The sequence below is a fragment of the Phascolarctos cinereus genome, unplaced genomic scaffold (genome assembly GCF_003287225.1).
Source record: "Phascolarctos cinereus isolate Bilbo 61053 unplaced genomic scaffold, phaCin_HiC Scaffold_1;HRSCAF=81, whole genome shotgun sequence".
NCBI lineage: Eukaryota > Metazoa > Chordata > Mammalia > Diprotodontia > Phascolarctidae > Phascolarctos > Phascolarctos cinereus.
Window position 1 is genome coordinate 64,799,132 of NW_027555514.1, and position 63,193 is coordinate 64,862,324.

The 63,193-nt window shown below is 37.0% G+C and overlaps 2 protein-coding genes across 3 annotated transcripts in view; one reads left to right on the forward strand and one right to left on the reverse strand.

The window, feature by feature from the left end:
* Positions 1-1,484: 1,484 nt before the first annotated feature.
* YME1L1 (YME1 like 1 ATPase) lies at positions 1,485-41,558 on the forward strand. Of its 2 annotated transcripts, XM_020990318.2 has the most exons (19): positions 1,485-1,723; positions 4,258-4,389; positions 7,903-8,065; positions 9,707-9,805; positions 14,747-14,856; positions 15,868-16,018; positions 16,657-16,740; positions 21,193-21,275; positions 23,340-23,430; positions 25,050-25,202; positions 26,128-26,260; positions 26,723-26,785; positions 27,845-27,957; positions 29,498-29,653; positions 31,949-32,100; positions 33,066-33,192; positions 33,283-33,356; positions 35,204-35,290; positions 39,679-41,558. In XM_020990318.2, the coding sequence occupies exons 1-19, from the start codon at positions 1,691-1,693 to the stop codon at positions 39,820-39,822; spliced, it is 2,148 nt and encodes a 715-aa protein (XP_020845977.1). In that variant the 5' UTR covers positions 1,485-1,690; the 3' UTR covers positions 39,823-41,558. The 2 variants fall into 2 exon arrangements, with proteins under 2 accessions (XP_020845977.1, XP_020845978.1); XM_020990319.2 differs by lacking the exon at positions 16,657-16,740.
* A 13,609-nt stretch (positions 41,559-55,167) lies between these two features.
* LOC110211154 (uncharacterized) overlaps positions 55,168-63,193 on the reverse strand; it is a 24,570-nt gene continuing 16,544 nt past the window's right edge. Inside the window, 3 exon segments of the mRNA XM_020990316.2 lie at positions 55,168-57,108; positions 57,111-61,017; positions 63,165-63,193. The exon segment at positions 63,165-63,193 is cut by the window's right edge and continues 153 nt beyond it. Of these exon segments, the coding sequence (XP_020845975.2) occupies positions 55,475-57,108; positions 57,111-61,017; positions 63,165-63,193 (5,570 nt within the window). The 3' untranslated portion in view covers positions 55,168-55,474.

Here is a 63,193-nt window from a genome sequence, read left to right on the forward strand (position 1 = left end):
GGTCTTCCTAGGACAAAGTCTATCACCAGGCCTGTCCAAAGCCTTTGCAACTTGGCAGAAACTGCACAGGGCTTATGCTCCACTGGCACTGCCTCTGAGAAACCAAGGTCAGCTCCATACCAAGGGTCAAAAGTAGGGCATTAATGAAGGGTTTTACATGTTAGGCTTTTAATAAGAATTTATTGAATTTGAACTGAGGACAGGAAATAAAGGGGGAGGAGGAAAAGAAAGTAAATAGAATAGCAGATCCTGTATTCAGGATCAGGGCATTAAGGTTGTCCTCTGCTACTTTCTACCTATGTGACCTCTGTCATCACGTCATTTCTTTGTGCCTTAGTATCCTCTTGTGTAATTGAGGGGGGTTGGACAAGATAAGCCTTTGAGACCTCTTCCAGCTCTAAATCTATAGGGGACAGGGACTGGATTTGTGATGTCACTGGCATAGGCAACACACGGGTGAGAAACTGCCTTTAGCAAAGAAGGTTGTTCTGTTCTCTTTAATTTATATCGCTAGAGTTGCCTAGAGTACTGAGAAGTTAACTGCCTCACCCCTGGGTCACAGAGCCAGAAGGTGTCCAGTAGTGGGACTAAATCTATGCTCCTCTATAAAGGGAATTTCCGGATTGTGGCTAGAACTCTTAAAACCATATGGTTTTAGCCTCTCTCCCTAAGAGCTGGTTTGTCAGGGGCTAGATGTGAAAGATCACAAAGACTGAGAATAACTTTTATTTGAAGGGGTCTCTCATTTCCTTTTTTTCTGCCTTGCACAGGTTAAAGACAATTCTGATGTTTTTTTGGGGGATCTTTTAATGGGTGGAGAGTGTTGGAAGAAAGAGGGGGAGAAAAGGATGTGGAGAAGAAGAGAAGGAAGGGAGCAGAAAGAGAGGAGGAAGAAAACAGAAGGGGAAGGAAAAATAAAGGAAGATGAAGAAAGGGGAGGGGAAGGGGAAAGAGGAGAGGAAGAATAGGAATACAAGTTGGGTGGCAGATACAGTGCGGTGAATAGAGCTTTGGATTTGGAGTGGAAGAGGAATAGAAGAAGAAGAATAAAGGAAGAGGGAAAGAGAAGGAAAGGAGGAAGAATAGGGATAAAGGAAGAGGGAGCGGGAGCTGAAAAAGGAGAAGAAGACAAGCAAGGAGGGAAAAGGGAAAGGGTAGAGCAAAGGAGAAGAGGAAAAATGAAGGGAAGAAGAATGAGGGAAAGAGGGGAGAGAAGAAAATGAAGAAGAATGCAGAGGAAGAAGAGGACGAAGGAAATGAGGAGAGGGAAGGGGAAAAGAAGAATGAGGGAAAGGGGAAAAAGAAAAGAGGAAGAATGAAGGGGAAGAAGAGGAAGAGGGAAGGAGGGAAGCCCAAGGGAGAGAAAGAAGTGGAAGAGGAAAGGAAGGAGACAGAGAGCAGCAGGCACATGGAGAAGGTGAGAGCCGAGGGTAGGGAAATTCTTTGCGCGGCCAGCCGTCTGCCCCGGAAGTGCTCCCCCGCCGGGCCCTGACTTCCGGGGCAGTGGTGTTGTGGCGGAGGCCGTTGGGTGAGGAGGCCATTTTCCATCTCTGGAAGGAAGGACGGATTGAGCGGGCTAGCGAGCGAAGGAACGAGACGGGGAGAGAAAGAGGGAAGCAGGCCCAGCGCCTCCCCGGCCGAGGAGAGAGGGGCGGAGCCGGCGGGTGAGGTGGCTGCGAGCCCCGGAGAGATGTTCTCCCTGTCGAGCACGGTGCAGCCCCAGGTGAGGCCGATGGGGCCCTTTCCGCCCCCTCTGACCGTGTCCTCCGCCGGGTCCCCGCGCTGCTCCGCCCGTCGGGCCTTGGGCGGCGGCCGGGCTGCCCGGAGCGGCTTGGGGGCAGGCCGGGGAGCGATGCCCGTCCCCCCACCCCCAAGAGACCCCGGCCCAGGTGCCCGCCTTAGGGGGCGGGGGCGCGATTCAGGCCCGGGGAGCGAGGCCCAGGTGACGCGAGGAGGTCGAAGTGTTCCTGGCCCTGGGGTCCGTATTACTGGGGAAGAGAGCCCCGCTTTAGAATCGGATCCGGCCTCCCCCCCATTCCCATTTGGGGACGTGGTAAGGGCCCATAGTTACAAAGTGCTTTAACGTTGACCAGGACCCTTTTCGCGGGGTGGGGATAGTGCACGCATTGTTATTCCCGTTTTACAGGTGACACTGAGGTAGCCAGGGTCCGAGGCCCCGCAGTTGGGAGAACCCAGGTGTCGGGAATCAATCAATATGAGGTCTGGCAGAAAAGGTTTGCCCCATCTGTGTGGGCAGAAATTGGTCCGATTCGACATCAAGAACCTTTAAGGCAGGAGTTCTTAACCTGTGGCCCAGGAACTTGTTTTAAACGTTATTTTGATAGTTGTTTAATATATTTGGTTTCTTTTCTAAGCCTGTGTATTTTATTTTATGTATTTGAAAACTTTATGAGAAGGGCTATTTAGGCTTCACCAGAATGCCAAAGGGGTTCACAACTCGAAAAAAGTTAAGAACCTTTGTTTTAAGGTATTTGGTAACGTTTACTTAAAATTCTTGAATGCCCTTTTCACTTCTTGCCCTTCAAATTTTGAGATCTAAATTTTGATGTATTTTTAGGCACTGCCATATTTTTTTGGTTAGAGGGCTGAGCAGCTGCATAGTTTTATAAACGTTGACTTGCTGCAGACCTTGGAAGACTACACAGAACTTTTAGTTTTGTATGCATTCAAGGGCTAGAAAGAGAGGAAACATCCAGACTCTGCTAAGGAAAGCAAATTTTGGCTAAAACAAGGAATGAAACCTTTTGACAGCTCATTATTAGTAGAGGTAGTAAATCATTAGATATTTTGATTTTCGACTCTTATGATTATAAGAAAGTTAAAGTATTTTTAGAAGTCGTATATTAGGAAGATAATATAAATATTACCACTTTTCTCAAGTGCCAAATGACTTATTTCATTTATTGAGAAGGGTGTTATTTCTTGATGTAATGATACAATGATTGCATTTAATAAGGTAATTTTTTTCTTTTTTGTTATTTATTAGTTATGGATTAAAATTGAGGATGATGTGATAGTTTATTGAACAGGAAGTGCATTAAAAGCCTTTAAGCTCTACTCCCTTATCTCAGTTCTTTGTAAAGTGTATGAAATAACTATACTAAAATGTTATCTGTATATATGTCTTCTGTTGATATCTGATTTTTGTCTGTGTAGGGATTTCGTAGTTTGGCTGCAGAACTGCAACTTTTCTGTAATTTGCAGTTGGAAAGTTACTTAGGGTACTGAAAATTTAAGTGACATGCCTGTGGTCACACTCCTAGTATGTCAAGACTTGAACCCAGGTTTTCTTGACTTCAAGTGACTAGATAGCTACTATGCTGTGCCGCCTCTTATATAGATATAGGTATATAGAGAAAGGTGAAATTCTATATCATTTGGTAACTTTTCTATAATAGTAGTGCCAAGTTGATTTTTGTAGAATATAAGATATGTTCTGAGTGGGTTTGGGTAAATTTGTGCTAACAATGGAATTGTAGAATTTAAAAGCTGGACAGAGCCTTAGAGATAATTTACTTGAAGTTTCTCAGATGAGGAAACTGGGATTGAGAGGTAAATTTCATTAACTTTTTCTATCAAAATTTCCAGAGTCATAAGCTGTTTAGTGGCATGCCTCAGAATACAGTCCAAATCTTCTGAACTTCTCCCTTCCCTAATCTATTGTTTTGTTTTCCTTATAGTAATAAATACTATCAAAATGGGCTTACATGTGAGACCTTGAGGGAATTATGACACAAAAGGAAAAACAGTGATACTTAGGATAATTGTGTTTTCATGTATATGTATGTGTGTGTATATATATGTATGTATATCTCTATACACATACAAATACATACATATGTATACGTTATGCCTCCTGGATCCTAGTTGTATATAATTCCATTCAGTAAGCATTTATGAACCTTTTCCATGGCTGGCACTGTGCTGTGATCTGGGCATAGGAAAAAAAAAAGTGAAAGGTCGTTCCCTTTAGGGAGCTTGTATTCTGCATGTTCTTCTAATATGAAGTTTTCATATAGTTTATAAAATTAGGGAAGAAAAAACTTAAGTCTTTTAATAGACAAGACAACTAACTTCATTTTCCTTAAAGTGTTAAAATACTTTGGTTTATGAAGGCAAGTTTGATTATGTAAGTGAATTTAAAAAATTATCTGATCCTTATTAAAATTAGTAAGATTACTTCTGTTTGAAAATTTCTTTCCAATAAAAACACTATAAATCTTTAATTTGATTCAGGTTACTGTTCCTTTGAGTCATCTGATCAATGCCTTCCATTCACCGAAAAGCTCATCTGTTTCTCTAAGTGCATCAGTTTCTCAGAGTCAACATCGAGAAGCAGCCCCTGAACATGAAGCACCAAGCAGTGAGGTATTTTCCAGTTTTACATGTATAAATGTGCCTTTTAGAATGGGGTTTCTTTTTATACCTGATTGAACTCTTAAATAAATTTAATTTTGAATTTACCTTTCAGACCTTCAGGCTATAACTTAATCTGTATTAAAAATAGAAATATCTTATTCTAGCTTTATACTGAACATAGACTTTTGTACTTCTTTCAGTAATTATTAAAAGTTTTTACTTTTATAATATTCTAGGAAATTGATGTTGCTATCTAGGCAATATGAATCATTGACTAGAAATTATAGTTTGTTCCATCTGGATCTTTATTACTTTGATACCATTATTAATGGGATGCACAAAGAAACCATGTCTTCATCCTTACCCAGAAAGACAAGAGCTGAGATTGGATAAGAGAATTTGTTTTTAAGTAGAAAGTGCAAGGCAAAGAAATAATGCTGAAATTTATGCTTTAGTTCTTAGACTTATTTTAAAAAGGGAAAACAAAATAAAATTGATCTGTTTTTTAAAATGTTTGGTGAATATTTTTGTAATGTGATCCAGACTTGTGATTTCATCCCTGAGCATTCTCTTTGAGGAAACTCTTATAAGCATTTTTAAAGCACATATTGTACTCTAGGTACTGTGCTAAGCAGTGAGATTCAAAAAGAGCAAAAATAGTTCCTGACCTCAAGGAGCTTATGTTCTGATGGGAAAGACAACATGTTCATAAATAGGTTATGCAACGTGCATACAAGGTTGATTCTAGGTAACCTTATTTTCATCTTATAGTTTTCCCTATGGTATTGAGAGGTTTAATTGTTTTGCCCAGGGTCATGCAGTCAAAATACATCAGGAGTTGGACTTAACCCAGGTTATCCTGATTCCAAGGTTGGCCCTCTGTCTTAGTACTAATATATTATTAAAATAATGCATGATGTTTGAATAGTAAAGCATCTTAAAAGTTTCAGTGATAAGAGACAAAGTTTTATTTCTTTGATACTTTGTAATTTAATACTATGTAGCCTTTAAACGGTCAAACTTGTTGAGTAAATTCTGGCATTCAGGCCTGCTGTAGCCAACATTTTTGTAGGATGGAGTATTAATAGATATTAAATATGCCATTATTATATTTCCATTTTTTCTCTTCTTTAGTTAAGAATAAATGACCTTAATATAGAATTATACATGGTAGAGTGGAAGTGATTTGTTGTTTTAATGTGTGGCTTATAAAATTAATCCCTTTTTATTGTTGTTTCAAAGCATTATTCCATTTTTTCTTAATGATATCCATTCAGTTGTATGGCATTTAATGATTTCAAAGCACTATTATGTAAATTATTTCATTTGCTTCCATAACACTATGAATTAGCTAGAGCAGGTGGGTTTAATTCTCATTTTACCTATAAAGAAACTAAGTCAGGGAGATTAAGTTTAAGTGCCTTGTCCGAGTTTACACAGGTAGTAAATGATACAGCCTTCTGACTTCTAGTTTGCTCTTTCTACTATTATACCTCTTCTCTGTTGTTGTAGTCATCGTAAGAAATTGACATTGTTTGGGTTGGCATGGGGTAATTATATAGAATGCAGTTATTACTTTATCATTTATGTATCCTAGATAATAACCATCAACTTGCCATTTAGCTAATGAGGTCAAGAAAATAGATTTTCCCTATAAACCTGCAGTTTTATATTTCCCACTATAGCAACCCTATTCCCCCCTTAGCGACCAATTTCCTTTTGTGCATTGTCTTCCTTATTTGAATGTAAGCTCTTTGAGAACAGGGGATTGCCTTTGCTTTTTAGCTTATTAGCAAAGTGTTTGGCTTAATAAATGCTTTTTCATTCATTCATTCCAAATAACGCTACTAAGATCCATGAAGGCAAAAGTCTAAGGTTGTGGTCTACCATCTAAAGATAAACACAAAAGTAGTTAAAATTTCTTTTCTGCAATGCCTTCTTGTACTAATTCAAGATCTCTCCTTTTCTGGAATTGATTGTTGTTAATATGAGATCCCTCATCTGGGTCTCAGCAGTGGCATGGGAAGGTAAGGTGTTTGGTGCTAACTTAGCAGGAGGAAAGGGAATAAACATTTTTATAGCACCTGCCCTGTGCAAGGCATTGTGATTAGCACTTTACAAATACATCCTTAAAACACCCTTTCTAGGTAGGTACTATTATCATCCCCATTTTACAGTTGAGGAAATTGAGACCAACAGAGGTTAAATGACTTGCTCAGGGTCACACAGTTACTGAGTTTCTGAGGTTGGATTTTAACTTGGGCCCTACTGACCATAGGCTTGATGCTTTATCCATTGGGCCATCTAGCTCTTTCTACCTAGCAGTAATAACCTTCCTCTGTTGAATGCTTTTTTTTTTTTTTAATCTGCCCACCTTGGCAAAAGTGTCTTTTTTGTTATTGCTGTTCAGTTGTTTCAATCCTGTCTGACATTTTGTGACCGTGTTTGGGGTTTTCTTGGCAAAGATAGTGGAGTAGTTTGCCATTTCCTTCTCCTGCTCATTTTATAGATGAGAAAACTGAGACAGAGTTAAAAGCCAGGGTCACCTAGCTAGTAAATGCCTGAAACCACGTTTGAACTCAGGTCTTCCTGACTACAGGCCTGGAACTCTGCCACTTAGTTGCCCTTTTGAAAGCTGTGTAGCAGATGGAGCCATGAGAAGTAGCATGGAGAAAACTATGAAAATATGATTTCCCAGGACCAAGCAATCTTAGAGCTGTGCCCAGAGCTTTTTTAAGTTTTGATGATCACTACCTTATCTTGTAGATACTGCTTACTTACCTCAGCAAATGGATCCCCTCACATGATTCTTTTTCATATATGTGGCAAATAGATGACTGTTTTCAAACCTAGCTAAAAATCAAGGTAGTTTATGTGTAGACTAGAAAAAGCGAAGAATTTCTTTTTATTAATAATAGTTCTTTACTTTAGCACTTAGAAACTATTTCTCACAGCTTTCAAATGACAACTTCTCTACATTCTTGCTCTTTTGTAGAAAGTCACATAATGATGTGATTTTTTGTTGTTTTGCTGTTTACATGCTGCACTACATAATTTGTTAACCTTTCCTTTCATAATTCCCAAAATCGTTTTAAGTTTAATTTTAGTAGTGATATTGCTGCAAGGTAACCTGATGTAGTAAATAGAGCCAGCCTTGGATTACAAAGCAGGTGCCGATTTGCTTTGGTGGAAAGAATTTTTTCATTAAACCAATGAAGTCAGATGAGTGGTCTAAACCTCAAAATTGCTAATACTTTTAAATATTACTCTCAAGGTTTTAGAAACAAGTGACATGATCGACGGTATGTAACTGACCTCAGTAAAACCAAGATCACAAACAATGTTTCCCTTTAGAAAACAAAAGGGAATTAAACTTTGACTTGGTTTGTAAAAAATATTGGTCGACAAATTGAATTTTCAGATTTAAGATTTTAGAAAATTTGCCTTGTTCCTTCTGGTAAAAGATACTTATTGTTGTAAACATCCTATGACAATAAAAGTTTTTGTCTTGTTGCCTTGCAGCCTGTGCTTAACCTAAAGGACTTGGGGTTATCTGAATTGAAAGTCAGGCAGCTTGATGAACTAGTGGATAGTCTCCTTCCTGGCTTTAGTACCAGCAGCAGAGTTTCTTCTCGATGGCATACATCTTACGTTTCTGCACAGTCCTTCTTTGAAAATAAACATGGTATGTGAAATTATCAACTTATTTTATTTTTCTAATGAAAATGAAAGCCAACTTAATACTGAGTATTTATAACTTAATAGTGGATATATATTGCCTATGCCCTGAAAAGAGTATCAGTTGCTGGGTTTTTTTTCCAGTAGCTTTGTAGAGTTATCTAAAACAAGTAATGTAGCAGGGAATCAGGTGAGAAACCTGCAATGATTTTGTTTGGCTGAGAAGCAGAGAAGAGGAAAAAGGGGTGGTTTTTTTTTTCGTTTTTAGTGGAAGGAAGCTACAGGGGTTCAGCCCACAAAGAACTTTGAGAGTAGGTAGGAAAAATTTTAGGAAAGATGTTGAGAATTGAAGTAGCATACTATTTTTTTTATCTCCTTATCTACCCTTATTCAGTTGAATGCTTGTGAAATAACAGTAAGACATTTATAAAGTTTTTTGATGCTTTCAGAGTGTTTTATGCCCATTATTTGATAAGTGGAGATGAAAATTCAGGAGGAAAAAGACAAGCCATTCAGTTAAGGATTTAGCCTCAGAATTCTGTTACCACTTCCTTCCCTTTTGTTGTCACACTTTCAGCACTATTCAAAATGTGCATCAAATCAATAGCTCCTTTCTAGGTTTAGGCAAGTTATGGGAAAGAAGAAGGAGATCCCCTCCCTAACGTCTTTGCTTTCTTTTTAGTAGGTCCCTTACCTGTACAAAACTTTAAGCCATGATCCAGGGAGTCTGTGGTACATAGTCTGATTTCACAGCCGTTGTCCACTTAATCCTTGGTGCTGCTGTATATTTTCTTGAGTTTAGGGGAACATTGTTACTTGTTAAATAAAAGAGAGACCCAGTGATGAGAATCATCCTGTGTAGTTGACAGGATCCATTTCTTCCATGTATGGGGAAAAAAACCCACCACCACGTCACTATACCAACTATACAGGAAAGTTACAACTAAAGAGGAATAAAGAATTGCTACAGTGCTTTCTCTGAATTACTTAGAAATCATGGAAGAACAGTTGCTTACTCATTTTTTGGAGCTATTAGAATTGCTCCTAAAAGACAAATTTTTATCTTCATGCTCTTAAAATGCTTATTATTCTCCAGGAAAAAAAATCTATATCTATATATATGCATATATATATATATAGAGAGAGAGATATATAGCTACATATAGATATATATGTACATATTTTTTTGGCGAGGCAGTTGGGGTTAAGTGACTTGCCTAGAGTCAAACAGCTAGTGTTATGTGTCTGAGGCTGGATTTGAACTCAGATCCTCCTCACTCCAGGAGAGGTGCTCTATCCACTGTGCCACCCAGCTGCCCCCAGAAAATATTTTTTTGAGCATCTTAATTTAAGGTATTAGCTTAATTGGAAGTCGTGTATCAGTTAAAATACTCTTTCGAATTGTTGACAAATCAGAAGAACAATGAAAGATGTTGAGATCCCAAGTAATGGGGTTGTTTTTAGAAATTCTTTGAATTATATTAAAGAAGGAAAGTTGCCTATTAAAGAAGATGTAGTCAATTTGATCTTAATAGTTTTAAAGATACAGTATTCTCATTAGACTTTTTATTGGTTGTACTGTAGTGATTTTTCATGTGAAATGCTTTATTTGACAGAAAATGTTTTCTTTGTACAATTTTATCCCTAGGTTTCCTAGACATATTTAGTACCTTACGTTCCTCTTGCTTGTACAGACAACATCCTAAGAGCATTCAAAGTATTTGTGCAGATCTTCAGCGGTGGCCAGGTATGAAACAAAAAACTCTGTTGCATGAGTAAATTAATTTTAAGTAGTAGCCTGATTTTCTCTCTTTAGTAATAGCTAGCATTTATATAGTGCTTTAAGGTTTATGAAACATTTTACATTTTATCTTCAGAAAACCCCTGGGAGGTAGGTGCTATTATTATCTCCATTTTACCAATCGAGAAACTAAGTCAGGTTAAGTGTCTTGCCACTAGTTTGTATCTAAGGTAAGATCTGAACTTAATTCTGACACCAAACCCTGTATTGTATCTACTGCAACACTTACCTGCTTAGTACATTAAAGATTTTAAAAACAAATGTGTGAGCAGTTCACAGGATTTTTAAAAAAAACACAAGCCATTCCCCAGTTGATAAATGGTCAAAGGATATGAACAGACAGTTCTCAGATGAAGAAATTAAAGCCATCTATAGTCATATGAAAAAATGCTCTAAATTGTTATTGATTAGAGAAATGCAAATCAAAACAACTCTGAGGTACCACATCACACCTATCAGATTGGCCAGCATGACAAAACAGGAAAATGATAAATGTTGGAGAAGATGTGGGAAAATTGGAACACTAATACATTGTTGGTGGAGTTGCGAAATGATCCAACCATTTTGGAGAACAATTTGGAACTATGCCCAAAGAGCTACAAAAACGTGCATACCCTTTGATGCAGCAATAGGACTTCTAGGGCTACATTCCAAAGAGATCAAACAAATGGGAAAAGGACCCACATGTACAAAAATATTCATAGCAGCTCTTTTTGTGGTGGCAAAGAATTGGAAATTGAGAGGATGCCCATCCATTGGGGAATGGCTGAGCAAATTGTGGTATATAAATGTAATGGAATACTATTGTGCTATAAGAAATGATGAACAGGCTGACTTCAGAAAAACCTGGGAAGACTTATATGGTCTGATGCTGAGTGAAGTGAGCAGAACCCAGAGGACTTTGTATACAATAGCAGCCACGTTATGCAATGACTAAGAATGTTAAACTGAACCCTTTTCAGCATTACGAGGATCTAAGACATCTCTAGAGGCCTCGGGATGGAAAATGCTGTCCACATCCAAAGAAAGAACTATGGAAGTTGAATTGCTGTCACTTATTTTTACCTTCTGTTGAGTTTTGTTTCATCTTTCTGATGGTTCCTGTTATTGGTTTTAATTTTTACTTACAACTTCACTAATGTGAAAATATGTTTAATAGGAATGTAAATGTAAAGCCTATATCAGATTGTGCGCCAGGGTGGGAGGGAGGAAGGGGGAGAAAAATTTTCAACTCAAAAGCATATGGAAGTGATTGTTGAGAAATCAAAATAAATTAATAAAAAATTAAAAAAATATTGTTGATAAATTTTGCTATTTGTATTTTCTAATCTGTATAACAGACTGAATTTTAAAAGTAAATGACAAGTGCCAAGATGAATGAAACTATTAATTATATTGATCCCATTTTGTCAACCTTTAATTCATCTTGTGATTTATTCCATTTTATATAAAATATCTACCGTTTCTCAAACTGGAAATCCCATAATTTGGACAGAGACTGTCTTTGTATCCCCAGCTCTCATCATATATCCTGGCATATAGTAGTCACTTCATAAATGTTGATTGATTCATTAGGCTATGTGAAATTAATGATAGGGAGCTTTAAACCAATTATTTGGTGTCATCATATAATACTTTAATTTTTGAAAGTTTTATTGATGTCCCTTTTTATACTACCTTTGTTTCCCAGTGTACTCTCCTTTATAATAAAGTAACACAATTATGCTCAACTGACAAAATGACTCTTAGCTGACAAAAGCAGATGTAACATTTTGTTCCTATGTCATCCCAACTGTCTTCTAAGAGGAGGGAAGTATTTCATTATTTGTTCTTTTGGACCAAGATTGATTATTCCTGTTAATCAGATTTCAGTCGGCTTTCAGTGCTGTTTTTATTTACATTATTTGAACAGATGATTTCTTATCCTGGCCTTCCCATATATAACTGTTTTGGTTAAACATCACGATGCCTTATTTCCCATTCTTGTATATTGATGGAGAAAACTAAAAGAGTTGAATTGATTTCTTACTTACAACAAATTAATGATATCTACATGCGTAATTGTTGTTTCTCATCAATTCTCTTACTCTCCTTTTATTGACTACTTGTCTGTTTACCCATATCACCGATCAAAACTTTTTTTTCTCTTTATTGGTAACTAACCCTGATGTAACATTTATAGTAAATGACCTAGCCACCTCTTTCACTGAGAAGGTTGAGGTCATCTGACATGAGCTTTCTTAGCTTCCCTCTTCCATTAAAAAATATTTTTTTGGTATTGATATATTTTGTTTTTTACATAATCCAATTTTTCTTGGTATCTCTTCCTCCCCTTTCCTTTGGGAGTCATCTCATGTGACCAACAATATTTTTAAAATAAGGAACAAAAAAGAAATGACAAAGAGGAAAAAAACCTAGTAAAAGCAATCAGTATATTTAAATTTTAAAATGTTGCTTTGGACCATGCCTGTAGAACTCTTACTTATTCAAAGGAGTTGGGATAGGGATGTCTTCTAACTTTGGGGCAATCTTTTTGTAATGTTACAATACTCACTTTTGGTTGTTTTACCATTGTTGTTTTTTCCTTTTACAATGTTTTCATTGTGTATGTTGTCTTTTTGACCCTCCTCCATTTCTTAAACTTTCTCAGCATGATCTTATCTTCATCCCTCTAATGATAGAAAAAAGAGATCCCTGCAACTAAGACTTATCTTTCTACCTTGGCCTTTGATCCTTTTCTTTGTCACTTTCTTTAGGCTTTTGCTCTGGCACTCTTCCTGTCTCATGTATCTTTATTCTTACCTTCTTAACTGGTTCCTTCCCACCTTTTGACAAACATGCTTAATCTCTTGAATCTTTAAAAAAAAAGCCTTTTCTTGATTTTTCTAGTTTATCTAGTTATCATATCTTTTCACTTCCCCTTTACAGCCTAACTTCTTGGAAAAAAAAATCTAAACTGCTGCTTTTATTTCCCTATAACCACTCTTTTGAGAAAATAGTAGCTGAGAGCCACTTGCAATTGGGTTGTCATCCCCACTTTTCTACTGAAAATATTTTCTCAAACTTCACCATTGATTTTATTTTTCCTTTCAAAAATAATCATTTTTTAAATTATATTTTTAACCAAAAAAGTCCAAAATGATTAGGCAATTGCAATCTTCTTGTTTTTTTTTTTGCGTCTTTCCCTCTGTATTTCCTACTGCCTTCTTTTAAAAACTATATAATCAATTTGCTGTGTTACTTTCAAAACTGTCCTGCTAGTCTAGGCTTCTTTTTGTTGTTTTCTGTGTACTTTAAAAAATGTTTCAGTGGCCCTCTTTTTTTGTGTCATTGTTATCCCCTCCATTAAAAATTGAAGAAGATCCCTTGTAATAAATAAGCAAACAAAATATGCCTATTTGCCATGTACCAAAATTTATGTTTCTTTTTGCACCTTAAATCTCTGCAATGTAATGTCAGCCTCTCATGAGGTTGGTAACATGCTCCAGCACAGGTCCTCTGGAGAGAGAGTGGGGAGAAACTAGAAGCAGGGACCTCAGTTAGAAAGCTTTTGCATTATTCCAGGCAAGAAGAGATGAGGGTCTGAATTAGTGTAGTAGCTGTGTGATTGGAGAGAAAGATAAAAATGAAATATGTGAAGGTATAAATAACAAGGCATGGCAGCAGATTGGATATGTGAGGTGAGCATGAGAGAGGAGTTGAGTATGGCAGCTAGGTTAACTTCAAAAATAGAAGTGCCCTTGAGCTTATAGTTCAAAGGGGAGAGAGATGGGGAGACAGAAAATAATTTCTTTTTTTTAAGACATGTGGAGTAGTTTGGGATGCCTGTGGGACATCCAGTTGGAAATGTCCAAAAGGCGGTTGATGATGCAGGTTTAGAGCTTTGGAGAGAATATATTGTATATTCTACTATATGGTATAGACTAGAGCTAGTTGTGGTTGTTCAGTGGATAGAATGTTGGGCCTGGAATCAGGAAGCCCTGAGTTCAAATCCAGCCTCAGACAAGAACTTATTAGCTATGTGAACTTGGGCAATCACTTAACCACTGTTAACCTTAATCTACTGGAGAAGGAAATGGCAAACCACTGTAGTATCTTTGCCAAGGAAACTCCATAGACAGTATTAGTGTGGCATCCACAGGATCATAAAGAGTCAGACACAATTGAACGACCGAACAACAAGGCTAGTTATACAGTTATACAGTGTGTTTCAAAAGTCTTAGTGCAATTTTAAGCTGTTAAGGCTTAAAATTGCATTAAGACTTTTGGCTTATCTTGTATAGCTGAGAATCATCTACCTAGAAATGATCATTAAACCCATAAGAACTGATGAGATCACCAAATGAGATAGTATAAAGGGGTAGTTAGGTTCAAGATCTAGATACTTGTGGGGAAAATCATATACTACTTCTTAGTATTTGGTTAACATTTAGAAGATTATTTCTCCCAGCCTTCAAATGGCAACTTACCTGTCCTTTTTGTTTTATATAGAAATACTCAAATAATAGTGTCATATTTTTATTTTATTGTTTTGCTGTTTATGTGCTGTGCTGCATAATTTATGAACTTTTTTCATAGTTGCCAAATTAATTTTCATAATGATATTGCCATGAGGCAGGCTGGCAAATAAATCATCTTTACAATAGGAATTAAATTAATTACTAGAAATACATGTTGGAGAGTGAATTAAATGTCAAAGTTCTTTTACTTTTTTGAGGAGATAAAGGCAATAAGGAAATACAAAGTGTATGGTATTGGGTAGTAGTAAAATGCTTAAAAAAGATAGAGGATCAACACTGTACTTGTGGATTTTCCTTATTTTTATTTTTTTCTGTGCATTCTATTTTGGTAAAATGGGAAGAGATGTAATAAATATTCTTTGTTCAGTTTTTGTACAGTCTCGGGGTTTTAAGACTTTGAAATCAAGGACACGGCGTTTGCAGTCCACCTCTGAACGATTTACAGAAACACAACATGTGGCCCCATCATTTGTAAAGGTACTTAATTTGTCTTAATATAAGAATGTAGAAAGCAGTGTTTTTTTACGAAAACAAGCAGATTTAGTATCTTTTATTTGTTGATTGGCCTTTAATTTTGTATTTCTTTTTTTCGGTATACAGATTTAGTAGGATAATTGTGGTTTGTTACATTTTTTTTAGCTAATCAATGTTTGTAGCTGAATTTTAAATTTATCTTTTGTTCAGAAATGTTTTTTAGCTTGTTTTTGTGCCAAAATAACCAGTAATAAAGCACGCTAAAATTTTAAATAAATTCTTCTCTGCTTATAACATGATTTTTTTTAGATCTTAGACTTATGGTAATTTAGATGAAAGCTATAATGGTAATATTGGAGATCAGTTGCAGTGATAGGAGTATGTGTTGCGAATATTGTCACCAGTAGTAGGAGAAGCAGATATACCATACTTCAAGTAAGTGCCAGGTATCTAGGTAATTCTTTCCAGGGTAGGAATCTTAGAAATAGTGATTCCGCTGCCTTCCAGTGTTAATTGCTTAATATTCCCATAATCAGTCTGGAGCATAGATCAGTTAATTGGTTTGTCTGAGTTGATATAGTAAACTTATGGTAAAATTCAGAATCAACATTCTGAATTCCTGAATCAGCGTTCTGTTATTTATCCTTTGGAAAAGGATTGGACCTTTGATTTCATTGGTATAGAGAATTCCCTGGTGAGGAAATTCTTACCAATGTAGGTTAGCACCTTCTCTTCAATCTCAAGTCTTAGAGAAATACCAAGAGCACTGAGGAGTCATGTGATTTGTTCAGGGTCACACAGTAATATATGTAAGAAGTGGTACTTCTCTCTGGTTTTGAGACCAGTTCTCTATCCACCGGGCCATCATGCCAATTTGAAATGATGGGAAATAGAACTAAAGATGGAGTGAGTAGATCTGAAAAATCCCATTGAATTAGTTCTGTAGCCCTGTATTTAGTTTGTAAATATTGTCGTCTGTACGCTTGACAAATGCCAATAAATTTGTGTCTTTAGGGGTTTCTTTTGCGGGACCGAGGATCAGATGTTGAAAGTTTAGACAAACTCATGAAAACCAAAAACATACCTGAAGCACATCAGGACGCATTTAAAACTGGCTTTGCAGAGGGCTTTCTGAAAGCGCAAGCACTAACTCAAAAAACAAATGGTAAGTTGATTTCATTGGTTTTTAGTGCCTGTAAATCCACTTCTAAATCCAGTGGCAATAATCGACTGCTGATCTTTTATCCTTCCATCCTATTTTCTCTTGCTTCTTTTCCCAGCTTTGGGAGAACAGTGGACTCCCCCTCCCCCCATTTGTTGGTTTCTTTTAAACTTTATTTGGGCTAATTAGAGGCAAGAGGAAGGAAAAGCATTAGTGAGCTTTGGTACTAATAGTCTTGTGAGATAGCTTTTAGCTATGCTATTTAAGGATCTGGGCTGAAGAGCAAAGGAATTTCAGAGTTCCACAAAATGATGTATTCAGCCACAGTATTCCAATATGGTATAGTGGAAAGAGCACCAAGTCTGGCTCAGAAGACTTTGGTTCAAGTCCTCCCTCTGATGGCTCTTACTTTTGTAATCTTGAGCGAGGCACTAAACTTCCCTTGGCCTCAGTTTCCTCATCTGCAAAATGAAATATTCGGATTAGATGAATTCTTAATCTCCTTTACAGGTTTACATCCATGATCTTAATTGCATTTTTTGAGTGCCAGAGATTGCTTATATTATATATTTGAGGGCAGTCCTGCCGTTGACATACCTTGTTTTAAGGCTGCCTTTTGTTTTTTTACTTTGTTTTTTCAGATTCCTTAAGAAGAACACGTTTGTTCCTCCTAGTTCTCCTGCTGCTTGGTATTTATGGACTATTAAAAAACCCATTTTTATCTGGTAAAGGCTCTTTTTCTAATACTGGTTTGTTAGCTCTTCGTTCCATTAAATTTGTACTTCCTTGCTTTCTATTTTCATAGAAATATTACATCGTCTAGGAAGTACAATCTTATCAGCCGATCTAAAGCTAAGAAAACATCAATCCTTCAGATACTCTAAACTATATCCATTAGATTTTCTTATTTTGGAATTATCTGAAAATGCTTCTGGTAGAATTAGAATAGGGATATGTATTCAGTAGTTAGTTTTTATTAAATGCCTGTTGTGTGCAAGGTACTCTGCTATAAACACTGTCAATATAAAGAAGGGCAAAAAACAGCCCCTGCTCTCAGGGAGCTCACAGTCTAATTAGGAAGACAGCATGCAAATAACTGTACAAACAAGATCCTGTAAGAACTGGATAAATTGGAGGTAACCATTAGAAGGAAAGCATTAGCATTGAGCAGGTTTGGAAAAAGCTTCCTACTATAGAAGCTGAGATTTTAGCCAGGACTTGAAGGAGGCCAGGGAAGCCAGGAGGTAGAGAAGAGGAGGAAAAAATTACAGGCCTGAGGAAGATCAGTGAAAATACTTGTAGTCAGGGGATGGAGTATCTTATGTGAGGAACAGCATGGAAGCCACTCTTATTGGATTGCAGAGTATATGGAGGTAAGTAAGGTACAAGAAGACTGTAGAGATGGGAGGGAGACAGGTTATGTAGAGCTTTAGAAGCCACATAATGGAGTTTACATGGGGACAATAGGGAACCACTAGAGTTTATTTGATAGAGAGATGACGTGGTCAGATGTTCACTTTAGCAAGGTCAGTTTGAAAACTGAATAGAGAATAGACTGGACTAGGGAGAGACTTGAGATAGGGAGACCCAACTAAAATGCTGTTGTTAATGACCAGGTGTGAAGGCCTACATGTGGGTAGTGGCAGTGTCAAGAGGAGAGAAGGGAGCGTGTACAAGAGATTTTATGAAAGTAATATGGATAAGACTTGGCAACAGATTGTATGTCAGGGAGGAAGGTAAGAGATTGAGGCATTAAGGGTGATCCCTGTGTAACTGTGAGGATAGTGGTGCCCTAATAGCTTAGAAGAGGGACAGTTTTTTGAGGGGATAGAGAATAAGTTCAAAGTTCATTTTCAGCCATGTTGAGTTTAAGATGTTTGTGGGACAGGGATGTCTAATAATCAGTTGGAGATGCAAGACTGAAGGTCAGGAGAGAGTTTAGGGTATAGAGATGGTAATTAATTCTATGAGAAATGATGAGTTCACCAAGGGAAATAGTGTAGAGGAAGAAGAAAAGAAGGCCCAGGATATAGTCCTGGGGGACCTCCACAGTTAGTGAGCATGATCTGGATGAAGATCCAGCAAAGGAGACTGAGAAATAGGAGTCAGGTAGGAGGAGAACCAGTATAGAGTGATATTATAGAAACCTAGAGAGATGTGAGTATCATGAGGAAGAAGGCAATCAGTAGTGTCAAACAGAGACATCAAGAAAAAGCCAGTGAAGAGATCGTTGTTAACTCAGGACAACAGTTTCACTTGAATGATCAAGCTAGGCTGTAGTGAATTAAGAAGAGAGAAAGAGGAGGGGAAGTGGAGACATTTTATTGTAGACAGCCTTCTCAAGGAGATTAGCTCCCAAAAGGAGGAGAGATATATGGGACAATAGCTAGCAGGGATGGATGTATCAAGTGAGGACTTTTTGAGGTTGGAGACATGGGCAGGTTGAGACAGAGGTTGAAGGTAAGAGAGAGTGGGATGATAGAAGGAACAGTTTTCTCAAGGAGATGTCTTGGAATGGGATAATTCAGGTAGTGTGATTTGCCTTGTGAAGAAGTGAAGGGATAAAGGAGAGACATAGGATAGTAGAAGAGAAGAGATAAAGGAAGAGATAGTAACAGAAAGTATCTGAATGATTGTGAAGGATAGGAGTAGAGAATAGGGAGCTTTCAGAGAATGGCCTCAGTTTTTTTTTTTTCTGAGAGAGTGACAGAAGAGGGGCAACATGGGAAGTTTGAGAGGGGGATAAAAAGATTTTTAAGGTTTCATGATTTTTCCAGTTCCATTTGACAATCAGCAGCTCCTGAGAAGGAGCAAAGGCAGTGGATGGTGGAAGCAATCCCAGCCTGAGCCTTGGCAGGGCAAGACCAGTGATAAGAGAAAGGCGGCAGCAAGGCATTCCAGAGAAGACAGTTTAGAGTTTACTGAGAGGTCAAGATGAGAAAGGAAGGAGAATGTTGCCCGGGCAGAGTTAATGACCTGGGAAAGAACTAAAGACTTGAGGGATTGGAGTGAGGATGAAGAATAGGGTTAAGGGTTGTGCAAGGCAGAGGGAGAGGTGAAATGATAATAGATTATTATTAGATAAGGGAATTTCTGAATTCACAAACATGGAAAAGTGATACATTTGTGGGTGATGGCCCATTTCCAGGTCATTTGCCACATCAGAGGGTTTCTGTGTTTATATACTCAAAGTAAGTTATGTGAATGCTTCTTTTAGATAATATATGTAATAATGTAGTTACATTTATTGTAAAAAAAGTGAGAAATCTAAAAAGAAAGTTATAGACAATTATCTAATAAAAAATTTATATGTTAAAGCTAGTCAAAGATCTGCCAGTTTAGGCAGTTGATTAACTTTCATTTGAAAGATATTTATTGAGAGTACCATATGCAAAATGCATAATACAGTTCATTATATACATACACACACACACACACACACACACACACACACACGCGCACACACACACACGGTGCTTATTTTTATAAGTTTATAGATAAGGCTGAATTTTTTGTAATTCACTGTTTTTTATTGCAAAGATGAATTTCAAATTGTCTAATGAAATGCAGATTGTTTAAAAACAACATCATTCCAGCGAACAGTGTTTTCATTTTTTCTAAAAGGGCAGACACAATGTGACATAGTGATTGTAGTAATTTTTTTCTGTCACCTCTAGTTTTTCACACTCATTGCTTTACTTTCCCGACTTGGGCTCCTATATGAAAGGAAAACTGCTATGTGCACCAAAGATGTTTGAAATGAAATGTTGCACGAATCAGGGTGCCATTCTGGCACTTTTAATGGCCCTAGCTCATCCTTACCCTTCTTAGTGAAATTACACTATCCTCGAATGATTTGTCAAGTGTCCTGGTGAGGCACTTTTGTATGTACACATCCCATTCTTAGGCGAAATTCTCCTTTCTTGTTTTCCCAACCCCACCTTAAGATCCAGAAACAAAATGGTAGTATCTGAGAAAACGTTATCTTTGTACTTTTCTTAATTTATTTCAGTCACGAGGGAAGGACAAGTAATGATATTTAAATATAATTTCTCTACACTCTTCCCTGAAAGTAATATGCTTAATGTTGTTATTTTTCTTGAGAAGTAGCAATAATTCAGTATGATAATTAAATCTATTTCTTTTTTTTTTTCTATTCTGTCTTGTTTATTTTATTCATCTCTTTTAATTGTGCTGAGTAGTCAGATTTTCAAAGAAGAAACTATGATATTTTGGAATGGTTTTTTTTTGGAGGGGGTTATTACTGAGAAGATTAAAAATGTGATATAGATAACTTTATGGACTTGTTCATTTGTATGCAATTAGATTGTTAATGATAGTCCTTGCTATTAAATGGCTGTTTTAAGTAAGCAGGATAATATTTTATTTTAGGCAGTAATGCCTGACTAGGTCTGGAAAAATCCTAAGTTGATCACTGTCAGAATATGAGAAAGCCTGAGAACGTAGCCAGTTCTGCATTTATAAATACAAAAATCACTTTAGAAAATCGCTGAATGTATCTGAGAATTTATAAGTTTTAAAATAGTTTTAATCAGAAGTTTCCCTAAAATTGATACCTAGGAATATTTTTGCTTTCCCTCATCTGTCTATCTATCTCATGACGATCTCATTACCATTTTTGTATCTAGTTGCAGCTATTAAGTAATCACAGGCAGCAGTTGACCGGTGATTTGGAGTTTGGGATGAAATAAGAATTTAAATACAAAGTTAAAATGGTTGCTTTCTTTCAGGCCAACCCTCGTATTTTTAGGTTATAGGCTTGTACCGTTGTGTGTTAAGAGAAGTAGTATAAGAAAATATGTTTTAAAGGGAAGTTAAGTGGCCAGGAAGAAAATGTCACAAGTTATCAGTTACTTCTTATATAGAGGGTGACAGAAATTAAGACTGTGATTCAAGAGATCACATTTTTATTTCCAGCTCCAGGACTGATTACTTCCTTGGCCATAGGCAAATCTCTTAAATCCCTTAGGGTCTCAGTTTTCCCTTTTGTACAGTGAGGTTGTTGGGCTACCTACGTAATACGTGTGTTTGTTTATATATATGTATATATACACATACATATATAAAATATATGTATATGTCCTTAAGATTCTTTCTAGCTTTAACATTTTACATTTCTGTGAAATATAACACTCTTCTTCTTTTCTTGCCTATAGTCCGATTCCGAACAACAACTGGACTTGATTCTGCAGTTGACCCTGTCCAGATGAAAAATGTGACCTTTGAACATGTTAAAGGCGTAAGTTCAGAAGTTTTATTTGCTTCTTCAAATAGTACCTGATATGCCTTTGCACAAGCTCTTCTCCAGGCCTAGAGTGGTCTCCGTCCTTAACTCTATCTTTTGAAACCCCTGGTTTACTTAAAAACTCAGCCCAAGTGGCATTTTCTTTATGAGGTCTTTCCTGGTCCCTGCAGCTCTTAATTCTAAATGATTAAATGCATTTTTGTACTTTATGCATTTTGTATTTACCTGTATTATGTGCAGGTTGTCTCCCTCATTAGCAAAAAAAGTACTTAAGGGCAAGGACTTTCACTTTGTATCCCCAGCCAGAGTCTAGCACAGTACCTGACGTATAATAAATGCTTGTTGATTAATTGTATTATAAAGACATATTTTACTTTTTTCCTTCACTTTAACTCAACAAACATTTATCAAGTACCTAATCTGTGTAAAACTTTTTGCTAGTTGGTGCTTCAGCTGTAGTTGATAATGTATAAAGATCTACAGATTACACTACTGTTGGATAAAGTGCAAGATATAATGCAGTATTTGCCTAGCGTTTGTCACTGTGCTATTCCACTGAATTCTGTGAATATGTACCTAATACTGTAATATACGAAAGTAGAAGAAAGAAGTTGTAGTTAGTGGATGCTTTTGCATAGCTTCATTCTTTTTCCCTTGTCCTGCTGGCTTCTTTTTCTGCATAGTTTGAGCTGGGGATTAAATAGGGAGATAATAGAGAAGTCTGGAACGGACTAGTTTATAGTAGAGAGATTGGGCTGAGATAGTGAAGCCAGGTTTGCAGCTTCAGAGAGACACCTGTAGCTGCCAGGGCCTTAGACAGAGTTCTGTGTTAAGTCAGTACGCCTTTTTCACTCTCTCATTTTGCTTTTTGCACCTTTCTCTCCACTCTGACTCCAGACACTTATTCCCTTTATTCTATCTCCCACCTCCCTGACATCATTCTGAATCTCTAATAGTCTTCAACTAGCCATTGAGCTAATCAAAATCAGGTATAAATCCTTAAGAGGTGTGTAGGAAGGTTGTACCCTTTTAATTGGTAAGTGCCATGTGCACACTCGTGTGTGTGTGTGTGTGTGTGTGTGTGTGTGTGTGTGTGTGTGTGTGTGTAGGGAAGCCTTCAAGTGTTCCTTGTTTAATTTCAGAATAAATGATTTTGGGAGAAGGGGGAGATAATAGTCCTACTGTGCTTTGCTGCTCAGTGCATATTCACCTAGTCTCTATTCAGTTGTGGGTACTATATCTTAAGCTGAACATTTACAACAGGCTTGTCTAAAGAAAATCAAACAGTGGTGAGAAGCTACTTAAAATCATGTTGTTTAGGCATGCTTGAAGAGACAAGAGCATAAGTTCTTAACTTTCCTTTGTGCTGTAGACCGTTTTGGCAAGTTGAGTAAAACATAGGGACTCCTTAGACTGATGGCTTAATAATTCATAATGAAAGGAAATGCTAAATTTCAGTTAGATGTTAATGAAAACAAAGATGTAATTCCTCCCTCCCGCCCCATACACACATTTATGAGTCCTCTTGGGAATCCATGACTCCCAGGTTAAAAACTTCCTGGACTAGAGAAAGGCATTTAGCTTGACCTTTTAATCTTTAAAGCATAAACAAAGTGGTTTTTTTTTTTGTGGGGAGGGTGCAAATAGAGGAGATTGGTATGTTACTTAACTGTTTCACTTGAATGTTTAAGTCTTGGGGCTGATATTTATACCCTGTGTAACCTTTTGGCAGGCCCTTTAGCTTCCTCTGTATTTCGGTTTTTCATGTGTAAAATGGAGATGATAATATTTGCACTAGACACTTAATAATTGTTGTGAGGAAAGTATAAACCTAAAAGTACTAAATATATGTGATTAGTAACATTATTATTATTGTGGGGAGCACATTTTGAGGTATGATAGTATGTAAGCCTTTTTAATTGAAATCAGAAAGAAGCCAAGTTAACCCTAACACCAGATGATTTTTTCCAATGGAAAAGATGGATGCTATAAGTTTTGCATTGCTCATGTGTATGTGTGTATATGTGTATAAACATACACATATTTAATTTGTTATAGGTGGAGGAAGCTAAACAAGAATTGCAAGAAGTTGTTGAATTCTTGAAAAATCCACAAAAGTTTACTGTGCTTGGAGGTAAACTTCCAAAAGGTAGGAGATGAACCCTCCTCTAATCATGATAATTAAAGTTACAAATACAATATAATCTTAATTCAGACTCCAATAACTTGGAGTTTATTCTCCATTAGGACATTAGTTAAGCTAGTTTACTTTTCATTATGAAGAGAGAATAAATCAATACAGTTAATAATAGGCGGAAAGTTTAAGCCAGTGCAGTGCGGTAGGTGTGTTCTTGCTTCTTGTCTTGTTACATCAATATGAGCAGAAGTCTAGTGTAGTATAAATGATGTTGGACTTGGACTCAGGAAGACGAGTTCAAATACTGCCTCAAGATTCTGTCTGGCTGTGTGAAGTTGAGCAAGTTACTTACCTCCCACTGCCTTAATTTCCTCATCTGTGAAAATGAGGGGATTAGACTAGATGGACTCTAAGATTTTTTCTTTTAGCTCTAAAATCTATGATTCTGATTTTGTGAAAAATCTCAAGGGATGGAGACAACTGTTGTATTGATATGCTCATTCATCACAGAATAATCTTAGAATATGTCATAGTCTGATGACACTGATCTTTCTTTAATAAAATCTCAAATGTTGGCAGTTAGTACTGATGTGAGTTAACACCTGTCTTATGCACTTGATGTCTTCATAAAAATGGAGGAACTTTATTTTTCCGTAGACCTTAAGACAAGGCTTTGTATTAGAAGGACCTTTCTTTTTCTTTTTTTTTTTTAAAGGCAGTTGGGGTTAAGTGACTTGCCCAGGGTCACACAGCTAGTGTCAAGTGTTTGGTCTGAGTCTGGATTTGAACTCAGGTCATCCTGACTCCAGGGCTGGTGCTTTATCCACTGTGCCACCTAGCTGCCCTTAGAAGAACCTTTCTAAGTCTATATCTATAATCTTAGTTTTTTCAGTGTTCTTTAAGGCAGACTGTCCACAGGCAAATCACTTTAACTTCTCTGAGGTTCAGTGTCTTTGTAAAATGTTAATAGCTGTATTTACCTATCTCAGGGTTGTTGTGAGGATTTATGTTCAGGTACTTTAAAAATGGAAAGGGTTCTGTTGCTGAGTTGATCTGAAAATAACTTAAATATGGGGAAACTAGTTATAGCAAACAATTTGAAATGCATCATTGACAAATACAAATTTTTAAGGAAATACCTAAATCAGAAAGTCTTAATCTTTATTGTTTCACAGACCCCTTTGTTATTCTGATTAAATTTATAGACTCCTTAGAATAGTGGCTTGGTTTTTTGTTTTGTTTTGTTTTGTTTTTTGCGAGGCGGTCAGGGTTAAATGACTTGCCCAGGGTCACACAGCTAGTGAGTATCATGTGTCTGAGGTCAGATTTGAACTGAAGTCATCCTGACTGCAGGGCTGGAGCTCCCTCCACTGTACCACTTAGCCGCCCCTAGAATAGTGGTGTTAAATGCATAAAATAAAATATATAGAATTATAAAGGAAACCAATTATGTCAAAGTACAGTTATCAAAATTTTTTTTCAAAAAGGTCACAGACCTCAGGTTAAGAACCCCTGGCCTTATAGAGAATGATATTGAGTGTCTTTTAGTTCTAATATCCTGTTTTGCTTTTAGAAATTGATTTGAGAGGTTTTTTCCTTAAATTGAATAATATGAATATTTTCTTCTTTAGGTATTCTTTTAGTTGGACCCCCAGGGACAGGGAAGACACTTCTTGCTCGAGCTGTGGCTGGAGAAGCTGATGTTCCTTTTTATTATGCTTCTGGATCAGAATTTGATGAGATGTTCGTGGGTGTGGGAGCCAGCCGTATCAGAAATCTTTTCAGTATGTTATAATAATATACATATTAGAAAATGCTAGGATTATTATTTGAGGGGTATAGGGAGAAACTCGTTCACAAGTATTTCCACTTTAAAAGCAAGAACTTAACCAATTCTCTTTCTGCCTGAACTGATTAGTCATGAATGACAGTGGGTCAGGATTACTATAGCTTAGACAGGGACTTGTTTTAGGGAATTTGATGTAGTGAGTTAAAGTAGAATTGCAGCCTTCCACAAAACCAGTATAGCCCTAGGGGCTGGCATGATGGCGGTGGGATGGATTGGAGTGTAGTGCAGTCATGGGTAAACTGGGGTACAGGCTACCAGAGAGGACTGAGGTTTTCCCCTCACATTTTAATTCATTGATATAATAGTATGTAAATAAGGAATGCTGGCTGCAGCTCGTATGGTATATAACTTCCGTAGCTGAATATATTGGTGTTTGCTAATTTTGTATTACTTTGTTATCTTCTTTGACTTGTTTAAATGTTACTGAAAAGGTTGTTAAGTTTTAAGTGAGTTTTATAGATGTCATGTTTTATTTTTTTTCACAATGAGAATTTATTTTTGTATTCAAATATATTGTAGATCCTTGACAGTTATATATTTTAGTGATAAATTTTGTTGTTGTTCAGTCATGTCTACTCTTCATGATCGCGTTTGGGGTTTTCTTGGCAAAGATACTAGAGTGATTTGCCATTTCCTTCTCCAGCTCATTTCACAGATGAGGGAAACTGGGGCAAATAAGAGTTGAATGACTTGCCCAGGGTCACATAGTAAGTGTCTGAGGTAGAATTTGAGCTCAGATCCTCCTGACTCCAGATTCAGCGCTCTATCCACTGTGCTGCTTAGCTACCCCTACTTGCCCATTTGTAGCAAATGTATACCTTTTATTTAAATCTGTTTGGATCCGTTTTCTCATTTGTTAGGGGAAGCAAAAGCAAATGCACCTTGTGTTATATTTATTGATGAATTGGATTCTGTTGGTGGAAAAAGGATTGAGTCTCCAATGCATCCATATTCAAGACAAACCATAAATCAACTTCTTGCTGAAATGGATGGGTAATTAAAAGTTTTCTTTGTCTTTACACTATATTAATATTTGAACGGGTTATCCCCTTTCATAAGTTTTTAAGAACTTCTTGAGAACTTTCTTAAGAACTCTTAAGAAAGTCTGGGTTGATAAACTTAAATTTGAAAAACAGATTTAGCTACACTTCATATTTGTACCTGAGTTATTTGATAATTATTCTCTTCTGAAGGTGAATAATAGGAACTCTTTAAAGTGCATATTGACCTAATGATATATTTGTTTTGTTCTTAACATTACTAAGCTGTAGGTTGCCGCTTTTTAAGAGTTAGCCATGTTTTTCTGGCTAGTTAGCTCTCACATTTGGTTTTAATTAAGTAGTATTTAAGATAGGAGATAAGCAGCTTCTGCATTAGAATTTTTGTGTTTTATTGAAGATATCAATGAAATACGTCTCTTACTTTTGTAATTGCTGTTCCTTTTTTTTAAAATAGCTTTAAACCTAACGAAGGAGTTATCATCATAGGAGCGACAAACTTCCCTGAAGCATTGGATAAGTATGTTTAAAATTAGTTGTTCATGAAAACTTCTTTTTAGAAATCTTTGTATTTGCTTTGAGGAAATTTCTTAATTTAAAAAAATTGCACTAAAATTTCCTGGTTTGTTAAAAATTGGCTTATGTCTGGGGGTTCATAGACAGATAAAAGCCTTTTGTTTGCATTTGATATAGTATCTATGTGTCAATTCACTAGTAACTCTTGTCTCAGATTCTTCTTTCAAATTGAGAAGGGCTAAAGTTCTCATCCTGTATTAATTGTTTTCAATAAACCAATGATGATGTTGCTTATGCTGTAGGCCAGGGGTTCTTAATCTGCTTCAGTGAACTTATTTTTTATTTGTTTATTTTTCTTTTTTTGGCTAGGCAGTGGGGTTAAGTGACTTGCCCAGAGTCACACAGCTAGTAAGTGTTATGTGTCTGAGGCCGGATTTGAACTTAGGTCCTCCTGACTCCAGGGCTGGTGTTCTATCCACTGCGCCACCTAGCTGCCCCTCAGTGAACTTATTTTTAAAAGATATTTTGATAATTGTATTTCAGTATAAGTAATTTTTTACATTTATAATTCTGTGCATTTTATTTTATGCCTTTTAATAACACTGAAAAGAGATTCATAGGTTTCACTAGATTTCCAAAGAGGTCCTAGATACGAAAAAGAGTTTGCCTTGGAGTCAGGAGGACCTGACTGAGTTCAAATCAGTCCTCAGACACTTGACACTTGCTGTGTGACCTTGGGCAAGTCACTTAACCCCAATTGCCTCACCAAAAAGCAAAAAAAAAAAAAAGCCCATGCCTCAATCCTTTCCCATATTTACTTGTGCTTTTGTGAATGTTGTTAGAAAAGAGCCATGCCCTTATATTCAAGGTAATGGAGACTATTATTGAATATTTCTCCAGAAACTACTTGGTTCAACGACCCATTTTAGTTTCTGACTGCCACCCACTGTCTTCCTCTTTTCCCTTGGATGAAATAAATCTGGGGAGGGCTTAAATTTCAGTGCCAACTTTCAATTTATTGAATCTGGATTGTGGACTTTTTTCCCCTCTTTTTTGTTTATAGTGCTTTAATACGTCCTGGTCGCTTTGACATGCAAGTTACAGTTCCAAGGCCAGATGTAAAAGGTCGAACAGAAATTCTCAAATGGTATCTGAATAAAATAAAATTTGATCAATGTAAGTTAAAACTTCAGCTCTCTCAGCACAATAACAAGAGATTGGTTAATGTTTTGAAAGATCAAGAACCCCGTCTTTTCTCTGTTTTATGAATTACTTTCTAATAATTGCATGCCAAAAATCCATCCATTATTTTTAAACTTTTTCCCATCTAAAATTGTGGTCTTAGTAGGTCTTTAAATGCTATTTTACTATATATGGATGTATTTGGTTTTCAAAATGATTCTGCCTTCTGTGATTGTAATCTCCGTAGAGTCATGTCTGACATAGCAGTGCTGGATTGATATTTTTTTCCACAGCAACATTAGTTTTGTTGTTTGATGACTATTTTAGGTATTATGTGAAGAAGCTGTTCCTGTCTGTAATTCTTGTAAATTTGTGCTTAGCTGAAGGTTTAGTACACAGGAAGCTTCAGCTTCATCACTATTTGCAAGTCAAAGGGCTAACAAAATGTTTTCAATTTGAATATTCTGACAATATTTTTCCATACTTAATAGTTACTGTTCCAGGAGTAATGACACTTCTACAATTTACTTTTTCTGAGCCCTTTAAGAGTTGAATATTTCAGGCTATCATGACCACATGAACTGCTAAAAGTGAAAATGAAGCAGCAGAGCTATAGTCTGGGCAGTGGTGTAAGACCACCTGCCTTTGTTTTCCCAATCCAGAAAATGAAGACTATAATGATCTTTCAGGTCTATGTTAGCCCCAAGAAATTAGTTTTGTGAGTTTGTTATTGCAAGTGTACTGTTACCTGATTTTGAGTATCAGGTATATAGCCTCTTGTACCTCTTTAATATTTTGAGGTAGAGGCAGACCATCATATGAACCTCATTGCTACATTTGGTTGGTCGTCCCTGAATTCAGTTTTTAGATATCCGTGGTGATTGAGTCCTTTCTTTAAATGCTTCCTTTAATGCCTCATTGTGGTAGATAACCTATGTTGCTGAAAGTGGATTACTGTGAGTTCTCTAAGGTCCTGTCCATCTGGAAAGACTTTGAATGAGAGCCCTGGACCATTGTATTATAGCTAACCTAGCTAAATTTAGAGAGACCTATCACCACATTAAACATGAGGTAATGAATTTTGGGCCACAGAGATTCTTGAAAACCATCTTTTTTTTAGAGGATTTGCAGTCTGTATGGGTGATAATAGCCATACACGTAGCCACAGTGATTATGGATCATTGAAGTATTGAAGAAATGGTAATACTTCTGTCTTAAGGTTCATTTGAAAGACTACATTATAAAAATAAAATCTTATTCTGATCTTTTTACTAAACTGTGAAATCTAGGTTCCACTTTTGTTTGTTTCTGTTGGAGAGATACTTTAAATGTTTATCATGAATTAATTCTTGTATAGAATAAAGCATTTTGCCATGTAGCTTCTATTTATACCCTTTTTACCTTGATGGCACCATTATATAGTATTTTCTCTTAGTGTCCTTCAGAATTAAGTATTAAACATCTTGAAATTTAATAGTAAATCCACCCATGGCTTCCATTTTTATGTTGTAGTGTTTATATTCTTTTTATATAGCTGTTGATCCAGAAATAATAGCTCGTGGTACAGTTGGATTTTCTGGAGCAGAGTTAGAGAATCTTGTGAATCAAGCTGCATTAAAAGCAGCTGTTGATGGGAAAGATATGGTTACCATGAAGGAATTGGAGTTCTCCAAGGATAAAATTTTAATGGGTATGTTTTTCTTGTACTTTGACTTCCTTACTTTTCAGGTTCAGATAATTCAGAGATTAAAATGTTTTCGTACACACAAATTCCTGTCTCACATTTTCCTTTGATTGTGTGTGCCTTTCATCATCATCATTGTTGTCAGACCTCTTTGGCAAGTCACAACTTCTCCAGGTCAATCTGTAATTATGTAAAATAAGAGCAATGAATTATCACATCTCCAAAGTTCTTTCTACCTGTAAAATTATACAGTTCTAGTGTTCTGTAGAGCTAAACTATGGACACAAAATTTTCTCATTAAAAAACCTGAATTTTCACTTTTAGAGTTTTTGCTATAAGAATTTTTGTAAATAGTAGTGTGTGAACCAAATACCCTTGAGCAGTATTTCCTATTTTCTTTGCAAGGTACCAAAGCTGTCTGTCTAGCCCTACAATTCAATTTTGCACTTAGTAATAAGAACATAGGTTTGATTTTAAAAGCCTTCCCTTTTGGCTGAAGAGAGACAAAATGGTCTGAGGTATTAATCAAACATTATATTAAGCATCTACTGTGTTGGAGTTAAGAAAACAAAAATGAAGCAGTTCCTGCCCTCATAGAACAGTTATGTTTGTGTAGATGGCCCTATATGTTGTATAAGAATACATGGAAAGATTAATTTTGGGGAGGTACTGGGAATTGGGGAATCAGGAAAGATCTTATGAAAGTAGTGACATTGGAGAAAATCCTTGAAGAAAACTAGAGATTCAAAGAATTGGAATTAAAATGGAAATGCCTTCTAGGCAAAGGCAAAGAAACAGGAGAGAGAATGTTATGTAAGGAACACCAAGACGGCCAGTTTAACTAGACTGTAGGGTGAATGAAGAGGAATAATGCTGGGCTGGGAAGGCGGGTTGGGGCCAGGTTATGAAGGACTTTAAATGACAGAGGAGTTTGTATTTGATCCTAGAGGTAATAAGGAGCCACTGGAGTGTGAATAGGCCAGTGCTTTAAGAATAACACCTTGGCAGTAGTATGGATGATGGATTGGATTGGGGAGAGACCAATTTTTGGAGGCTGTTGTGATAGTCTTGGCAAGAGATGATGAAAAACTGGACTATGGTGGTAACCGTAAATGGACAGAAGGGGATGGTGGTGTGAGACGTTGGAAACTTACTGGAAGTTAGGAAGGAAGGACACTGAAGAATTGAGAATAACCTCTGAGGTGGCAAACCTGGCTGTCTAGGATGAGTTCTGTTTTGGGCATATTGAATGTGAGATTCCTGAAGAATTTCCAGTTCAGTATGTTCTCCTACAGGTAGTTCGTGATGTGGTTCTGAAGGTTAGGATAGTGATAGCAAGAATCATGTTTGGGTGCATAGTACCCAAACTGCAAACATACTGTAAACAAAATAACCAAAACCCCCCTCAAAACCCTATAAACAAACCGTACTGCAAACTCATGTTTGTAGCACGGAGGCATATTTGCTTAAAAGGAGTTCAGTAAAGATATTTCTTCAATTTACATGTAATATGTTAAATGTTTTTACATAAGATATGCCATATCATCAAGTGTCAAGTGCCAGAGCTCGGTTCTTAAAGGCTTGTATATAAAAGGATAATTTTCTTTATCCATTTTTAATACTTAATTTTGAAATTTTCCTTTCATCCTTGACCTTTAAAATACCAGTTTTATAAATTTTGTTTTTAAAGTTCGTTCTAAACGTAGTGTGTTAACCATCAAGAAAAATAAATTCAGATATGTAAGTGATGAAAGTTTTTTATTCATATGCTTGTTAATTTTGGCAGGAAGATAACAAAAACTGCCGCTGTGATCCATTCTGAACGTTCTCTTTCTTGTAATTCTCGATTGAGTTGCTTTTAGTGTTTTAATTATTTCTGTGGTTGTAGTTAGCATATATATTATTGTTCTGATTTTGCTTTTTTCATACTGTATTCGTGTTTTGGAGGTGGAGAGAGTATATCCTAAATATTGTAATGTTTTGGATTTTTTTACATGAAACAGGACATGTATTTTCTAGAAATTGAACTGAGTTCATTTCTTAAAGCCTTGTTATGCTATAACAGTGGGGGCAGTTTGAATTTTAGTTTTTGCAAAACTGGCATTTATTGAACAAGGGTAAGATTGTTTTTTCAGAATATGCTTTTTTTATTTTGTCTGCTTCTACCTCTACCCAGCTAAGGACATAACAATATCAGATACTGTAACACCTAATATTATGTTAAGTCAAATAACTTCTGTGATTCAATAAAATATTACTTCCTGAATGTACTGTTTCAATTAAGTGATTTCTTATTTTTAGGTCCTGAACGTAGAAGTGTAGAAATTGATAATAAAAACAAAACCATCACTGCATATCATGAATCCGGCCATGCTATTATTGCATATTACACTAAAGATGCTATGCCTATCAACAAAGCTACAATCATGCCAAGAGGACCAACACTTGGACATGTGAGGCTTTAGAAACTTTTTCTTTGTTGATTTTCAGGATAAAGGTTCCAGTAGCATCTCTAGTAAACCCTCTGATTAGTAATAAAGTTATATAAGCTGTCTGTTGAAATGTAGTGTGTTCTAATGGGGAGAAAATGGTTACATATTTAGTTAAAACTGTTTTTTAAATTTTCTTTCTGAACTTCCTTGAAGATGTACCAAAGACTCTTCTGAAGGGTGTTTTTCGTGATGAGTGCTTTTTGCTATTTAGATGCAGATTCAGAATCTGCCCCATCTTTAATTCTTGAATAACTTTTATTTCTTAAAAATCGCAAAAGCAAAAACTGTCGATCACAAGTCACCAATTCCGTATTTTTCTTAACTGTTCCTGGTTTAGGATCATGTAGCACAAGTACCCTTCTAATATTTCCACTTAGCAGTAGAAATTTTAATATCAATTCATCTTTGATGACAACATAGATCCCCTCACAGTATTGTACAGCTTAGGTGTAGTTAGGCTGCTAGGTGTTGCAGTGGGGTAGAGTGCTGGACCTGGAGTCAGGAACAGTTGTGTTCAGATTCTTCCTTGGACACTTACTAGTTGTGTAAGTGACTCTGGGCCAGTCACTTAACTTTAATATCTCAGTTTCTTCATCTGCAAAATGGGAATAATAATAGCATTTACCTTGTAGCATTGCTGTGAGGATTAAATGTGATTATATTTGTAAAGCATTTTGCAAACCTTAATAGGCGATATACAGCTATAGTTATCATCATCATTATTACTGTTATTGTTATTCACCCTGTTGGCATAAAATAAACTGGTTCTGAAGCTGAAATAATTTTCATTTTGTATTTCTACTTTTCTAATTAATTGGTTCAGAGCATAATGCTAGGTGATGAGCAGTAAGAACACTGATTTTTTTGAGAACTGTAATCTGATTTTTTCCATCTGTTATAATTTGAACGTTTCCCAAATTTTGTAGGTGTCACTTCTACCTGAGAATGATAGATGGAACGAAACTAGGTCCCAGCTGCTTGCACAAATGGATGTTAGTATGGGAGGAAGAGTTGCAGAGGAGCTTATATTTGGAACTGACCATATTACAACAGGTTGAGTGCAAAGAATTGCTGTGCTTCAAAAATTGGTTTACTAATATAATAGCTTTTGAAAATACTTAATATGCTTATTTTTAATACTAGGTGCTTCTAGTGACTTTGATAATGCTACTAAAATAGCAAAGCGAATGGTGACTCGATTTGGAATGAGTGAAAAGGTAAGAGCTCTCTTTTATCTCATTTCCTTTTTTTCCTCTTTTCCTTTGAGAGGTGCTTCATTTCAGTATTTTTCCCATAGTTGGTAAATAAGTATGAACAGTTTCCCATTATTTGGTCAAGTGGTAAAACAAAGAAGATCAGCATTTTCCTGTACTTAATCTATTTGAAAATCTTTCACTTTGTAAGAAAAAGGTGTATTTAGTAACTTTTGTTTTCTATCCCATATTTATTCACATTTTATTACATCAATTCTTAGGTGCCTCTAGGAGAAAATTTTGAAGCATATAGCAGTATAACCAGTAGTTAGACTGTACTAGGATTGGAGCCTTCCACAAATGGAATGGAAGTAATGACTTTCAGTAGGATATGGCTTTTTATCTTGTTTCATTACACTACATTGTCACAGTTCCTCTGTGTAGTACATTGTATGTCTAGTTTGGGAGAAATGTGAAAGAAATTACAGGATTGTAGGATTTAGAGCTGAGAGGGGCGGAAGAGATCATGTAGTACAGTGGTTCCCATTCAGTGGTTCCTGATGATAGTCTAGAATTAAGAGTCCAAAATTAAAGGGTCCAAAAACTCTTTTTTTTTTTTTTTTGGTGAGGCAGTTGGGGTTAAGTGACTTGCCCAGGGCCACACAGCTAGTGAGTGTTATGTGTCTGAGGCTGGATTTGAACTCCTGACTCCAAGGCCAGAGCTCTATCCACTTTGCCACCTAGCTGACCCCCAAAAACTCTTTAATGGTATCTTGAGCAGTAGGTAATTTTTAAAAAATATTACAAGTAGTATAAATTAAATTACTCTTGAGTATTTATAGCACATTTGAAAAACAGAAATTCACATTGGGAACTAGTGATCTAATTCCATCTGCTCATTTTGCAGATTAGGAAACTGAAGACCAGTGAGGTTAATTGATTGACTCAGTGTCATATAAATGGTTAAAAGCAGAGCCCAAATTTTAATCCATGTGCTCTGATTTCAAAATCTAGTGTTCTTTTCACCATAAAGCCCTCTAGTATTCATGTTCAGTAGTGTCATACATATTTAACTTAGGGAAATGCAACCCTAAATACTTGGCAAAGAAAGGAGGAGAAATAATAGCTTAGAGATTGAGCATGACTTTCCACTCAGTATGAAAATACCCCAGGAGAGTATAAAATGGGAGGCATAATAAACCTGTTGTTTTTCTCAGTTGGTTTCCATTCCCAGTGCCTTTCCCTATAGTGAATGTGTTTCTAGAATCTGTTTTTCATTATTCTCATAGACAGTTTTTATTCATCCTTCTTAGACTGGTAAGAATTAAGGGGAGAGAGAAAACTTTGGTTGGCCTTTCTTCTGTCCTTAGTCAGCTAGAATTGTTCCTGCTGTGTTCCCTTTGACATTCTTATGTCCTGTCTTGCCTCATGGTGAGGCAGGAAGAAGGAACAATGTGATATCATAATTAGATATGAGACTCTTTTGAGAACATTTTTTCCCCTAACCTCTTTGTATTTGTTTTCTTCTGTTTGGGTAGAACTTAGTTTTGTCAAGTTGTCTGATCAATAGCTTATCTGAGTATGTTTTTAAAAAAAAGTATGCCCAGTTGTTTACATAGCAACTATTTTAGGTCATCTATTCTTTTTATTTTAAAGATAATAACAGGTAATGAATTTTCAAGGGTAATTTTGACTTTATGGAATTTTTTCCTCTTGTTGATTTTAGTACATAACCTATCAGTATTTATGTTTTTTCTATGAATATTGTGTTTCCTTTTAAGTGATGGAGGATAGATGCTGTCTCCAAGTATATTGGATACTTAGAGACTTTTACATTTTTTGATCAACTGTTTTCTTCCATTTGGTTTTAGCTTGGAGTCATGACATATACTGATACAGGGAAATTGAGTCCAGAAACTCAGTCTGCTATTGAACAAGAAATAAGAATACTTTTAAGGGTAAGGCTGTTCTTTTTCTACATTTATTTATGTAATATGAAGGCATGGTGTTCATTAGAAACATCTGTTTAATAAAAGATAGTAGATGTCTTCTCATCTTGTGCTTTTCTTGCTGTGTTCTTCCAGTGATCCTCGGTGAGAATCGACCCAAATTCTAGAGACCTTTCTGTCTTTTCACATTTCATGAGTATCAGTAGTGTTCTTCATCTATTCTCTCACTTTCACTGATACTCTGTCTCTTTTTCCAGGCATACATGTCCTCACTGATACTCTTATACAATATCTTTTGGATAGGTCATCTTTGGAAATATGCCACAACTCAGCTTGTGTGTGGCCATTAAGTGTTTCTCTGTTTGGCTCACTTGTAAATTTGATTCTTCAGTGGCTGTGGTGTTCAAGGATTTGCAGTTACATAACATGTATGGGAGAACATTTGCGTTAAAAAAAAAGATGGATTTATATGTTGAAAAAGAGCTTAGAATTGTTAGAAGCATTCTTCAGTTTCCAAATGCACTCCAGCCCATGTCCATTTATAGCGTTTGTCCCGAATAGGTATATTAATTCACTGGACTGGACACCCTGGGCCTTGATTGAACCAGTGCAGTAGCACCTATGAGCAGGGGCATCTGGAATGCTTCGCCATTTTTAGGCAGTGTCTCTTCCGTTTGGACCTTGCTCTACCACAGTGGTTAGCTTTTGTCTCTGTTTTAATGACTTGCTTATTTATTCAGAGCCGCTGAATGGTTATTTCTGTAATCGCGTTTACCAAGGAATCTTGTATGATTTTTAACACATGAAAGACTTCTTGGAGGAGAACCTTTAAGAGTGTACCCTGCTTTGCTGAGTCAAATGCTTTCTTTTTTTTGTTGTTATTTATTACTTATTTGTTTTTAACATTAATTTTAAAAGATTTTGATTTCCAAATTCTCTCACTCCTTCCAGCGCCTCCCCTATCCGTTGTAAAAAAAATACATTCATATACCATAATTTGTTCAGCCCTAGTGGTCTAAGAGGAAATCTAAGATATCCTTTTAGATTCTAGTTTTTTAATCTATCTGTTTTAATTTCCCCTTTATGATCAGAAAGTTTTGTTTATTACTGTTTCTTCCCTGGTGTCATCCTCTCTCTTAATTCGCTTTCTCTATCCTCTGCTGAGTTTGATGTGTTTTTACACTAAGGGGGTGTGTGTGTGTGAGAGAGAGAGAGAGAGAGAGAGAATATAATATCGGCACTATGTAGTCTGTAACTTCTCTTAGTCCAAGGAAGACTCGGACTAAAATCCTGTCTCAAACACTTAACTAGCTGTGTGACCCTGAGCAAGTCACCTAACTATTGTTTGCCTCAGTTTTCTCATCTGTAAAATGGGGTTAATAAAAACACCTACTTCCCAGGGTTGTTGTGAGGCTCAGATGAGATAATATTTGTAAAACTCTTAGTACATTGCTATATAAGTGCTAGTTATTATTATTAAATCAAATAAATGATTTTTAAAATAGTGAACAATTAATGCAATGAGATTTTTATTCTCTGGCTTTCCTTTAATTGTGTCACTGTATAAGTATGGTCTTTTGTAGAATATTGTTTATGGAAACTTCTTCCTATTCCCTTCTCATATCTTTACATACACTTGATGCATGTGTAGATTATTGTCATACAGTTTATATGGAAGAGAAAGTAGTGCAGAGTGTGGTGGCTTACATCTGTGAATCCCTGCTGTCGGGAGCAGTGAGGCTAATGAACTTCTTGGGCTCCTGAGTTCAGAGTTGCACTGTGTTAAAGCTGATAGCATATACCGGTATGGAGAACCATTTGTGAGGGGGAAGGTTGGTGTGGACCCAGCTGCTTAAGGAAGGACAAATATGCCAAGGTTGGAAAGAGAGGAGGTCAAAGCTCCCATACTGATTAGTACTGGAATTGAGTCCATGAATGGCTACTGTACTTCCAGCCTAGGCAAGATAGCGAGACCCCAGTCTTTACAAAGTTGCATAGGTTGATAGTCTTCTGGTTGCTTTCTGATGGCAAGGGGTAACAAAATCTATTTTTTCTCCAGTGCCATTGGTATTTCCCCTTGTCATTTACTTGTAGAATATCCTGTGCCTTCAAAATTGTGTTACTTCCAGCAAGATCATCCTTTATATTTACCTCGTCCAGCTGTTTTTTCCATCTTATGTTTTCTTCAGGGATAGTACCACATGTGGTGGCTTTATTTTTCTTGGTGGTGAAAAGAATTTATTGTAAAAATCTTTACAGATTTTTTCATTTTCATCTATTTGTTGTCCTTTTTTGAGTTTTGTCCTTTCAATGTCCTTAGAATGATTTTCACCAAGCTTTCTTTAAGCATGATCTTTCTTTTCATTAATTCTTACTGTTTTGTGAGGTGATACAGCTTCTGATCTTCTACTAACATTCCTTCTGATGATGTTTTATTAAAATAAGTTTTATTGATACATTCTAGTTTTGTCACAATTTCTAGATATTGTGCCTACCCTTTTAACAAAGACAATAGTTGAGTAAAACCAACTGATCTAGTGATTCTGTGTAACAGTATATGTGATATTCCACATCTTTTATTCCCATTTCTGCCGAAAGGAGAAAGGTGCTACCTTATTTCTTTTCCAGAACCAAGAGTGATCATTATAATTATTCAGCATTCAGCTTCATTTACACATTCTTCTTTTTTTTTTTTTTAAAGCATTATTATAGTCACTGTGTATATTGTTGTCCTGGTTTTGTGTACTTCACTCCACATCATTTCATTTAAATCTTCTCACGTTTTTCTGAATTTCTTGTATTCATCATTTCTCACATTGCAATAGTGTTCCATTTTGTTCACATAGCAGTTAGTTCGTCATTTCCCAGTCGATGGTTCCTTGCTTTCTTTCCAGCTTTTTGCTACCACAAAAAGTGTTGTTGCTGTGAATATTTTGCTGTGTATTAGACCTTTATTTATGTCTTTGACCTTCTTGGGATATGTACCCAGTAATGAGATCTCTAGGTCAAAAGGTATAAATAGTTTAGTGACCTTTCTCATATAATTCAAATTTGTTTTCCAGAATTATTGGACGATTTCACAGTTCTAGCAAGTACATATGTGTACCTTTCTTCCAGTCATCCTCATATTTTTTGCAAATGAGTATATTCTAAAGGGGTGTTTTTCTTGGCTGCCATATTTTACTGCATGACCAGGGAAATCAAGTGTTTGCTGATTGAGATGGTGTCTCCAGGCTGTTTTAAAGGTCTCATTATGGCAATTGATTTATGTTGGTTAAACTGCTTTAATAAATTGGCATAATTGGTGATGGTGTCCATTCTTCTGTTTCCCCCTTTTAGCATCATTTTTTTATGTGGCTCACTTAGTTTAAATTTCTTGCCATATCTTTACATTTTCTACTTTTACATTAACTTTTTGTTCTGACAAGTTAGTGATCTGACTATCTAGAAATAGATGATTTGGAAATAATTCTCACATCATTTCCTAGCTGAGAAGATATGATAAATTTCTTTTTTGTTATTTTGTGCTCACCATTTTCAGCACCTTTGGTTTCTCTTGCTTGTTACCCTCAGATCGTCTAACATGTTTTTCGCTATCCTTTAGTGCTCCGTTTTACGTTAAGTATGAAAATGTGTTGATGTAATTTGGAAGGTATTATCAAGTTCTTTATAGAATTTTTCTATCTTCTCCTTTGCAACAGAGATGTGTATGTTACCTGCAGTTATTTTTATGGTAGTATTTTTGCCTACTTATTTATGAGTACTACAACAGAAGAGCAGATAATCTAAGAAAGGGTGTTTCTTGTTACCTTTTAAGGTTCAGCAGAACTACTCCGCTAACACTTTTATTTGACTCTCACAGAATAACGAATCCTGCTTCCATTTAGTAGCAACTTCCTTTTGTCTTCTGGTTTTTTTTGTGTGTGTGTGTGTGTGTGTGTGTGTGTGTGTATAAAGACTGATTTTTAGTTTTTAGTGTATCAGTAAATAAATTAATGCTTATAAGTAACTCTATGCTTCTTAGCATGCTCAGCTCTCATTAATGCCAGTGGGAAGCAGTTTTTATTTGTCACTTTGTTATAAAGGTTGTAATAGTCAAAGACAATTACTAAGTATTTAATTTATTGTTAATGAGTTCCTCAGTACTTAGCTAGGTTGCTTCTTGGGAAGCAGATGTAATTTGTTTTACCCACACCCTATTCAAAGCCCTTACAATTCTGAAAAGCTTGAGTTTTGCTGTTATAGCCTGGAGAATCCATAATCCCCTCCTGACCATGGTGAAATGTTGGGACTAGGATTTTATAGAACATAAAATTCTCATTTTATAAATTCTTTTCCTTCTTAATTTCCACAATAATAACTTTTTTGAGGTTTTGTGTTTTATCTTTGCATTTCAGGACTCATATGAACGAGCAAAAAACATCTTGAAGACACATGCAAAAGAACATAAGAATCTAGCTGAAGCTTTATTGACTTATGAGACTTTGGATGCCAAAGAAATTCAAATTGTTCTTGAAGGAAAGAAACTGGAAGTGAGATGATAAAGTCCTTCTTATGGATTCATACCTGACTTTATTTGCGAGAATGTAAATCTAGCAGTGCAGTAGTCTCCTTATGCAACAGCTTTTTTTTTCCCTTCCTGATGCGTGCTGTAATGTATTAATGATGTTTTCAAGGTTATAATGTACTTTGTTGTGAGCCTTTTGTTACCTTTATCTAATTTTGGTTATTCTCAGTGACACCTAGAACAAATTAGCTTTCCATAGCAAATATCATTATAGAAAATAAAGAACTATCAGGATTGAATACAGCTTATTTGAGAGACTTCAATCAGACCTTAAGTTGGAAATAATGCTGCAGCATACTTTTCAAGGCTAGCTGTGCTGCTAGATGTAGAGGGGAAATGATGCTCATGTGGAGTATTTTGAGCTTGATGACTTAAGTTGTTAAAGGATCATCTTCGTAACTTAATACTATCAATGGTTTTTGGCACAGAAATGATGTTATCTAGTTGTAGACCCTGTATTTGCCAGTTTCAAAGGGAGAACTCATACTAAAATCCTAGTTTTATTCTACAATTACAGTAAATGGGTTTTTTAAATCTGAAAATTAGGGAATTTGTGGGCATAGAGACAAATGCAGAAATGTGAAACATTATATCCTTTATATTTTCTGTATTCTGCGTATCTCTTTGTATCACAAGGTTTATCACCATTATAGGGGGGAATTGTCTCATCCTTGGAATTTTGTTATAAACAAAAAACAAATAACCCCCCCTCAAAAAATCTTTATCCTTGTGTAATTATGCTGGGAAGCAAAGAAACACAAAACATTTGGTTTTGAAGGATCCATTAACAGTACATGTTGGCCTTTGTCAGAAATTGGGAGTTTATATTTGGGTCAGATTTTGGCTTACTGAAAATGAATCACTTGTTCTCTGCAAAGATTCTTGAATACATTTTGTTTAAGCCAGTAGAGAAATATGGTTTCAGAGCATTGTTGATATACTGCTACTATAACAAAACTGTACCCTTTAAGTGATTTTTATTAATAATACATGTGGTTTTTTAAAGAGCTCCATTACATGCATGTTCTTTCTTGTAGAAAATGAAGATAATTGAACATATCTCTCTCAAAGATATTCTTGACTGACTTAAAAAAATCTCATTTCTATGAGGATTTCAACAAAAGTATATACTTGGGTTACATAAAATCTCATTTACCATTTCAGTAAAAGGCATTCAAGCTGTCAAAATATCAAAATCTTCATGAACTGATTATGATCAGATAAAAAAAATGTTGATTTCAGCAACATGTTATGTTTCTAGGTTTTTTACATGCATTTTGATGGGAGTACAATTACTGGTTATGAACATTTCTAACTGTAAGTGTAGAAGATCTTAAATACTAGTGTACTTTAAAAATAGTTTATACCAGTGAAAATGACAATTAAAGATCTGAATAAGCACCTCACAAAGATGGAGTAAGGATTATCTTTTTCTACAAGAAATTTTCTTTTTTATAATTATGCCACTGAACCCCATTTTTTAGCCAAGAATATGGTTTCCTTTCCTTTCAGAACAAATACTTAGTACAGCTTTATACATGGTTTACTGTGTTTTCCAAATAGTCTCAAGAATCTTGGTCTGGAATATTATCACAAGTGAGAAGTTAGCCTCTCAGAGTTATATGTGTCGTGGTAGCCGTGCTTTAGGGAAAGGAACCTCAAAAAATATGCTTTGTCTCTGTTTCTGAAACAATAAAAATTTTAATTAGGTGCCTTGTCTTTTTTTTTCTTCCAGAAATCTTATAAGTATGATTTAGAAGTTTTTAAACTTAAAATTCTTTAAATTATATATACAATAAAAGCAAAATTTGTAATTTTAGACAAGCGAATAAGTATTAGGAGCTTTGCTTCTCCTTTCATGTGGAGAAATATAAATTTGTTTCAGGCTATCTGTGGAGAACAAAAGTATCACCACTCTACTCCAATCTGCAGTGCATTTGTCTCCTCATGCCTTATCTGTTTGACTACAAATAATCAGAATGCCTTTTTAGTCTTCTTTCATTTCCCTGTAGTTACATCTTTTTTTTTAAGTTGAGCCTTAATTTCTCTACCTCCATAGTCTTCTATGTCTTTTGTCACCTCATCTGAGACATACTAAAAGAGTCTGGACACTTTATTACTTTCTAGATTTTGCTAATTACTATATGATAGCTTGCATTTATATAACTCTCTGTGTCTGTTCTCATATGATTTTCACCAAGAGACTTGTGAGCTGTTAGCATAATCAGTATTCTCCCCATTTTACAGATATGAAATTGAGGCCCAGAGAGGTTGTGACCCATGGTCATATAAAAACTATAGCTGGGTACATGGTTTCTAAGTCCCTTACTTTTTCAGTCATTTTATGAATTTACTGCTGAAGTTCTGTCAAGCTGTCATTCTCATCTTCACTGAAAATGTCTGTCTTGTCATTACCCAGAGATTCTAATCTGTATTTTTGAAAGAGTTTAGCAAAAGAGCACCATCCATATTAAAGAGTAGCAAATATTGCCCATCTGTTAAAAATGTGAAAAGAGAAAAGTTAAGTATTGGACCAAGTGTGTTAGGAAGCATCTGCAAAATAAGATTCTTTGAAAAGAAAAAAAAATGTGTATATATACATATATATGGAGCAGCTGGAAATGACATATATAAAACTTTAAAAAAAAAAAGAGTCAACAGAACAGCAAATCCCTGGAGCAGCCTTCCTTCAGGGGCGTTAGCCCCACTATTATTGTGGGGGTTGGGCACCTGATCAGGGGAAGATTGTGAGGGCCCTTGGCTGGTGCTGGAGGAGGGGTGTAGGCATGCTGACCGGACTCCGTCCTGCAGCCTGAGAGGAAGAGCCAGCACATGCTGGTGAGTGTGGTCGCAGAGGGCCGGGCACTCATGGGAGAGGGGAGACCCTGGCGAGGTGGGTGAGCTGATGGGAGGAAGCAGAAGTGTCTTCTGTGGCAGCTGTGTTGGGGCCCTGGTCTTAGCTCAGGGGTGGATTGGATTACCTGTGGTCACAGAGGAACAGTGACCGCATCTGGTCTTCTTGGCTTGTAGAACACTGGAAGAACCAAGATGTCAAAGGCCCACCATTTCTTGTGCCATTTTTAGGGAAGAGACGAGAAGATGTGAGGCTAGGTGTGTATTGAACTGGGTGAATAGTTAGTTCTACTGCTTGGTCGTGTGATTCAGTCAAACTGAAATGGAACCTCTAGAAGAATCCATGGGGCATGACTGAAATTTTTATCAATAACAAAAATATAGAGAGAGAGCATGCTTATCACATTTGAAAGTGAGAGAAAGGGGCAGCTAGGTGGCGCAGTGGATAGAGCACTGGCCCTGGAGTCAGGAGGACCTGAGTTCAAATCAGGCCTCCGACACAGCACTTACTAGCTGTGTGACCCTGGACAAGTCAACCCCATTGCCTAACACCCACCCCCCCCCAAAAAAAAGCAGGAGAAAACTGAGGGATATCTAACACTGGGTGTGTGACAAGATTCCAAAAGGGCTCAGCAGGTAAGAATATTGTGCAAAGTCTGATAAGGTGAAATTATATAGAGATAAATTCATTATACTTGGGTTCATAAAATAAACTTCACAAATATAAGTCTGGAAAAGTGTAGATTGGTAGCAGTTTGAAAAAGATCTGAGGATTTTAGTATATATGGCAGCCAAGAAGGCTAATATGAACTTGGGCTGTGTGTAGAAAAGCATACACACCACGCCTGGAGTATCAAGTTCTAGGTGCCATGTTTTAGGAAAATTGCTAAGCTAGAATATGTTCAGAAAAGGGCGCACCCTCCAGAGTTGGCATCTCGAGGCAGATGGGGTGTTTGGCTGGAGTAGTGGCAGCATGCCATGAAAATAACCTGATTCCAAGCAAGGTAAAGTAATAGGTCACCCATCAGAGTAAGGCATCCCTTGGTGACTGATTATTCAGCAGGGAAATCATCAGTGCAGTACTCTTGGTAGTTGCCAGCATTTTCTGGAAGCCCACTTAGGAGTTAGTTCCTAGTATGTGCAAAGCCCATCATGCTTAAAGTCTTGTGAATGCTCTCAAATATTAGCCCCTGAAACAAAATTTATCAGTTTTTACTTGGGAGGCAGCATGGTTTAGTGGATAGAGACAACCTTGAAGTCAGCAAGACCTGGGTTCAAGTCTTGTCTCTGACACACCATGATCATGGGTAAGTCCACAGGTAACTCTCTAAGACTATGTACAGATGGGCTGCTGATCTGCATTGAGGGGGGCAGTTGCCAAACCAGGAATTCCCTTACAGGATGAAATAAGAAATCTAGATTCTCTTCCTCTCCACTTTTTTTTTTTTGATAGAAGCTAATTTAAATTCCTTGGACTTAAATTCTATAGTAAAGGAGTCAGACAATTGTTCAAATAATTCAGATGGAAAAAAAATTTGCCTTAGTCCAGATTGGACAACTCAGTTTTAGTGATCCCCAACCCGTGGACTTTGGAGTTATTGTTGAAAGGGTGTTATTAAAAAAACAAACAAAAAAAGACATTACTTGGAAATTTCCTTACATTCCACTTTTTAAAAATTGGTACCATCCTGTGCTTAAGCTCTTCTTTACACTACTCTCTTTGTTTAATAAACTAATGCATAGTGTACAATCATATCTCGCTTAGTTAAAAAATAATATCCATTTACAAATAAGAAAATAAGAAAAAAAAAGAATTTGTATGCATGGAAACATAAAGTTCTGTTTATACTCTGTCTTTTAAAATGCCATCGCTTAATAGCTATCACTTAACTGGCCTTCAATTCCTCATCCGTAGGAGGAGAGATTGGATTAGTTGACCTAAAACATTACCCCTACGTTCAAACTTACAAATGTGTTCACTTTAATGAAACAGCATACTCTTCCTGTTTTGTTTCTATATTACTTTCTGAATTTCTTTTTGTATAGCTGTGTTTTGACAGTGGTAGCATTCTTATGATTTACATAATTGTTAGTATGTGTATTATTTTGATCCTGACTTTTTCAATTTGCATCACTTGATTTGTCATATTGCACTATTTTGTCTTTTATTTTCCTTCATTTCTAATGGTTTAACATGATTCCTGCACACTGCAATTTTCTAATTGTTGGATGCATAAGTTATTTCTAGTCTTTTGCCATTACAAGGAGCATTTTCATCAATGTTTTGGTAAAGGGCCTTTTCCCCTGTCAGTTTTTTCCTATTCTGTTTCTTTTTTTCTTATTGTAGATGTGTCTCTTTTTTTTTTTTTTATTATGGAAATGCTTTTTGTTTTTATTTGATCACAATGACCATACAGCTAAACTGAAATTACTTTCTAACTATTCTTATTTAAATTCAGTTATCCCAGGTGCCTTAAAACATAAAATTAGAAGTAGGACAACAAAGAGATGAAAAATGGAAAGTAAATGTAGAGATATTTATGGTAAACTCCTTTTCATAATCAAAGACCCTAGACTCACTACATTTGGGCTCTAATGTCAAAGTCCTGAATTGTTGCCAGAGGACTTGAAAATGATTTAAACAAAACAATATGGGATAAGCAGTTAAAATAGAACTAACCCATGCTAGAGGCAACATAATTTTGAGGGCACTGAAGGATCAATTGTCAAAATATCTAAAAGAAGAGAGGAAAAGAAATCCAAAGGTGTGGAAAAAATGGAATTTTTTTATATTTTAAAAATTAATTTTATTTATCTTTTGTTTTTTGCATCACCTGTATTTCCCAATGTGCTCTTCTCCTGTTCCCAGAAAGCCTTCATATCACAAAGAATACAATACTTGACCTGATTCTGTCTTTCCAGTCTCATTGTACACTCTCTTCCTCGTTCGCTCTGTTTTCTAGCCAACATGGACTTTCTGTTCTTCAGACAAGGTGCTTTAACTTCCTGTTTCCATGTCTTTGAACTGACTATCCCTCATGTCTGGAATGCCCTCCTTCCTCACTACCTTATATTTTCTTTTTCCAAGACAAAGCTCATTCAAAATTTTCCTGATCCCACCAACTTCTAGGGCTCTCCCACCAAAGCTTCCTTATATTTGTATAATAATGGTGCCTATCTCAAAGGATAATTATCCTCTTCATGTTCTTTTTTCTGCTTACACATGTAGTTGCTGTCTCCCATGTTAGAGGGAAGGATTGTTTCCTTCTTTATATCGTCAGCGCATATCATAGTGACTGTCATATAGAAGGCATTTAATAAATGCTTGTTGATTGGTTACTTGATTATAAAATATTGGCATAACTTTAGGTCTATGAATTAACTTCAATTAGTCAACAATATTTCTTAAGTGATGTGCCAGGCACTGTGCTAGACAGTCAAGATAAAAAGTCAAATATGAAACAGTTTATAGCCTGAAGGAATTTAGAAGTAGATTGGAGTGATAATATATACATATATGAATATGTGCAAAAAGATATGCAAGTTAATTTTGGAAGTAAGACACTGGCACCTGGGAGGAACAGGAAAAACTTGAAACAGAAGGTAGCATTTCAGTTACAAGAGGTAGTAGTGTGAGGAAGGAGTACATTCTAGGTATAGAAGATGGTCAATGAAAAGGCATGGTGATGGCCAAGAGAATGTTGTGTATGAAGAACAGTAAGTGAGCCAGTTTTGCTGGGCCATGGTGAATGTAAATAAGAATAATATATAAGAAGACTTGACAAGTAAGTTGGAACCAGGTTGTGAATGACTTTAAATAGAACAAATTGGAAGTAATCTCAGAGAGAAGGTAGTAGGAGTGAGTGCTTGAGTGGGAGAAGAAAATGGGAAAAGTTTCAGGTGAATGATATTGAAAACCACAGTATAAAGTGTTGGGGAGAGGAGAGAAAGTACAAACAATAAATATAAGACAACTTCTAGACATTTCAGTTATTTTCACCATATTGGTATGGCCAGATCAGAAGTAGTGAATATCTGTCCAATGATGTCTTCCTTTATTTCTTTTAAGAACATTTTTTGGGTTGTATTTAAGCAAATCTTATATGTGGCTTAATAGGTTAATCTAAAATATTTAATATACATTGTAGTTACTTTGGAATTTTTTTCATTCCTGGTTTTTATTAATATTATATAGAAATGCTGATGATTTTTATGGATTTATTTTGTATCCTGCTATTTTACTAAAGCTATTAATAATCTCAGTTTCTTCATTGATTTTCTGGTTTTTTTCTAAGTATATTATATTGTCATCTGCAAATAGGGATTTTAAATACTTTTAATTCTGTTCTCTTCTTGCTATAGCTAACTTTTCTAAAACTATGTCTAATAATGTAAAGAGTAGGGCATACTTGCTTTATCATTATTTATATTAGGAAAGATTCTAGTGTTTCTCCATCACAAACAATTCTAGCTCTTGGTTTTAGGTACACGTTCTCTTTTTTTCTTTCATGGTAAAGGTCCCTTCTGTGATAATGTTTTTTAGGGTTTTAGTAATTGAGTACTGTATTTTGTCAAAGGCATTCCTGCATGTTTTTAAATAATCATGTATTTTAAAAATATGATTAATTGTGCTAAATGTTTTCCTAATATTGAACCATCCATTTATTCACAGATTGATGAATTCAATTTGCTAATAGCAAATTACTTTGTGAATGTATTGCTCTACTGCCTGGTAAGGATTTTGTTTAAAACTTCTACAACAATATTTGTTAATGAAATTGGTCTATGGTTCTTTCTGTGCTTTGTCTCTCTTTTGGGTGGATGTCAATATTTGTTTCATAAAAGGAGTTTTTATAGAGTGCCTTTTGTTTTGAAAATAATTTTTGTAGCACAGATAATAGTTTCTCTTTAAAAGTCTGATAGAATTTACTTTTAAATCCATCTGGATCAAGAGTTTTATCCTTTCACGGTTTATTTCTCACTCTTTTACTCTTCTCCTGGCTTCATTCTTGACTCTTGGGACTTCTCATTTTAGTTTAGACTTAGTGGAAGCCAGAAAAGTCTGTAGGCAGAGTTAAGGAGGGAGAGCATTCCAGGGATGGAGGACACTAAGAGAAAATGTCTAGAGCTGAAGTGTCTTTTTCTTTTTTAGGCAATTAGGGTTAAGTGACTTGCCCAGGGTCACATATAGTGTCAAGTGTTTGGTCTGAGGCCGAATTTGAGCTCAGGTCCTCCTGTTCTATCCATTGTGCCATCTAGCTGCCCCTGGAGTGTCTTTTAGGAGGCCAGTGTCACTGGATTGGACTATGTGGCAGAGAGTAATATGTAAGAGTACAGGAAAGGTAGGAGAGGGATAGGTTATGAAGGACTATGCATGCCAGACAGTATATTTGGTTGTGGAGGCATTGGAGAAACACTCAATCTTGTTGAATGTAGGGATGATATGGTTGGACCTGCACTTTAGGAAAATCTCTTTGGTCACTGAAAGGAAGGGTGAATTGGAGTGGGGAGAGAGCTGAGGCAGGCAGACCCACCGGCAGGGTATTGCAGTTGTCCAGGCCTACGTGTGTATCTACTGTTGTCCTCTATACTTTAACTTTCTATTGATACAGATCATATTCTTGGGAAAGTAAGCTTCAGGTTTGTGGGATGAATGTTTGGTAGCTATTGTTTTTATAAGCCATCTTAGTAAATGCCTTTGCTATTGGCCAATTGTGTCTATTGGCTGATTATTAATTAAAAGCACATTAGTAGGAGCTTATATAGTGTTAGGAAAATACTGTAGCTCATATAGTGTTACAGCATAGAGTTGTTCTTAGAGTAAGAGTGTGGTAGTCACCCCTCTGGAGATTTGTGTGGGGGAACCCAGAGGGAATGTTACATTAGGAATGTTGCCAACCACCTTTCTACCCTGCTCATCCTTCCTGCCAAAGTCTGAAGGATGACATGAGAAAAAGTCCAGGATTTGGAGTCAGAAGCCCTAGTCTTGTCGTTTACTAGCTCTGTAGGCTTATTTCTGTATCTTTAGAACAGAAGTCTAGATGACCTCTGTATTCCCTCCTAACTGTAAACCCCTAAGTCCTATGGGTTGTCTTCAGGTGTCTGGACAGATGTGGATAAAGATGATGCTTGTTTGGTATGCTACAATGAACAAGGGGTAAAGTTGCAAAGAGGCAGACATCAATAGGTACGCGTATGGCCAGGCCTGGCTCAGGCTGGGCTGGTAGCTCTGGCTCGAGATTGTAATGAAATGAGATAATCCATTCACTAGTTACCACACAGAGGTTTACTCGGCCATAACTGGGGGACATTCAGAGCAGGGAAAAGATATTTCTTTATTGAGGATTTGACATTGATTCTTATGTAGTACAACTTCCCGGTGTTGGTTAGGCTGCCAGAAGATCAATCTGTTCTACTCAGGTGAGCAGGAGGCTACATCAATGTTTCCCTGAGTCAATCAAGTCTTGAGGACCATTTCACTGCCTTTTAAGGAAAAACTAGCCTAAGCTCCATGGGGTAAGGCCTTAAGAAAAATCTAGCCCATTCTACATGGTAGGGGACTCTGGCAGATGTTCCTCCTGTCACAGAAAGGTAGAAGGAAAGACTTTCCCTTAGAGCTATGCAAAAACGAATCAATCTGCTTTGGTTGATGGTATTTCCCATCGTTGAAGACCTCTCATCAGGCGTTTGTTAGATTAGATGATTTCAGATATCACTTCAAATTCTGGATTCTATGGATTTATTTCCTGGTCCATCTTTTCTGTTGTTTTGAGGAGTTCTCTTGTACCCTGTTCCAATCTTTTGTAGCTGTCTTGGCACTGGACCAAGTGGGGTGAGTGGGAAAGGTCTGGACTTGGAATCTGGAAATGTGGGTTCATACATCACCTCAGCTACCTAGTTGGGTATAATCGTGTGCAAACGTCTCCTCATGTTTAAAATGGGGATAATAACACTTGTACTACTTGCCTCAAAGTTGTGAGGAAATCACTCTATAAAGCTTAAATTATATAAATGTGAGTCTTAGGGAGGAGGAAGGGAAGGGAGAGGGAGAAAAATTTAAAACTCAAAATCTTATGGAAGTGAATGTTGAAAACTAAAAATAAATTAATGTTAAAAAATTTAAATGTGAGTCATTATTCCATCTATCAAATAGCCATTACTGAGTGTTCTGACTTTAATTCAATATGCTTTTTTTTTTTTTTGCTTTTTGGTGAGGCGATCAGGGTTAAGTGACTTTCCCAAGGTCACACAGCTAGTAAGTGTTGAGTGTCTGAGGCTGGATTTGACCTCAGGTCCTCCTGACTCCAAGGTCAGAGCTCCATTCACTGTACCCTTTAGCTGCCCCCAATATGCATTTTTAAAAATCATTTTGAGAATCAAGATTTTCAAAGCAAATCAACTTTGCCTTGAAGTGAAAACATCTTGAAAAGTGTTAAAGAATATTATTATTTTATTGAATTAACTAGTTTGCTTTTGAGAAATAGTGATGATGCATTAAATGCTTTATTTTTTCTTTGTACTTTGGGAATTAAAAAAAAGTCATGCGAAACATGACAGGCCTGTTGTAGTTCCTTGGCCTCACAAGGAATACCTATGGTATAACATTCTAGAGACTGAGTCACACTTGAATATAGGAAGAATTTACTTTACTGGATGGTCTAGGTGCCTTTTGTACTTCAGAAGGCTTTGAGTTAAACAGAAGTAACCCACGAGCTGCTTCTGAATCCAATTTAAAACTTTAATAGAATTATATTTAATGCAAGTATAATCGACAGAAATAACCTAAGAACTCTTTCTGTATCCCATTTAAACTTTGATAGGATTATATTTAATGCAAGTATAACCTGTAGCCCTAAATTGAAACTCTGAGTTTGTACTGAGTGGGTTTGATTTGAAGAGCTTCTCAAACAAACCTCTTTTGGGCGCATGATCTCTAGCGAGGATTTCCTCTTAGAATATCAAGAATTTGGCTTGTATCTCTAAAAGAAAGTGAAAAGGGCTGTCATTTGCCATGCAAGCGGTCATGTGAACATAATATCAAATGTAGGATAGGCTTTATTCAACCCAACTGAAAAAATGAAAAAAAGACTCATCCCTAAACCCAAAAGCTGTCTAGATAGCTTTCTTTCTGTCTTCGATAAGCCCTACTTTTCGGGACCTCTATAGACCTCTAGCTGTATAGCACTACTTTGGCTGTGTCCTTATCTCCCTTCCTCACAAGGGGAGGGCATTCAGGGATAACAACTAAGCGGCTCTTCCTTCTGATAAGCTCCATCTACCAGGAAACTGTCTTCTACACATATAGTGTTCCCAGGGGTTGAGCCCTACTCTCTTCCTGCAAAGTGAAAGTGTCCAGGGCTGATAAGGTTAACTCCTTTCTCCTGACCTGCGGAGTCCAAATAACTCACAGCAAGTTATTTAGTGAAGGGCAAAAGAACAAGGTTTGTGTATACTCTATGCCTCATTGCTTATTGGCTCAAACTTTTGTTTGGTCCAGAAACTCCACTGGATCATCTCTGTCATTCTTGCTTCTCCTGACTTGTCCTGACCTCCTTGTAACCTCCTCCATCCACTGCTAGTTCTGGAGCTATGTAGTTCTTCCTTTTCTAAGGAGCTGTGGAGCTCCTTAATGCAAATGATTCCTTGGATAGTGTCGGGATCTACACAGTCCTGTTTTAGGGAACCATGTCTGTATACGTTTGACGCTTCCCTCTGTCTGATCTCTCAGCTCAGCTTTTCATCCTTCGGTGCGCATGGTTCTCTGGAGCAGCAACATGGCTACGGGTTTGTTTCTTTCCAGGAAACCAAGTCCAGACTTGTCCATTCTTATCTATGATCTCTCAGCTTTTGTTTTCTCTCTGACCAGCCTCCCTTAAGTCTGAGGCTGTAGCTCAAGCGAATAGAATGTCTGTGAAGCGGTTACCCTCACTGTAATGTCAATGCAGCAACCCAAGGCAGTGTAAGGAATTCACACCATCATTAATTCCGGAGTGTTCTGGAGCAAATAAGGTTGTGTTTGTTTTTTAATAGCTTGTATGGGGAACTGTCACCAATGTCAGAACAAAGTGTGATCATTAGTGTGGTCATGCCTCACTGTTCACTCACTGTTCACATAACTGCGCGACGTCATGATCTTGAATTCCGAAATTTCTTCTCTGAGTATAATCTTCTGCCTAACTATTTCTTCCTTTGCTCTACTACTCCAGAACCTAGTCTTCGTCTTCATCGTGACCTTCAGTATTTCTATGCATCTCTGTTCTCCCAGTCTGTCACTCTCGATCTGACCTCTCTCTTCACCCCTCAGTCTTTTTCTGCTGTTGTTGATCAGTTTAGTGATATATCATCCCCTACCTTAAATACCTACTTTCTTTCTTTCTTTCTTTCTTTCTTTCTTTCTTTCTTTCTTTCTTTCTGTCTGTTCTTCCTTCCTTCCTTTCTTTCTTTCTTTCTTTCTTTCTTTCTTCTTTTCTTTCTTTCTTTCTTTCTTTCTTCTTCTTTCTTTCTTTTCTTTTCTTTCTTTCTTTCTTTCTTTCTCTTTCCTTCCTTCCTTCCTTCCTTCCTTCCTTCCTTCCTTCCTTCCTTCCTTCCTTCCTTCCTTCCTTCCTTCCTTCCTTCCTTCCTTCCTTCCTTCCTTCCTTCCTTCTTTCCTCCTTTCCTTATTGCTCCTTATACCTTGCCGACCTCCAACACTGGGTTTCTCTCACTGTCTGTCTTCTCCATTCCTATTTGTGGGCTCCTGAATATTACTGTAGGAAGTCAGACGACTGTGTAGTTGACTAGTTCTCTTACAAATGTATGTTATATTATCTTATCTTAAATGAGCCCTCATTGTGGCAATCTTTTTATTCTTTCTTTACTGACTTTCTGTCAGGCTATTTACTCTTTTATCCTTAAAACTGATCATAAGCAGCTAGATGACATTTTCGATAAGAATACTGAACTTGGAGGGATGAAGGCATGAATTTAAATTCTTCCTCTGACACTGAATTGCTGAATGACTTCGAGCAAGTCACTTAATTTCTCTCAGTCCCAATTTTCTTATCTGTAAAAAACGAGAATAATAATAGCCCTGAATTCACAGGGTTGTTGTGAAGACCAAATGAGATAATATTTATAAAGTGCTTGGCAGACCTTAAAACACTGTATAAATGCTAGCTACTATAACTCCCCTCCCTCTTTCAGCTGAGGACCTTGCTTCCTACTATACTGAAAAACAGAACCTATTTGTCTGGAGACTCCCCCTTCTCTTCAACTCTTACATCTCAAAATCATTACGTTGCTGCCTCTTTCCCCTACAATGTTTTACTGATTTGCTCTAGTTTCTGGGGAAGAGGTGGCCAGGTCAGTCTTTCCGTTTATGTCCTTGATCACATCCTCTCAAATCCTCTCGGGGAGCTTCCATCATGCCTCCTCTCTCTCTCTCTCTTTTTCAGTTGCTCCTTATCTACTCCAGTATCTCTCCCTGTTCCCTACAGATATACCCTATTCTTTCCCTTAAATTTTTCTTCACTTTACCTTTTCATTCCTTCAAGTTACCTTCTTACATCTTCTCCATTTCACAGTCAAACTCCTAGAAAAGTCATCTACTCTCATTGCCTTCACTTTCTTTCCTGATGCTTAATCCTGTACAAGTTGGCTTCTGGTACCGCCAGTGGATAGAAGTCATTTTCTGCAAAATTACCAACAATTTCAAATGATAAACCAAACAGACTTTCTTCTGTCCTCATCCTACTTGACCTTTCTGACCCTTTTGACACAGTTTACCACTTGATTCTCTTCTCTTGGCTTTTGGGATATAGCTCTCTCCTTGTTCTTCACCTGCCCATCACACTGTTCTTTCTCGGTTTCCTTTACTAGATCATTATGTCTGGCCTCCTAAGGATGAACATAATCCAACTTCCTCTCTTCAGACCTTTTCTCTATTTATTTTATCTTTCGTAGTGTTTTTATTAATTCTTACGTATTATATTCTCATCTTTATGTTGATGATTCCCAAAGCTAGATATCCAGATTGAATCCATTGAACTCCAATCTCATATTGTCACCTGCCTACTGGAAAGCTGGTATCTCAAATTCAACTGGTTCAAAATAGAACTCATCTAAACCTGCTCCTCTTTCGAACTTCCCTGCTTCTGTCATATCATCCTTCTAGTCACCCAGATTCGTGATTTCAGGAGTCATCTTTGACTCTTCTCTCTCCTCTGTCCCTGAAATCTAATCAGCTGTCAAATCTTATAAATTCTATCAGGGTCTTATCTCTCACCTTAACTATTTTTATCACCTCTTAATTAATCTGCATGTTTCCAAGTGTTTCCCTCCTATAATCCACCCTCCACATAGCTGAGAAAGTAATCTTAAGGTAGAGGTATGATCATGTCACTCTCCTGCTCATGAAGCAGCTCCTTCATATTATATACATGCATATGTATATACATACATACATACATACATTACATATGTATATGTATATATGTGTGTATATACATATCTATCTGTCTGTCTATCTGTCTATCTATCTATCTATCCATCTATCTATCTATCTATCTATCTATCTATCTATCTATCTATCTATATCTATATTTCTCAGCCTACTACTTAAAGCCTTCCTCAATTTGGCTTCAGCCTAGCTTTCTAGACTTTTTTTTCCTTTAACATATTATACTCCTTCATGTACTCCATATTCCAGCCAAACCAGTCTATATGATATTCACTAAACAGACTTGGCGTTCTATCTCCTGTCAATTTACCCCTCACATCCGTCTATTGGAACCCTTAGCTTTCTTCAGAGTTTGGCTCTCGCCATCCTATGTCTTTCTTGATCCCTCCAGTTTTTAATGCCCTCACTTTCATCAAATTGCCATGTCTTTCCTTCTCTGTGTATATGTTTCATTCCCCCCCCCCAGCAAAATATAAGCCCTTTGATAACAGGGATATTTCCTGCTTTTGTATTCCAAGAATCTAGCACAGTGTCTCATACTTCATAAATATTTGTTGAATTGAAAAAAAAATCACATATAATCTAAAGGGTAAGTATGACCCAGTGCTTCTTTAGGAGAAGCAGACTCCAGAGTGTTGTGTGGAGAGCACTGAACAAAAATTGCACAGCAGCAGTGAAAGGCTTGATCAAAGATAAAATTCCTACCAGCTACCAAAAAGTAGAACGACTGCCTTGAGATGTAGTAGGCTTCCCTTTGCTAGAGGACTCCAAGTGGAGGCTGGACCAACAGCTGTCACATGTGTTGAAGAGGGGTTTTTTCATTAGGGGCAAGTTGAACTAGAAGGCTTCAGAGGACTTTGTCTACTCTTGAGATGCCATAATTCTGTGATCCTTTACCAAAATCTCTTCCTGTGATATATACTCTCTAAACAATTTTTCTAATCACTCTTTTTCTTTTCCCAGTAAGATAAATTATTCCATATTAACATTGAACTTTTTTTTTGTTTATTATGGGAATTTGTGTGCATCTGATTATTTGGAGCTATTTTATAGTAATAATAAGCATCTGTATATCTTTGATATAATGTAGGGTTCCAGTTAATAATATTCTTTTGGAGTTGTTCCTAGCTTTTTTTTGCTACTTGAATTCTAATAGACTCTAAATATAGGTGTTGTGATATTCGAATCCTTAATACTATGTTTGAAATCTGAGTCAGAGAGATATAAAATGGTGAGTTAATTATTTACTATTCCCAAAGCACCATGTTTCCCATTTTGTATTTTTGGTTTTTAATTTTCACTTATGTTCATTATTCTTCCTCCAGCTATTCTAAAACTAGCCATTTGCTTTATTTTTGTCATTATCTCCATTGTTGGCTGTTTCATTTGATTTTTCGTCCAAAAGCAATTTTAAGGTCAGTAGAGTTGCATCAGGGTCAAGTAGTTTGATAAGAGGAACATCCACCTTTTTGTCATGGTACAGCTTATTTTTCAGGGTTATAGCTGCCATAGAGTCCATGCCAAGTGACATAAGAGATGTGTCCATCGAAATATCTTTAAGATTGGTATTGCTGAATTCATTTGCTAGGGAGTTAATGTAAGCTTCGTTCACTAGTGGAGATGAGTTTTCACGAGCAATTAAGTTAGACTCATCCAGCTTTTTGATTTCCTGGAAAATTGCTGAAAAACGGATGTTAAGAGATGGAACCTGAGTAAAAAAGTAATCCTGTAAATTTTTGTAATCAAATTTAATAATTCCTTGCTGAGGATTATTCAGAAGCAAGCATTTATGAAGATATTTATCAATTTCAGATTTCTGAAAAGTAAGTATTCCTTTGCTTGCCAAAAATTTTTGAATGTTGTGTTTATTTAGCAACAGCCCAAGATTCAAGGCTCCCCAATTAATGGACTGACCGGCAAGACCGCAGTTCCTCCGATAATGGCAGAAGATATCTAGAAAGGAGTTAGCAGCAGCATAATTTGTTTGGGTTGCGTTCCCAAGGAATGAAGTAACAGATGAATAACAGACAAAATAATCTAGCTCATGGCCTCTAGTAGCATTATGAAGATTTATTGCTCCTGCAACTTTGGGACCTAATACTTTCTCAAAGCGAGTGAGGTTCAGAGCTTCAAGATGTCCATTATCCAAAACAACTGCGCTGTGGAATATCCCTTTGATTGTACCCTTTGGAAAGATATTGCCAATGTAATTAAACACCTTTTTCACCTCAGAGGTGGTACTCACATCACACTGCAAACTAATGATCTTGCAGCCTTCATTCTGACTTTCAAAAGACTGCATTTCTTTTCGTTGCTCAGCATTCGGACTTCTTCTTGAAAGAATCACCACAGAGCCACCTCCGTTCTGAACAATAAATCTTACTGTTTCTAAGCCAAGACCAGAGAGTCCGCCTACCACAATATACGCTGCATCTGACTTAAACAATTTCCTTTCTCCTATATACCTAGGTATGTCTGAAATTTCACTTTCTGGTAACCTCTCTCCCAACACAGCAAGTGGAATGGCTGTGCGTGTGAAGTAGGAGACAAGAGCCGGCTGTGCACATGCACATGACTTCTTCTGTTGAAAAACAGAGTAGTCTAAGTTTGTCATCTCTTTCAAGTTCATTGAATATATCCATTTATAGACAGCCATATTGTTGCGTAGCAGAGCTGATTTTTGAAAAACCTGGCTCAGGTTTACTAGGTGAACTTGAATATGTTCATGGCCATCGTGAAGGAGTTGCTGCAAAAATTCAGGCTTGTGACTCCCGTAAACAAACACTACATCTCTGAGGTGGGAAAGATCAGAGAGCATTTCCACATAGGATCTTGTTAACGGGGGCAGAAAAATGAGAGCCTGACAATGTTTCACGTCATTCCATAGATGAGAAGAGGGCAAGACGTGACTGACTTTCCAGTCATCTGCTTTAGCAACCCAAGTTAGCACTTTGCTTAGAATAGACTCAGTTCCATGGAGATGACAGCAAGGGAAGTGAGAGACTTTGTATCTGAAAATAATACCTGAGTAAGAATTTTCCAAGCTATTACAAAGTATGACACACAAGGGGCACTTCTAAGAGCTGTGCATTTTTTCGTGTCAAGACAGACAGACTCAGGAATGAAGACCTTTGATGATGCAGCAACAGGGAAGCATGTGGCAATGTGATCTCCAACCTTCACTTCTTTCACTCCTTTGCCTGTATTGGTTACTGTACCGCTGAAGTCCAGGGCTAGCAATTTATGTTTTTCCACAGTGTGCTCAGTCCAATACAGAGTGTTTCCAAAGGTTGAACTAGAGGTGCTAACAGGAAAATAGTCTTCTGAATGGATGCATATTTTTTCTACCTGAACTTCCACAGTGTGGCTTTCAAGGTAAGTAACCCTGTGGTCTGATAATTGGGCAGACAGATCTGTTGCCTTATATGGATCTGCTGTGTATAAAGAAAACATTTCAGAGTTCTGAAGGTGCTTTGAAGATGGGACATCATCAGGGTCATGAAAAGGAGTAATTTTGACTTCAGTAGTATAAACTCTCCCTTGATCAATCCAGAGTTCAGGATAATCTTCCCCTTTATAGTTAATGATAGCTTGTGCTAAGCTTGCTATGTCCTGTGTACTTATAAAACTGATATCTATCATCTTAAATGTAATCTCTGGAACTTCCATAACACAGCTTCTTACCATACCGGGCAGAACATATCCAGGATTAATGTGATTCACGTTTCTTGATGTTGCTTTGTAAGTGACAACGGTCACCGAACAAGGATAGTTTTGTTCTCTCAAGGCCAAGATAACTTGACGAAATGCCTCACAACACTTTGCCAAGTGTTGTGTGATGAGCATTGCTGATGTTTCCTCACTTAATTTTTGTATGCCCCACATGAATAACACATCATGGAAACCCATGATCTCCTTTCTCATCATGTCACCTGTGCTTTCTGAATTTAGAGTTTTTTCCCAGTCTTCAAACATAACATACTTGGACTTGTTATGTAAATACGTTTTTAGTGAATTAGCTACTCCAAATTGGTCAGCAAACACTATGAACTTCTGTGGTTCTTCTAAATTCCTGGTTGCTGGGATGGGAGAGATTTCTGTCCATTCATTTTCTAGAAAGACATTATCGTTGCTGGCCGTTTGTGTCACAAACTTGAACCCCACATTCTTCAGTTCTGCCAAAACTTGGCCGTGTTTATTTGTGAAGCATCCACACGCTTCGACATAGCTCTCAGTGGACTTGCTGGTTTTTACATATATCTGCATTTCCTCTTCCAGGGTTCCAAAGACTGTCAGGCTGCCAATGGCAGTTGGAAATCCAGGCTTTCCTTCAGTTTCTATGCTTTTGGTGGCCATCACAGCTGTCATTTGCAAGAAACAGTCTAATAGCACTGGGTGGATGTGATAGTCATACATTTCCCCTCTGGTTTCTTCATTTACAGCGATGGTTGTTATACCTTCCTTCAGCTTATGACAGTATAGAATATCACTTAGTTGTTTTAAAATAGGGCCATATTGAAAACCGGTAAGAGAGAGGGCTTCGTAAGCTTTATTTATGGTGATGACGGATTTGCACCTTTGTACGATGCTCTCAAGGCAGAGATGTTTTTTTTCATTCAAAGGTTCAGTCGTTTTGGCAACACTACCTGTTGCATAAATTGCAGATGATAAAGAGAGTATTCTGAATTCAGCTGCTGTTCTCCCTACTCCCACTTGGATCTTCAAATCTAGGAAATTTTGTTTTACCATACAGGGAGCTACAAAAGTGATGCTCATCTGACATCTCTTTAAAGGTATTTTGGGTCTTGAGCTGTTTATTACTGAGGCTAAGCCAAGCTCTACAAACAGGGCACTGGGAATCAAAGGCACACCATTGCTTTTGTGCTCATAGACATAGGGTGTGGTATCCTGGGATATCACGCAGATGAATTCTGAGCCATTATTTGCATTGCTAATGAGAGGATGACTGCTACTGGCAGTGTTGGGATGTTGCTGAAGACTTTGCAGGTATTCCTTGAGATTCTGATGATCAAACTGATATCTAGGGTAGTCTGTTGGAATTGCTTTCAACCCATTATAGAAGTGTGACCAGTTGAGATCATATCCCAATTCAAAAAGATTTTCTACCAGAGCAAAAAGGGTCTCATAATTTTTCTCCCTTTGTAGGGAAGGAAGAACAAGTGTTTGTTCTCCTAAAGTTTCCTTGATGGTTCTTCTGAAATATGGCTTCGGAGCTATTTCAACAAATACTACGTTTTTCTTTCCTTGAGATGAAGCTTTGACGGCTTCTGTGAAAACAACTGGCGCTCGAACATTCCTGGCCCAATATTTGCCTGTAGTTAAGTCTTTCTCCGAACTTGCCCTTCCCGTTACTGTTGAAAACATTTCTGCTTCTGGCTCCTGCTTCGCCAGATTGCCTATAGTTTCTGTAACGTCCTTGACTATTGGATCCATCATGTAACTGTGATAAGCAGCTGGAACGGGTAAGATATATAGAAATATGTTTCTTTTCCCGAATTGCTGAGCCAGTTCTTCATAAATGGCACTCATAGAATCTGCATCTCCAGACAAAGTACAACAACGGGGACTATTGAAGGATGCGATGCACACCTTTCCAGAGTGAGGGTCTAGGGCTTTTGAGATTTCTTCCACAGGGATGTTTCCAACTACCAACATTTCCCCTCCAACCACCTTTGTCTGAAACATACTCCTGTAATGAATGACCTTCACGGCGTCTTTAAGGGAAAGAAATCCAGCGCAGTGGGCAGCAGCTACTTCCCCGATTGATGAACCTAGGACAGCAGCAGGTTTGATGCCCCAGAATTTCAGGAGGGATGCTAAAGCCACCTGAATTATGAAAAGGAGAGGCTGGGCTATGTCAGGCCTTGAAAAATCATTAAATTCTTTTTCTATTAAATCCAGGAACCTGGTGGGTTCAAATTGAAGAAACAAATTAGCAATTTCTTGGCACTTTTCTTTGAACACTGGCTCAGAGTTGAGCAAGACCTTGCCCATCCCCTTGTAATGTGCCCCATTACCGCAGAACACAAATATTAATTGAGGAGTCCCCTTGGTATGAGGTATTTGTGCATTAGCTGCTGAATTAAGCCTTTGTTGCAAATTCCCTAGGGAGGTGGTCACAAATGCTTTTCTGTATATGTGATTGGCATGGTTCCTTCTACACACCGATGTATAGGCCAGATTCTCCAATGATTCTCGGTTTCTTTGGCTCAGGTGTTGAGCAGTGTCTTCCATTGTGAGCTTGAGGGATTTACTGGATGCTGCAGAAAATAGAAATATTTCATAGGGCCTTTTAAGAGGTATCCTCTGAGGCTGCTGCTTAAACTGTCTGACAACAATATGAGCATTGGTTCCCCCAAATCCAAAACTGCTTATACCAGCTACTCTACCAAATTCTGTGGACTCTTCCCATTTTTCTACTTCTGTTGGAATGGAGAGATTTAACTTTTCTGTGTTTATGCTACTCTCACTCTCTGAATAGTGGAGAGATGGGACAATCTTTTCATGTTTCATCATGAGAAGGACTTTAATTAGGCCTGCTATTCCAGCGGCTGACTCAGTATGACCAATGTTGCCTTTCACTGAACCAATCTTCAGAGGAGGTACATTACTGGATCTTCTTCTACCAACAATGTTGCCCAAGCTCTCTGCTTCAATGGGGTCTCCAGAGGGTGTTCCTGTGCCGTGAACTTCAACATACTGCACATCTGATGGGCTGATGTGAGTTGAATAAATGCTCTCTAAGAGTTTCTCCTGTTGCTTCTGAGAGGGTCTGGTGATGGGAGTTACTGCTCGTCCATCCTGATTCACTGCGCTGAAGCTAATAACACCCCAGATTTTGTTGCAATCTTCTTTTGCCTGTTATAGAAAATATGAGTGAGTAACATGAAATGGTATTGGTTTCCTAATTTAAAAAATCCAAAGGAGAAATGGAACATTTTACTTTGAATATACAATTTGTCATTTTCGAAGTAGTATATCAATAGAAATGTACATGCATATTTTATGTATGTGTATATATGTGTGTGTATAATATGTATTTATTTTTAAATAATATGTATTTATAATATGACAAAGCAATTTAACTTTATTGTGTTTGAGAGCTATGGAGATGGACAATTGACTTCTACGACATGTTAGCTTTCATTTTATGATTTGTAAGTTAGAATGTTGGATATTTATCTGAAAACCATAAAAAGGATTTAAGATTTAGCCCTTTTCCCCCTCATGTGTGCTTTCTTATTTTCTTGTACTAATATGGTACTTGGTTTTTCACTGTTTTTCCCTATGGGATTCTGTGGGATCAGAATAGTGATGTATAGCATACAGAAGAATATACACTCTTTAACATGGGAATCTATGGGTTGTAAGGAGTTGGCTCCTTTGATATAGTGGGTCCATTTCAGGATTGATTTCAGGAGTTCTGAGTGACCCTGAGACATTATAAGGTGATTCCAAGTCTCCAAGGACCATCTCAGAGGTACTGGGAATCCCCAAGAGGGCTCTGGAACCATTCTATTCTCTTAAAATTTTGGATTTTTGGGATTATCTAGGCTAGGAATAGAATGTGATAGATTGACTTTTATTATATTTTTTTTGGTGGTGGTTTTATAGTCTATTTTGACCTGACAGGCACCTGGTATCTGCTTGATTTTCCTTTTTAAAACGTGGTTGGGTGCGAGGAGAAGAGAAGTTAGCAAGTTATCAGCTAGTATCCAGGATTAGGAGTGTAATTGTATTCTTCCTTCATCAGAACATATCTTGAATACTGCTTTCAGTTCTGGTTATCATATTGTATAAAGGACATTAATAAGCTTGACTATATCAAGAGAAGGGTAAACAGGATGGTAAAGGGTATAGAGAATGGTATAAAAGGATCAGTTGAAGGAACTGGGACTGTTAAGCCTGAAAAAACAAAGGACTTATAGGGGACAGTAAAGCCATCTTCAAGTATTTGAAGGGTTGTCATCTGAAAGAGGGATTACATTTCTGGAAGAGAGATTATGTTCTGCTTGGCACTAGAGGGGAAAAAACTAGGTGTAATAGGCAGAAGCAGCGAAGAAAACAGTTTTGGCTTGATATAAGAAACCCTGCTCCCAACAATCAGAGCTATTGAAAACCAGAATGGACTATTTGGGGATAGATGGATTTCCTTTCCTAGAGGTCTGTAAACAAAGCCTGCACAATCACTTACCATGGATGTTCTAGAAAGGATTCCTGTTCATGGTTATACTAGATGGCATCTAAGGATCTGAGATGCTCTGATTCTGAGAACTCTCACGAACCCCATACGAAATGTCCATTCTTTTAGAGGTGCTGATCTATATAGAGTTGGTTATTTACATACAGTCAGTACATATATCTTGGTTGCACACTGTGCACAGACAATAACCAGACTCAGAACTGAACAGAGAGCACAGTGAATGCCTTCGGGAAATTGTGTAGTGCTATTAATGGCTCCAAGCTTCTCCTTGAAACACTGGCCCATAAATTTAAGAATACAATTACATTCCTAATCCTGGATACTGCCTGATAACTTGCTAACTTCTCTTCCCCTGGCACCCAACCAAGTTTTAAAAAGGGAAAGCAAACAGGTATCAGGTGCCTGTCATGTCAAAATAGACTATAAAACCACCACCAAAAAATACAATAACATAAGTCAATCTATCACATTCTATTCCTAGCCTAGGTCATCCCCCCAAATCCAGAATTTTAAGAGAATAGGATGGTTCCAGAGCCCTCCTGGGGACTCCCAGTACCTCTGAGATGATCCTTGGAGACTTGGAACCACCTTATAATGCCCCAGGGTGACTCAGAACTTCTGAAATCAATCCTGGAATGGACCCACTATATCAAAGGAGCCAACTCCTTACAAGGTGGTTTCCCTCCTAGTCTTTCTGATTCCAGGCCTGGTGCTGTATCTACTGTGCCACCTAGCTGCTCCTAGAATGAATTATAGATGTATTCAGCAATTTTCATTAAGAAAAATTTCCCCCAAATCTTACCTTCTTTAGTGGCTTAAGTAAGACAATTC

What these genes read in the sequence shown, in the direction of transcription:
- YME1L1 (XM_020990318.2), top strand. Translation starts at nt 1,691, where the DNA reads ATGTTCTCCCTGTCGAGCACGGTGCAGCCCCAG. An exon ending in CCGTATCAGAAATCTTTTCA is followed by an intron (nt 25,203 to 26,127) that starts GTATGTTATAAT and finishes CTCATTTGTTAG; the next exon opens with GGGAAGCAAAAGCAAATGCA. An exon ending in GATTTGGAATGAGTGAAAAG is followed by an intron (nt 33,357 to 35,203) that starts GTAAGAGCTCTC and finishes ATTTGGTTTTAG; the next exon opens with CTTGGAGTCATGACATATAC.